This window comes from Oncorhynchus keta, unplaced genomic scaffold, assembly GCF_023373465.1.
Source record: "Oncorhynchus keta strain PuntledgeMale-10-30-2019 unplaced genomic scaffold, Oket_V2 Un_contig_2878_pilon_pilon, whole genome shotgun sequence".
In the NCBI taxonomy this organism is placed as follows: Eukaryota; Metazoa; Chordata; class Actinopteri; order Salmoniformes; family Salmonidae; genus Oncorhynchus; species Oncorhynchus keta.
Genome location: NW_026286225.1, coordinates 55,784 through 127,872, shown reverse-complemented (window position 1 = coordinate 127,872; position 72,089 = coordinate 55,784). Strand labels below are relative to the sequence as shown.

Sequence of the window (72,089 nt, the reverse complement as noted above, 5' to 3'; positions counted from 1 at the left end):
CTAAATGGGTTTGGTATTCCTATGGGGTTTCAGGTGTCTCCGGAAGGTCCCATGATTCATGATCTTAAATAAAAGATCCCAGAAATGTTCCATACACACAAAGAACGTATTTCTCTCAAATGTTTGGCACTCTACGTCCAACCAGGCCTCACAACCACCGAACACGTCTATGGCCTCCTGTGATCGGTTTGTTGATGTCAATGTTGTGAACAGAGTGCCCCGTGTTGACGGTGGGGTTATGGTATGGGCAGGTATAAGCTATGGTCAAGGAACACAATTGCATGTTATCGATGGCATTTTGAATGCATAGAGGTACGGTGATGAGAGCCTGAGGCCCATTGTCGTGCCATTCATCAGTTATCATCATGAGCTGGTGGCTATGTCACAAGGATCTGTACACAATTCCTGAAAGCTGAAAATGTCCCAGTTCTTCAATGGCCTGCATACTCACCAGACATGTCACCCATTAAGCACGTTTGGGATGCGCTGAGTGGACGTATATATATATATATATATAGCGTAAATCTATTATTGGCCTTGATATTGCCGTTTTGATTCATTATGCCTATATATATATAGGCCTTGATAATGTAAATATATTATTGGCCTTGATATTGCCGTAAGTGTTGATTCATTATGCCTATATATATATATATATTCCTAGAAAAATCAGAAACACTTACCTCACATTTTAATTCTCTATACTTTGATAGAAATAAACCCTTGGGTTTTTAAATAAATCCTTGATATTGCCGTTGTTGATTCATTATGCCTATTCTATAATAACCGAGGGATAAATATTTGAACGTTATTTTTGGATGCAATAATCACTTTTTTAACCCTATTTTTATGTTAGTGCGTCAAAGTGAGTAAAAGTCAGAAGAATAAGCCATTGTTAAACGGAAATCAATAGGACATCAATATATTATTTCACAGGATACTTCCTACAGCAATTTACAAATAAAATAAACATATTTTCGTTGATTTTAGAAACAAAATGCCATTCGTGAAAATAGAAAGACCTTAATAATGAAATTACAGTCCTAGGCCTTATACCAATGTATGATCCATTATCAAAGCCGTTTGTTTATTTAATGTACCTTTGGTTATGACACCATACATAGCGTACATTTTCATAAACAAATCTTAAATTAAAACGTGTCACTGTGGAAGGAAACTATTTTATGCACCTTTATCCGAATAAAGAAATCAAGTAAAACCGCCTTGTATTGAAGAACTGTCAATACAAACTGCAGTCTGTTCAGCCGCTCCTGACTGAGTGACGTAGGGAAAGCCACCTGCAGAAACGATGCAAATGTCCATTAATCAAATCAGCTGACTGGTTATCTGACCACTGTTGTTGTAGTCGCAGCATGCGGCAAGAAAACATAACCGTTATCTACATACAGTAAGAACAAACAACAACACGGATAGGCCGAAATGTTTTGTGATTATACCGTGATATAAACTATTGCGGTGTAGTAGGCCTATCAAGTTCATCAGAACACTAATAACAGAAAGTAAGACCACAGCAGCACACCAACGTTTTGGCGCAAAGGAAGGACACATTTTTGGAAGCTACAAGACATCACTCTTCGATTGTGAAAGTGTTTTTTTTACGCATGGAAACGTTCCTTATTCATAGACCCTATAGCCGTGGTCTGGTCTCCCATCGTGTTTGTTATTGGATGCATCTTACCTTATGAAAATAACCTAATTGTCCATAGTCATTGTCCAAAACAAACAAACGAACCGGTCATCACACGTGCACTCTTCTCAGTAACTTTTAAGTACAAAGATTGTGTTTACTTTGAGCCCGGGCCTCCCTTTAACTCTCTCAAACCGGCCGCTGTAAACGGGCGCGAGGCTCGAGGCCCGGGGAAGAAGACGCTGTCCCAATCTAAACATCGCGAGCGGATGAGATTATCTCTCGTCTCGCTCCCTTCCCTTTTCTCTCCACTATAGGCTGCCCAATGGTTCCAACCGCAACCAAGCATTCGGCCCTGGCGCCTATACTTGGCCACAATTGACAGATGACAAGAGGTGTAGCATTTCCTTTTGTTGACCCCCCCACCCACCCCCTTACCCTCTACCCTTTAGCCCCGACTCCTTTCCCAAAAGCCCGGAAAACGCGTAACACTGAAATGTCAGTGAAATCTCATCCCCTCCCGATGTGACACAGAAAACAAATGAAATATATCGAATAAACATTGTTTGAAACAGCAAAGACCAAGGCCGGCGACGGGCTATTGTTATACCATTTTGATGTATCGTAATACTTTAACACTTAGAACAAGGCGGCAACATACTTTAATACGTGCAATTAAACATATCAAAGAGTTCTGATATATATTAGGACTTGGTTTATGTGATACATCCCGCCATAAAAGCAACATCAGCATTCAGAGAGAGAGACTTGGCGAGGTTCGGTGTCCCCTTGTGCTCATGTTTGGACCACAGCCCGGCGCGGAGGAAAGAGACGTCAAGGGGCGTAATAAGGTGAGAAAATCCGAGGGTTCTGTGTTTTGTCCAACAGCGTTTGATTCTCTACGCTTTTCCGGTTCTCGTCGTTTCTGTTCGGAAGCTAAGGCTGCAGTCTATAACGGGGTAATTAAATGTTGGGGACTGACTAACCGGTCTGTCATCCTATGCACTTAAAATAACAGCAGGATAATGAAGAATAAAGGACAAAAAGGCACAGATATTTCTGAGCAAATTAATGCAAATAAATATAATCAACGTTAACATATGAGTTTGCCAAAAATAACAACAACGATTACTGTTATGAATATGTGATAAAAGCATAATAGCTCATGAGTTTGACAGCACAAATTAGTTTTTGCAAACGTTGATTGTGAATAATAATGATTATAATCATTATAATTATAATTATGATTCACAATCAACGTGTTCAAAAACGAATTTGTTCTGTCGTATCCAAATAGCCTTCACCTACTAATAACTTGAATTAATAAATCACAATTGTATAAATGGCATGATCATGAGTAGAACACAGTACAACTCTCTCTACAATTACTTTTTAGGCCTAGTTATATATTGGTTAGAGCGTTGGACTAGTAACCAAAAGATTGCAAGTTCAAATCCCAAGCTGAGAAGGTACAAATCTGTCGTTCTGCCCCTGAACAGGCAGTTAACCCACTGTTCATTGAAAGTAAGAATTTGTTCTTAACTGACTTGCCTAGTAAAATTAAAATATAATAAATATTCTATCTAAATTATTTTTTATTTTTCGTGAAGGCCTATTTTCATTGGATGTACCAAACAAATACAATTCAAAAAGGTTGATCACTTTTCGTTCATAGAACAAGCATATGCCACTATGACCATTTAAACAAGGAAAGAAGCGTTGCGTTTAAAAAATAGCCATATGAATCTGCACGAGGCTACCAAACAATCAAACAATAAAAATGTACTACCGTGCAATTACACTTTCACGCAGTATGATTCATACAGGAGAAACATTTGGCCGAAATGTAAACAACGTTTTAAAAGGCTACAATAAATGTATGTTTTTCGAGATGCTTGTTTTTTTTTTAATAAGTTAATGGAAAAACGTTTCAGTCGTTCGTGTAGCTATCGAAAATATTTCATCCACTTAACCATCCATCAACAACGCATAGCCTAACTTTTCCCCGCATGAATCTCCTGAGCATCAAATCAAATCAAATTTGTTTATATAGCCCTTCTTACATCAGCTGATATCTCAAAGTGCTGTACAGAAACCCAGCCTAAAACCCCAAACAGCAAGCAGTGCAGGTGTAGGAGCACGGTGGCTAGGAAAAACTCCCTAGAAAGGCCAAAACCTAGGAAGAAACCTAGAGTGGAACCAGTCCTCTTCTGACTGTCCCGGTGGAGATTATAACAGAACATGGCCAAGCATGGGGGCAAAACTATTTTCCAATGCTTCTCCTTGACCTCAGAACGCATCGCGTTACCCAACAGTCGCTTGGCGTCGTTGGATTTAATGCTTATTTAAACTACATGAACGGACATGGTGACTCGAGCCCCGTTGTCAGTCTAAACACAGTCCACCGGTGGCCTTGTTAGGCACTATTTTACTATTTTACGACTTCCACGAGGACATGACCGGTGGCGTTGATATACCACGAATCAGAATGCGCGCCGGCGTGTCTGCGAGCCGTGTAACCAGACTTCATCATCAGACATATATCTGACAATATCCGCCCTCCTCCTCCTCCTCTAGGTCTCTTTCTAGTCAGTGAATCATTGTGATGAGTAGGCCTATACGCCTCTGCAGTGTCTTGCTATGGTTTATGGTTGGGCCTCGCCGGCATCTGTATTAAATCAGATTTCAGGTCAGATTTCAGATTGCATTTGATTCAACTTTATGGCACAGATATGGTGCACGCACATTTGAACGAAGGAACACACACACACACACACACACACACACACACACACACACACACACACACACACACACACACGCACACACACACACACACACACACACACACACACACACACACACACAGGCAGCAAATGGGTGGACTAATCTGTCTGTCAGAGCTAATACTATGGCACCTCTCTGCGTTGTGTCTGGTGAGGGAAAACCCTGCCTCGCTGCCATGCATGAAAAAAACGTTACTCAGGCTACAAGAGTGCCTGTGTGAGTGAGAGCACAAACCGAGAACCGAGGGCACAAAGTGACAGCCGTGTGTGTGTGTGAAACGGAAAGGAGTTGATAGGGAGCAGATTGTATTGGCTAAAAACGTCAATCAGTTTTGCTGGAGGAATGTTAATTGCCGCGGATACCCTGCTTATCGTCCCCACGGAGTTATTAATATACCCGGATAAGAAGTCACAGAGACACCCGCCATGGGCTACTGCTGCAGCTAGCTACTCTTCGCATAGTCTTTTTGTTTACTTATAATGTGTACGATGTGCATGGCATCTTTGGGCTAACTGGCTGCTGCAGCACGACTAGCTTATAGGCTAGTCTAGGGCTAGGCTACTCATGTTATATCGGTTATTGCCAATGACCTACTGTTCAAATTTGGGAAATTACAAATAGTGTTATGTTTGTTATCCTTGATCAAAAACGTAGATCTGTTGTTCCACAGCATTAATTAATGTGGGGACCGGTGCTGCGTTTTAGCATGCGGTCTGTGGAAGGTCGAAACGTGCACCTGCTGTGACACATCTGCTCTGACAATACATACAGATGTCGTGTTTTGAATGCAGTAGAGTTACACCCTTTCCTTCTTGATTCATTGGTGTATTGTGAAGCAGATACACTGAGTGCACAAAACATTAAGGACACCTTCCTAATATTGAGTTGCGCCCCCTTTTGCCCTCAGAACAGCCTCAATTCGTCGGGACATGGACTCTACAAGGTGTCGAAAACGTTCCACAGGGATGCTGGCCCATGTTGACTCCAATGCTTCCCACAGTTGCGTCAAGTCGTCTGGATCTCCTTTGGGTGGTGGACCATTCTTTATACACACGGGAAACGTTTGAGCGTGAAACACCCAGAAGCTCTGCAGTTATTGAAACACTCACACCGGTGCACCTACTACCCTACCCCGTCCAAAGGTACTTCAATATTTTCTCTTGCCCACTGAATGGCACACACACACACACTCCATGTTTCAATTGTCTCAAACATTAAAATCCTCCTTTAACGGGTCTTCTCCCCTTTCATCTGCCTGGTACCGTGTGGCTCAGTTGGTAGAGCATGGCGTTTACCACGCCAAGGTAGTGTGTTCGATTCCCACGAGGAGTAGGAAAAGATGTATCTACTCAACAGTTTAAGTCAAGCTGGATGTGAGTGGCAGTTAAATGACCAATACGTAAACATTGAAATCTATCAATAAGGATTTCAATATTGGGTCTATCAATACACTCAGCGTGAGCCACATTTCAAATTACAAGATCTATAGAAAGTGTTCCCCGCAAAGATTCAGCCCTAGACCAATATCTCTGTGTTCGAGTCCAATATCTCTGTGTCCGGGGAAACCGGCATGTCTCTGTGGAATATGTTGGCCTAGCAGAGGCCGGACACTTGACCTTCACGCAGTGACAGGCATATAGCTCGGCGTTTTCTCCTCCTGCTTTTGCTCGATAGCCTGTACAGATTTGTCACTCACGTGCCCCAGACATATGGCACATCCACAACCTGTCATTGACGCACTCCAACACAATATGTAGATGAAGTTGACAAGCTCACAAAAAGGGAAATTACTTTATGTTCAGTATTTCATTGTCACAGCGCATGATCAGCTGGGTTTCATTTCCTCGTTTTCGCCGTGCGTAAAAGTCACATTTGAATTCCAGTTGATGGCCTATTTTGAAAAATATGTATATTTTTTTGTCACTGTGTATGCTATTTCATGCGCTCCTGGAAAGAGGGAGCATGCATATGCGTTTGGTGAGAGTTGTCTGTCTCTCCGTCGTTCTCAAATGTGATTCCGGACCAAGTTATCTTAATTAAACAAATCATCCAAAACACAAGAATAAGAATAACACTGATAAATGCGTAAATTAATGGGCAACCTATATGCCTATAGCGTAGAAAATGTAGGGAGGGTATTACATATAGTGAGGGTGTACAATGGAGGCGGTTCACCCTCTTCAATACCTCCGCTCTTCTCCCCTCCCAACGCGTCCAAATACTTATCTCGCTCGCGCACTGGCTCCTCTCACCACCTTCCCTTTCTTTCTGTTTCGTACATCCCCGCCCCAGACCCAGACCCAGTGACATCACGGGAAGAGACAAGGGGCTTCGCCCAGCCCTGCTCCCATCTCCAGTTACAAAAACACACAGGAACTCAATTGTCAAAAGATCGCACCGCACGGCTGGTTTGTCTATAGCCTATGGAGAACCAGGCCACACTTATAGGACTAAACCTTTAACCAAACCTTTGTTTCTTTTCATCAGGGGATGAGTTGGGATATCCAGCCGTTTAGCGCGCGCACCTCCGATTACCGAGCCTCTAAATCAAGTATTATTTAAAACGGGCGATATAGTATCATATGTTACTCAGCGGGTTCCATTTCCTTGATGCGCGAGCAGGACCTCGATGGCATGATGCTCCCGAGCCCGCTCACTTCCACGCCGTTCTCAGTCAAGGATATTCTGAAACTCGAACAGCTAGAGCAGCAGCAGAGGCAGCGATCTCAACAGCACCAATCTCGACATCTGGACCCGCTACAGATCCAACACCTGTCCCACACCCAACAACACTTAGTACACCCGGACTCGACCCAGCAACAGCAGACCCAGTCCCAGCACTTCCAGGCGCCACCGTCCTGTATGCTTGCTTCAGCGGTCGACAGCCCTCCGTTCTCGGACGGGGAAGACAACATGGCTTACCTGAGTTCTCTGGCGGCCCAGGACGGGCATGGAGAGGCCAGTCTGTCCCCGGAGATGTTCGTCCATCCCGGGATGGGTCACCTGATCGACCCGAAGCTGGAGGTAAACCTGGAGGATCAGGAAAACAGTGAGTTGAATAATAAATGATTATTTTGATATTTTTGTTCTGCTGAAATTATGTATGAACAAAGGGACACGAAGCGTTGCTTTGAATAAAATACCTAATACAGCCTCTCAATATACACACTCATGATCGTTTGCATCGACAGTATATATACAACCAGAAAATGTAAGGATAAAGCAATACATTATTGCGGAAGGTGACAATGTGTCTTATAAAGTGTCTTGGTTTCAGGCTAAATGTTGGGCAGGAGTTTCGTGAGTGTGTTATGATTTCAAAAGACACAAACGAGGCCTGTTATAATTCGACAAAACTACATTTTAATCCCAAATGGGGCCTGGAGATTGTTATATAATTCAATAATCTCGTTTTTAAATATCTGACTTTTTGAACGTATTACAAATAAAACATTAATTTAGGTAGGCAGGAGAATAAATATCTCAACGGGTATACATATGTTTTCATTATGATATTGTCTTTATTCTAAGGGCTGCATAGACTGGGAAAATAGTTGAAATCATGACACATAAATGTTATTGGACTATAACTACTTTATAACCAACAGAATAGCATGAATGTTATAACTAATAGAATAGCTTGAATGTAAATATGTCTTTAAAATAAACGACACAGAGTAGGCCTAGCCTGCAACCAAGTGAAAGTAAACATTGAGGGAAAATGGTTGTCTTTGGTTTTGATTTATGGTCATAACTTTAGACAGTATTTGTCACACTATTGCGCTTTTGTTTCTTTTACTTCATTTATCTAAATTCATTTATCGTGAAGTTTACACGTTTTGAATAGTTTGGACGTTTTACTGTCACGGTTTTCATAAGGTAGGACTATACTGACTGACAAAATAATTATACATTAATGTCAGTAAAACGAAATTAGTTAGCTATACACATTAAAATAAGTTACATTATGAAATATATTTCCCAAAATATATTTTATTTTTGTAGGCTACTTTAATAAAACTATATTCCTATTTTCCGAGTAGCCTACAAAATGTTTATGCTCATGTCTTGACACCACAGAGAGCTGTGGCGTGGTGTCCAAGCCGCTGGAGGGAGAGGACAGCGGCCAGGGGGACTCGGATCGGCCGGCCAAGCAGAGAACCAGACGGAAACCCCGGGTCCTCTTCTCCCAAGCCCAGGTGTTCGAGTTAGAGCGACGCTTCAAGCAGCAGCGGTACCTGTCCGCTCCTGAACGAGAACACCTGGCGAGCACTCTCAAACTCACCTCCACGCAGGTCAAAATCTGGTTCCAGAACCGACGGTACAAGTGTAAGCGGCAGCGGCAGGACAAGTCCCTGGAGCTGGCAGGACACCACCACCCCTCCCCCGCCAAGACGAGTCGCGGTGCCGGTCCTGGTCCGGGATGGGAAGCCCTGTCTGGGCGGGACTCAGAACTACAATACTCCGTACGGGTCGAACCCCTATAGTTACAACGGATACCCGGCCTACACGTACAACAACCCGGCATACAACAGCAATTACAGCTGTACTTACACCAGTATCCCTACTCTCCCGCCAACCACCACGGCTAACCCCTTCATGGCCATGAACTTGGGGAACATTGGGGGGCTTAGCGCCTCTCCACAGCCCCAAACGCACCAAGGGACAGCGGTCACGACATGTCAGGGCTCACTGCAAGGGATCCGGGCCTGGTAGCCCCACTCCGGTTACACCTTGGATAAAACCAGAGCATTGTTTTACACCCACACAGGTGACATTAATCGAATCCTCTCATGCCGTTTTTAAAGGGTTCTTCCCCTTTTAAAATAAAGGGAGTTATTTCTCTGCAGTATTTCGGAAACAGTGTTGTTTTTATCTAGTTATTGGCCTTCGTGTCTGCCTGGTGGAGTGGCTGTCGTTGGATTAAGACTGAAAAGGTGCAAATTCAACATGTTTACTCCACTCGGTGACGGTCATCAGAAAGAAGCTGTGCGTAACGGTTGAAATGGATTTATGACCAACAATGGTCGCATTTTATTTGAATGACAAACTATCCAGTTAACGTTGGATATAGGATAGGCCTAGTCACGGGACTAGACGTTTGATAATTGTGATACGGACTAAGGGTGGTCTAGTTACTTGTAAGCATGTGTTTAAAAGGATGTCCGGATTATTCAACACGGATGGCCTATAGGTGAAGTTCCCAATCTACTGTTCTCAAGGATTTGCTTGATATTTCTAATGTTTCTTTAGCCACGATGACATGAGAAGTGAGAGAGAGTGTTTGATTGTTTTCAAGCTTATGTAATTCATTGACATTTATTTGATTAATTCCATTTTCTCAGTTAAAAAAGTCCTGAAATGGCAGAAATTGAAATGGAATCCAACCTTGGGCTCTGAACACAACTAACACAATTATATAAAATCTCATAACTTGCTTTCGAAAACGAATAAATTCCATATTTTGCTACTTTGCGCAAACTTTCCACGGTCCATTACATTCTTTGTGAGGCTCTTGAGAGTTTTCTATGGTGGGATCCTAATTCTCCCACTGTGCGTGTGCGTGAGTGTGTGTGTGTGAGTGTGTGTGTGAGAGAGAGCGAGCGAGAGAGAGATGGATAGGCTAACTTCCCGTTATCTACAAGTTGTTCTAATTTATCAAGATGTCTGATATTATTGAAATATCACCTGCTTTTCGATGCGCCTTTAATTACGAGTCTATAAAATGGGGATAGAAATAAGCAATAATATTACAACATGCTGGATAAGAATAATCTCTGCAAATCACTTTCATCACAATCATTTTCAAAAAGCCACATCTAAAGTAGAAAGACGACTGACAATGAATAGGCGACATTGAGGCATGAATGGCCTCTTGGCAAGATACGACATGGATATCAAGACAAGAAAAGGCTCATTCTCTCTTTAGACACAATTCCACTCAACCGGTGCACAATATTTCAATGAAAGCTGTGCATTCGAAATGTCCTATTCCCTGCAATAGCAGGTAAACGTATTGCAATTGTAGCCTACTTATTCGAACACATGAAAATAGCTTTTTTAGTGCTAGTCTGATTTAGGTTGTTAGCCACAGCTTTGTTATAAAATCTTGCCATTTGGAAATGTGTCGCGCCCGGAAGGCGGTTGGAGAAGGCCAGGCAACAGGCACACTCGAATTAATTGTGCGGGTGCCAGTCTGTGTGAAAAGAGGAAGTTACTCTCCATTTGAGGCGCTTTAAGGACGCGATTAGCAACCTAAAATACCCTGAAAGAAGCAGCTCGAGCGGGCTGGAGAGGCCGAATAATAGGCCTTATTGGATTCCTGGACAAAAGGTGTATGGTAGGCTGGCCCGGACACTCAGCAAAGACAAAAGAACCCAAGAGCTGAGAGATTGACGTCCTAATATTCCAAATTGAGGCACAGGCAGTGCGTTATTTTAACTGGCTGCGCTATACTGCGATTGGGATAGGGGAAAAAGTGTTCACTTTTGTTCGCTTTTGGGGAGGTTTTTGTTCCCGAAGAAAGGGCCTCTGATTGGGGCGGAGAGGAGAGCCCCAGCCGGGGCAGCAGGGCTGGAGGTTAGGCAGCGGGGGCGGCTGTGTGAATGAACCGTTATTATTGCTACAAGTTTCACCATTTCTGTCTATCTGCGGGAAAATGGAGGACAAGGAGCAGAGAGAATTCAAGGAGGAGAAGAAGCATGGCGGCCTGGTTATGAGAAATGGGGCATTGCTTTATGAGAGAATAATATTTTTACAGAATAGAAATATAATCCATAGGTATTTGATCTTTCTTATATCAATTTTGCGACATGTCGAAAATACCAGATGATGATAGCCTGGGCTCTTTGAAATAACCACCATCGGCTATAGACTCAATGTCAGTCATTCAATACACTCTGAAGATTTGATTACGATGCCTACATCTAAGAAACTTGACAAGTCTAATGAATTAAAAGATGAACATAGCAGCCCACTTGGACTGCAGTGAGTAGACAATATGATGTTTAATGTTCCCACTATGTGACCATCTGAATTCACTATTCCTTATGGGCGGCTCAAACCTGTCATCATGACCTTTTGTAACAGCCAAACGTTTTGGATAAACGTTTTATTTAAAACATTTTGTGCATACTTTTTCCGTTCACGTTAGCCTACAATTGTTCAATTTCTCATATTTTAACCATGACAGACAGAGCTAGCCTCTGGCGGCAATGCCGTTGTCCCGGCTCTGTGGGAAACCGCCAGGCTCACGCATACCACAGTGGGCAGATCTGCAGAGCGCGAGGAGAGAGGAAGTGGAAATTAGACAGACACGCGAGCAGGGGTTCAGGCCAAAGACATTATCCAGACGAGGAGCAGCCGTCATCACAAGGCCTTGTCGATGAGCGCCATAAATACTGGTCTGGGGAGAATCTCTGAGGATACCTCCCAAATGGCACCCTATTCCTTGTTTAGTCCAATATTTTACATGGGCCTTGGACAAAAGTAATGGACTAGGCGATATAGGGAATAAGGTGTCTTTTAGGACGCACAATGGGGAGAATCTTTATTACTAAACAGCTAAACTAGAGCATCAGATGAACACACTCAATGCGTACCAAATTGCACCACATTCCCTTAATAGTGCACTACTTTTGACCAGGGCCCATAGGGCATTATATTGGAAATAGAGTTCCATTTGGGACGTATCCACTGTTACAGGGACTGGGAAAGGAAGGATCACTGTTGGCCTAGCTTAAGTGAGCTCCCGTGGGAAAGCGTCAGAGCGCGATAATAGTTGAAGAGTTGTCATGCAGCATAATCTTCCGGGGACATATTTTGAAGGGAGGAGAGGGGAGAGGCTCCTATACTCGACACAAATATAGCATGATTTCAGATCAACGCTGGACCTGTTGGACAGGTTTGGTTAAAACAGGAACTAGCGATGGGCCTACGATACATTTTTAAAACGTAGGTCTATAGGCTACAATGTATATATATATTTTTTAAATGTAACCTTTATTTAGATAGGTAAGTCAGTTAAGAACAAATTCGTATTTACAATGACGGCCATACACCGGCCAAACACAGAAGACGCTGGGCCAATTGTGCGCCGCCCTCTAATAATAGTATAATACTAATAATACATAATAATTATTGGTAATATTGTTATTAGGCCTTTATTAGTATATATTGTTACTATTGAACAACAGTGTTGCAATAATAGGCTATTAGAATAAGTTGTAAAATCACAAGCAATCATGCAGGGTTCATGCGCTACAGGCCACAAGAACAGTTCAACTGAATAATTCAACGGGAACGTTTTTTGTCTGAAGACAGGATTTTGACTGCAAATAGCCACTTGTTGTATAATTATTTTCCCAAGCTCTCTGACAACTCTCATCCTCCTTGCTTAATTTGTTTTTCATCTTTCCCTTATCCCTCAGAGTCGCAAGAGATGCTCCTCCACAACCACATACTCAACCAGTTCGCCCCTCCTGCGTGTACCTCTTCCGCTATATTTGTCTAGATCGAAATAATCAAATAAACCCTGATGGTTTGGAGCGACTCGACTACTGTATTATCCTATCAGGGGCTCTATTTCGGAACCATGCTCTCCTAATCTCCTGTTGGGCCCAAAACAGATGTAAACCAATCAGGACTCGCCTAGTGTTCTCGCGCTACTAATGGGGATTAATTGAGACGTAAACAAAGGAGGCCTCGAGCTTGTCACCCCACTGATAAGCAACGTTCTAGACTAGAGTCTAGCTGGCGTTCTCACTCCACCGCTGCTTCAGGAGTAGAGCCATAGAGCATACCTGCTGTCACAGTGCGGGACCAGCCACTTGATGTATGTAAATAGATTTGGAGACAGCATGGCGTCGCCTCAGGACGCTAGCAGCCTCGTCGGTGGCTGCTGCAGAGTTTACGTTTCTGATTTGCATCAGTTTTAGAATCAGCCAGGACACCCATGACACAAGCCAGTATTTGACGTCCATGCAGGTATGAGGACGTCGGGAGATGACGTTGAAACCGCAACACTAGGGGCAACAGTGAGCGCTGTTACCTTCAAGTAGGTTTCGCTAGGCGTTATGGGATGGGAATGACGGGCGGCTGTGTAAGCGTCTGCCTCTGATTCCAAAGAATGCAAGTTCGAATCCAGCAATATAAAGTTGTTTTTGATATTTTTGTTTTAAGCCTATCCCAAACCTTAACCCTTAGCTTAACCATTCGAATGAACGTCTCATTCTAACGTGAGACTGTGAGAGCTGGTAGTTTAGAATACCCAATTGTGGTGTGAGGCTCTCAAATTCAAAGGACCAGAGCAAGCTGCAGCTTGCTGTGTTGGAGTGACATGGAACGTAGATAAAGAGAAGCGGTGACCACGAGGAAGAACAGCACAAATAGGCAAATTAAGATTCTAATCGATTCTCCATGAGTGGATTGGGAAGGTTAATTTAGCCTTATGTCAATACAATAAAACAATAATTACCCAAATGTTTGTGTTTTTGATTTGACATCAACACCCATGGAAAAATAGCAGAAAAGGTTGGTTTCAATTAGGCTATTGACACACATGCAATTTGGTCAAGCTTTTCAATAGGCATAGAGTTAAAGCAGCCAATGCTTAAATGTGATTTTTATGGATTAATAGGATTTATTTTACGACATTCATATATTTTTGTAATTATGCTATTATTCTTAAAATATTTTCTGACATTGTGACACACACGCAAACAGTTTGATTATGCGGTTCTCTCTCTACACTCTACTGAAGTAAACTCTTTACACTAAACCTAACCACAACCGCATCCGGAGCCGTTTGTGTGTTTTCCTCTCAGATGGCAGATTAAGACCCATTAAACACTTATTAGTCATTAATTCTCTTTAAATCTACACAGCTGTGTGTGTGTGTGTATCGAAATGTCAGAAAATACTTTAAGAATAAACAAATATGCATGTTTAAAATAAGAAAAACACAAAAAGATGCATGAAATCTAGGAGTTTACACAACATTATAATAAACAATAGTTGACAGGCACACAAATAATTACAAAGAGAGATTGGTTCCAAAAAGGTTCGGGCCAAATTCTCTGAATTGGGCCGTCTTTGGACAAAAGGTGTCCGATTGGGTGTCACTTCTTAAGATCCGTTCTGACCAGAAGAGAACTGTACGGAAACTAGAGTCTTTCAGAGTGAAAGAGAAGTGGATAGGGCCTTGGCCTTTGGTTTTGAAGAGAACGGGTGAAACAGCACGCCCTAAATAGGGCCTGGCACCCTATTCCCTATATTGTAGCCAGGCTCTCATCAAAAGTAGTGCACAATATTGGGAATAGGGTGTAATTTGGGACGCAGTACAGCCTTTGCTGATGCGGGTTGAAGACACATGACACCGCCTCCAGTTGTTGCTTTACAGTACCGCGTTTGGTTTGATTAATCGCCGGGGCCTTTAGTAACATCTCCGCTAAAGAGAGAGAGGTAGTTACAAACAGAACCGCCCGCACCTACTGTATTTACCTGTAAGTGCGGTTACCCCCCCCCCCCCACACACACACACTTTCCAAACTGAAGTACGTCATTAGCAGCTGTTAAAGACTCGTGCACACTCACACAATATAGCTCTCTTCCTTGCTTCGTCAACATCGACATAACAAAGCCATGTTTTCTCCAAGACGTGCCCAAACAGCGCGCGCGCAATCTTAACTGGGAGAGGAGGAAGAGGGGCAGGGAAGGAAGAAAGAAAGAATCAACTGCTGTCATCACATTCCCCAAGCAGAGAAGAAATGTTAGTTAAAGACTGCAGTTAACCATTGGATGGTGTGGGATGTCGGCAGTGCTTAATTTTAGCTGGATCCTGTCGGAACAGGATCTGGCATTTCTCGGTTTTGTGCGGTTTGGTTCCGGTGCCACTTTATTGCATGACCTTTTTTTCTCTCTCACATGTCGCAATGTCACAATTATAATAAAAGCTATCAACAAGTGCATTCGATTTGCCTCTTCGTTAATTCTCAGTTTGTCAGTGTCAAAGTAGCCTGTCATTTCGATCATTTGTGCAGTAGGGCCTATTATGGTGCCTTCAAGACAACTGGGAAAAACGAGGTCAAATCATTACGTCAGTTATCTTTAGGTTGGAAGTCGGATCTCTAGAAAGAGGCCTGGGTTCCAGACTTGGAATTCCCGAATTGGATGACCGTTCAAAATGAATTTGCACAGTCGGTGCTAGTTTTATTTCGAGTTCCCAGTAGTCCTGAATGCACTGAAGTAGTAAGTATGAGAATTTCAGTTCCGAGTTCCAAGTTGTTTTGAATGTAGCATTAAAAAGGATTATGCCAAATATATTCAGTCATGTAAAATGACGTAGAATTGCATGAAATGCGTTTATAAACCGTAGCCCACTAAACACTTTCCCGAACCCTAGCCCACTAAACACTTTCCCGGACCCTAGACCACTAAACACTTTCCCGAACCCTAGTCCACTAAACACTTTCCCGGACCCTAGACCACTAAACACTTTCCCGGACCCTAGACCACTAAACACTTTCCCGGACCCTAGTCCACTAAACACTTTCCCGAACCCTAGCCCACTAAACACTTTCCCGAACCCTAGTCCACTAAACACTTTCCCGGACCCTAGCCCACTAAACACTTTCCCAGACCCTAGTACACTAAACACTTTCCCGAACCCTAGCCCACTAAACACTTTCCCGGACCCTAGCCCACTAAACACTTTCCCAGACCCTAGTACACTAAACACTTTCCCGACCCTAGCCCACTAAACACTTTCCCAACCCTAGCCCACTAAACACTTTCCCGAACCCTAGCCCACTAAACACTTTCCGGACCCTAGTCCACTAAACACTTTCCCAGACCCTAGTCCACTAAACACTTTCCCGGACCCTAGTCCACTAAACACTTTCCCGGACCCTAGCCCACTAAACATTTCCCCCCTAGTCCACTAAACACTTTCCCGGACCCTAGTCCACTAAACACTTTCCCGGACCCTAGTCCACTAAACACTTTCCCGGACCCTAGTACACTAAACACTTTCCCGGACCCTAGTCCACTAAACACTTTCCCGTACCCTAGTCCACTAAACACTTTCCCGGACCCTAGTCCACTAAACACTTTCCCCCGGACCCTAGTCCACTAAACACTTTCCCGAACCCTAGTCCACTAAACACTTTCCCGAACCCTAGTCCACTAAACACTTTCCCGGACCCTAGTCCACTAAACACTTTCCCGGACCCTAGTCCACTAAACACTTTCCGGACCCCTAGTCTACTAAACACTTTCCGGACCCTAGTCCACTAAACACTTTCCCGGACCCTAGTCTACTAAACACTTTCCCGGACCCTAGTACACTAAACACTTTCCGGACCCTAGTCCACTAAACACTTTCCCCCGTACCCTAGTCTACTAAACACTTTCCCGGACCCTAGTCCACTAAACACTTTCCCCTCAGTACCCCTAGTCCACTAAACACTTTCCCCCGGACCCTAGTCCACTAAACACTTTCCCGGACCCTAGTCCACTAAACACTTTCCCCGGACCCTATTCCACTAAACACTTTCCCGGACCCTAGTCCACTAAACACTTTCCCCCCCGACCCTAGTCCACTAAACACTTTCCGGACCCTAGTCCACTAAACACTTTCCGGACCCTAGTCCACTAAACACTTTCCCGGACCCTAGTCCACTAAACACTTTCCCCGACCCTAGTCCACTAAACACTTTCCCGGACCCTAGTCCACTAAACACTTTCCCGGACCCTAGTCCACTAAACACTTTCCCGGACCCTAGTCCACTAAACACTTTCCCGGACCCTAGTCCACTAAACACTTTCCCGGACCCTAGTCCACTAAACACTTTCCCCATGTGTGCAACTTCTGTAATGCCTCAACACTACTGCTCTGTGCCACTACAAACATGTAGTGATATGCATGCAATGTTTTATTATTATAAAGAGATGTGTTTCTCATGTTCCGGTATCTCTTATTCCTGTACCTCATGATTTACTACTGAAGCACTGGATGTCGGTTGTGTATGCGGCTATGATGCATGATGCAGCATATAGGGCTGGCTGGACAACGGACTAAAGTAGAGGTCTATATTATAGGCCGTTAAATATGGGCACTATGGTTTACAGACAGTCTCAGACATCCGAACAGCTGAACATTTTCGTTTTCTTCTCCTTGCCAAGTTTGTCATCCAAGTTTTACTGTTTCTTGTGCTGGGAACCAGGCTTTGGCTGCGGGTGCGGACCTCCAACCGGGCCGAGGATCGGTCGTTCATCAGCCGCAAACATCTAAATATTTATCCCCTCTCTGATCTTGGCCTTACACGATAACCACCTAATGCTACTTTCTAGGTCAAAACAGACCTCGTTTCTGGGAAATTTTGCTGGGAATCATTCATCCAGAGCTGACCAACACAACTGTCATCGTTTACATGCGCGAGGCTAACAATAACATTGTATTATTGTTACGTGGCAACCGATTAGCACCCCAGCCTGGCTGAATCACACAGGACACTTAAACCCACCCCAAAATAAAACATACAAATGTTGTAGTCTATTTTAAAGCTTTTTTGTGACACTAACTATTCTTGCCAAATTGAAGCCATGGGACTACAAGGATCTATGTGCGCAAAGCACAGTTCTGATATATTGAGCATTACACGTTTTCATCCCAGATCTCAGAACTGTTTTGTTATTCTTTTATAACCCATTAATAGCATCACCTTAAAAGGTAGGCTACCTAAAATGCAGAGTATCAAAATCCTAAAACATTTGTAAATCTGTTTTTTAGGAGGTGCAATCGCAGATAGAACCGCATGGCTCTGAAATGTCAACCTGGGTTCAGCCATGAGGTTCTGTCTGGCCCAGAATGTACAAATTCTTTCAATAGAGAAGTAGGCTACAGACTTTTCATGATTAAATAAAGATCTTCTTTCTAATCGCAACATCAAATATATTAATTAATGTTCATCACACATTTGTTAAAGCGATAGTTCCCTAACATGACAAATACACTATATCCTATGGAGAACTAGCAACAATGCTAAAGCTTAGCTCTGGATGAGTAAACTGATGTAGTATTCTGGTCTCTGACACCCAAAGTCAGTAAACTACGTGCTAGTTATCAATAAAATGTGGTAAGATTGTAATTTTTGTGAAATAACCCTTCCATGGAGGTTTTCGTAATATAAAACAAGACAAAAACAACAATGTCTTTCCTAACTATAGATGCAACATGCAACAATTTCAAAGATTTTACTGTGTTACAGTTCATATAAGGAGATCAGTCAATTGAAATAAATTAATTAGGCCCTAATTAATGCATTTCACATGACTGGGCAGGGCGCAGCCATAGGCCCACCCACCGAGGAGCCAGGCATAGCCAATCAGAATGAGTTTTTCCTCACAAAAGGTCTTTATCACATACAGAAATAGTCAGTTTCATCAGCTGTCCGGGTGGCTGGTCTCAGATGATCCCGCAGGTGAAGGGGTCCATTGCTGGTGTGGATACACGTGGTGTGTGGTTGCGAGGCCGGTTAGACGGCTTGTGGTAGAGAAACTAACATAAAATTCTCCGCAACAATTCTGGTGGGCATTCCTGCAGTCAGCATGCCAATTGAAACTGCACAGTGGCCTTTTATTGTCCCCAGCACAAGGTGCACCTGTGTAATGATCGTACTGAATAATCAGGTTATTGATATGCCACATCTGTCAGGTGGATGGATTATCTTAGCAAAGGAGAAATGCTCACTAACAGGGATGTAAACAAATTTGTGCACAAGATTAGAGAAATAAGCTCTTTGTGTGTATGGAACATTTCTGGGATCTTTTATTTCAGCTCATGAAACATAGTAACAAGACTTTACATGTTCCGTTTATATTTTTGTTCAGTGTATATAACACACACACACACACACACACACACACACACACACACACACACACAGAAAGTATTGAGACCCCTTGAATTTTTCCACATTTTGTTACATTACAGCCTTAATCTAAAATTGATTTAATTGTTTTTTCCCCTTCATCAGTCTACACACAATACCCCATAATGACACAGCAAAAACATCCTCCAGAAGTGACACTTGGCATTCAGGTCAAAGAGTTCAATCTTAGTTTCATCAGACCAGAGAATCTTGTTTCTCATGGTCAGAGTCCTTTAAGTGCCTTCTGGAAAACTCCAAGTGGGCTACTGAGGAGTGACTTCCATCTGGCCACTCTATAATAAAGGCCTGATTGGTGGAGTGCTGCAGAGAAGGTTGTCCTTCTGGAAGGTTCTCCCATCTCCAAAGATGAACTCTGGAGCTCTGTCAGAGTGACCATCGGGTTCTCGGTCACCTCCCTGACAAAGGCCCTCCTCCCCCAATTGCTCAGTTTGGCGGTGCGGCCAGCTCTAGGAAGAGTCTTGGTGGTTCAAATCTTCTTCCATTTAAGAATGATGGAGGCCACTGTTTTATATGTGACTCGACACAATCCTTTCTCGGAGCTCTGCTGGCAATTCCTTGGACCTGTCTTGGTTTTTGCTCTGACATACACTGTCAACTGTGGGACCTTATATAGACAGGTTTTTGCCTTTCCAAATCATGTCCAATCAATTGAATTTACCACAGATGGACTCCAGTCAAGTTTCAGAAACATCTCAAGGATGATGAATGGAAACAGGAGGCACCTGAGCTCAATTTCAAATCTCATAGCAAAGGGGCTGAATACTTATGTAAATAAGGTATTTGTTTTTATTTTCAAAACATTTCTAAAATGTCTAAAAGCCTGTTTTCTCTTTGTCATTATGGGTATTGTGTGTTGTTTGATGAGGAAAACGTGTATTTAATCAACTTTAGAGTAAGGCTGTATTCGAACATAATGTGGGAAAAGAGAACAGGTCTGAATACCTTCCGAATGCCCTGTATATAACCCTACATACAACTATGTTTGATTGTCAACCCAGCAGTGTGATTGGATTGCAGACATAACCTGCAGGCACAACGTTATGGTGTTTGCCCAGATAGAACGTTAAAAACTATTCTTTATTAAACATACTTAAAAACAACAACAATCTGACATCTCACATGTAAAGGACCACCTAAAGAGCAACTACGTCAATTAACTATTTCCTTACAAAATGTCAGAACCTTATAGTCCTAAGGTCATGAAGTAAAGCATTGCTGTGTGTTTGGTTCAAATGAGAAACACCCTTTGAAAGAAAACCATCTGAGTAATGAACTGTTTGTTATGCTTCAGCCCTTTTCCATCAGGACTAACCAGCAGCTGGTTAAGTCTGGTCTGTTCTATGGCTTATGTTCAGACTCTGGCTTAGAGAGGCCTGGTCGCTGTCTCTGTTCAGCTTGTACACTCCTTGCCACTCCTGTCATTTGCCAAAGACAGGAGAGGCATGTTCGCTAAAAAGACCTTGGCAAAAGCCTTGGTAAACACCTTAAGGGAAGTGCACAAAAATAAGGAGTATGACTAAATCATTAAGTCTTTTTGCTTAGACCTACTTCACCAATGTTGTCCATCTAACAGGGTCGGGGTCAATTCCATTTCAATTCAGAAAGTGAAACAAATTCCAATTCCACATGTTCCATATTAAAGAGCTTTGAGCAGAACCGAAATGTCAGTGTATTTACTGAATTGACTGGAATTTAAATGGATTTGACCCCAACCCTGATATCCTAGTAATTTTATCCTAACCTAATGCAATGGATGATGTAAGCTAGGCCCCACATGCTATTGTAACACGGTATACCTCGGGCTGTCGTCCCTCTGGGTACAACTCAGAACCAGTATGACAGTGGATAGCCTAAAAATTCATCCTTCTCTGTGTATTTCCAGGAGATATTATTCTCGTGTAAAAGACACAAGTAACTGCCAAAATAAAGGAAACAATATTATGAAGTGTGTTAATAGGGCATTGGGCCACCATGAGCCATTAGAACATCTTCAGTGCGCCTTGGCATAGATTCTACAAGTGTAGGGAACGCGACAGTTCTTCCACCAGAAATACCATCATTTGGTGTTTTTTTTTGTTGGTGGTGGAAAATGCTGTCTCAGAATCTCTCAAGAATCTCCCATAAGTATTGAATTGGGTTGAGACCTGGTGAATGACACACACACACACACACTTTAAATCACCTATGCTCCTTTGAGACCCCTCTTACAAATCACTAAAATCTCTTCTAGTCATGGTAGGCAAAATAATGGTCAACTGGGTAGTTTTCTACATGACCCTAGCCATGATGGGATGTTAATTGCTTAATTAACTCATATTCACTTTCTCTCTCTCATGTACTTCAATGTTTCCTTTATTTTGGCAGTTACCTGTATATCTCAATAGCTGGATATCATAGGGGTGCTGATACAGCTGACACACGCCATATTACCAAACTTAATTATGACGGATGTTATTTACACATTATCCACTCAAGGCTACGATGATGTGAGTTATTATCCGGTGTCCCAAATGACCCTACAGAGTGCACTACTTTTGACTAGAGCCCTATAGGCCCTGGTCTAAAGTAGTGCGCTAAATAGGGAATAGGGTGCAATTTGGGCTGCAGCCATTGTCTGTGTGTGTTTCATCTGCCACCAGCGGCATCACTGATGAAAAGGGTTTTCATCCCACATTAAAACACCACTGACACACAGTTTAAACTATGGACAGGGCTGTATAGGCTGGCTACAGCTGAGGTTATTCTTGAAAATATAGGCCTACGCACACGGACAGACAGACAGATGACACACAGGGTTTGTGAGGAGGAGGGGTAGTGATGGAAGAGGGGGTAAGGATTGAGGAGAGTTAGGGACGGGCAATACAAGCCACCTTGGTATACAATGTGCAGGGGCAATACTTTCTACGACAAAATAAAAAGTTACAGACTGCAGCTTTAAACATGCACTTTTCCAGTGTTTTACTGTTCAAATAAGACATTTCTTACAGAACATTTTCAGGAAAAAAGAGACAAGACACATGGTAATGGATAATTTGTCTCCAGCACGTGGGGGCAGCAGTCCCAAGAGAAGACCCTGCTTCTGCGTGGCGCTGCCCGTTAGCCTCTATTTATTTACAATTCACAAAGTAATACAGGAAGAAGTTTCTCTTCAATACAGATCAATCCTCTTCTCTAGCTTTTCCTCATTTTCATCACATCAAATTCACCCATCCCCAGTTCTTTCAGTCTTTGGTTTCCACTCCCAAACATGGCATACGACAGGAAACACTCCTACATTCAGTTCTCTTTCTCTCAGCAACTCCTTTAAAGGGACGTTCAGTATTTTAGGAGCTAGCGGTGGCTAAAGTTGGCTGACGTTTGTAGTGGCTGTTTAAAAGCCCTGAAGCATTGATAGGTTTCTTCTGGCCCATAGACTACTTTCAGGATGAGAAGCCATCTGACAAAGTTGTAAAATAGTGAACTTCCCCTTTAAGTTAACTGTTAACATATTCAAAACGTTGTTCGCTACTTGTGTATTCAGTATGTTGTAGTATGTTGTTTCTACCTATAGGTTCTATAGGGTGCCGTTCTGGGTGGCAGTTTCTACTATAGGTTCTATAGGGTTCTATAGCCATTCTGGGTGGCAGTTTCTACCTATAGGTTCTATAGGGTGCCGTTCTGGGTGGCAGTTTCTACCTATAGGTTCTATAGGGTGCCGTTCTGGGTGGTAGTTCTACCTTAGGTTCTATAGGGTGCCGGGGTATCCTAGGTTCTATAGGGTGCCGTTCTGGGTGGTAGTTTTCACTCATAGGTTCTAGGGTGCCGTTCTGGGTGGCAGTACTTATAGGTTCTATAGGGTGCCATTCTGGGTGGCAGTTTCACCTATAGGTTCTATAGGTGTTACATAGGGTTCCAAAGGTTCTATAGGGTGCCGTTCTGGGTGGTAGTTTCCTAAGTCTCCCATAATGCCAAGTTTTCCGTTCTGGGTGGTAGTTGGTTAGTCTATATGAGGGGGATATCCTGCCAGGGGCCAAAATTCCTAACTTCCCAAATGCCAAGTTTTCCCAACAGGTCATTGTTGGGGATTCAGGATGCCTTGCTTTCCCCTATTGATTACAGGAACATTCCTGGATAAACTGAGAATTTTGAAAAGTTCCCAGAATTTTTCAACCATAATAATGAAGGAACCTATATATTAAAATCTTCACTTATCAGGTCGGTTCCAGAACACTTGGCTGAAACTCTACTCCTTTACAGATAGAATGAGTTGATCTAGGATAAGAGTAGTCCTACTCACACGTGTTCTTCTCTGTGATAATATGGCTTAGAAATGAAGGGTCCAGCAGGACTTTGTATTTGTGCGTTTGACTCATGGCGGCTGATTCAAGGCCGTGTGTACGTAGTAAATGTTGCTAAAAGTTACCATAGGATAAGTAACCACATGTGTATAAGTTACTATTTAAATGATTAGTTACCATAGGATAAGTAACTACATGTATGTAAGTTACTATTTAAATGATTAGTCACCATACATAACTGTAAATGACTATAAGTGCTAGAAAGTGGTACTGGTTAAATGATTAGTCACCAAATGGCACCGTAACTGTAAATGACTATAAGTGACTAGATCCATATGAGCCGTGATCAAAAGTAGTACACTATATAGGGGCCAAGATGCCATTTGGGACATTACACCCACTCGCAAGGGAAAGGTCTTCTGCTCCCTGTGGGTCCTGGCCAAAAGTAGTACACTATATAGGGGCCAAGATGCCATTTCGGACATTACACCCACTCGCAAGGGAAAGGTCTTCTGCTCCCTGTGGGTCCTGGCCAAAAGTAGTGCACTATATAGATGCCATTTGGGACACTACACAATCTCAAGGGAAAGACCTTCTGCTCCCTGTGGGTCCTGGCCAAAAGTAGTGCACTATAAAGGGGATAGGGTGCCATCTGAACCAAACCCCATAAATCTCAAGTCTGGTAGACTGGAGGTGTAGCACACCCTCCTACCATCCTCAAAGGTTCTGTCTCAAATGGCACATTATTCTCTATATGGTGTCCTAGCGCTTTGCACTCAGTGTTCTAGCGCTTTGCACTCAGTGTTCTAGCGCTTTGCACTCAGTGTTCTAGCGCTTTGCACTCAGTGTTCTAGCGCTTTGCACTCAGTGTTCTAGCGCTTTGCACTCAGTGTTCTAGCGCTTTGCACTCAGTGTTCTAGCGCTTTGCACTCAGTGTTCTAGCGCTTTGCACTCAGTGTTCTAGCGCTTTGCACTCAGTGTTCTAGCGCTTTACACTCAGTGTTCTAGCGCTTTACACTCAGTGTTCTAGCGCTTTGCACTCAGTGTTCTAGCACTTTACACTCCTATTTGATTTATTTCTCTCTTCCTCATTCAGTCAGCCACATCCACACACAGTCAACTCCAATGGGTTAAGTTGAGCATTTCAAGTCAAAATACTCATATTCCTCAATGTCTACATACAGGCGGAGAAATACGTGAACACAATCCCAGTCACTATCTCAAAGATGGAAAAGGCAGTTATTGTTTTAAATAGCATTGCATGAAAGCATTTCTGGTGAATTTAATTCCCATTTCAGAATGCTAGACGTTAATGTAAATATAGCCCAGTGGTAGTCGTGACTATAGATATATCCTTAATGCTGAATCCACTGACTCCAGTCATCACACAATACAGAGGTCTTCACTTGGTCTACGTCCCCATGACCTCACCTTCCTCCCAAAGTGTGCCCTTGTTCACTTCCCTTCACTGGTTTGAAAGGAAATGACTGGTATAAGAAACACGGTGGAAACTAGCCCATTCCTCCACCAACCCAATACTATTAGATTAGTGGGAAGTAGTGAACGAGTGCACATTTACAGGAGAAAGTAGATATTATTGGGGCTCTTTTAGATCTGTCCATAAAGTCAATGGAGGAGGGAGGTCGAGACTCAAAGCCCCCTAGTGGTTATAGTAGGGAAATGCAGAAACATAATTCTAATATATACAGTAACTGGACAGTTTATTAGGTACATCACCTCATTCACCAAAATGGATCGCTCCTACAGACAGTGAGTAACGTGGCTGTGGCTTGCTATATAAAGCAGGCAGACAGGCATTCAGTTACTGTTCCATTGAAAGTTAGAATGGGCAAACCGAGTGACCTAAGCGACGTTGAGCGTGGTATGATTGCTGGTGCCAGGTAGGCCAGAGCCAGTATCTCAGAAACCTCTGCCCTCCTGGGCTTCACACCAGACAGTCTAGGGTTTACCGAGAATGGTGCGACAAACAAAACACGTCCAGTCAGTGGCAGTACCGCGGGCGAAAACAGCTCGTTGATGAGAGAGGTCAAAGGAGAGGGGCAAGAATGGTGCAAGGTAACAGGCAGGACACAAACAGACACATAACGGAGCAGTACTACAGTGGTGTGCAGAACATCATCTCAGACACACAACTTGTCGGTCCTTGTCACTGATGGGTTATTGCAGCAGACGACCACACCGGGTTCCACTCCTATCTAAAAACAACAGGAAGCAGCTCCAGTGGGCACACCATCACCAACACTGGACAATTTAGGAATGGAAAAACATCTCCTGGTCTGACAAATCCCGGTTCCTGTTGCGTCAAGCTGATGGCAGAGTCAGAATTTGGCGTATGCAGCACGAGTCCATGGACCCATCCTGCCTGGTGTCACCGGTACAGGCTGGTGGCGGTGGTGTACTGGTGTGGGGAATGTTTCCTGGCACACCTTAGGTCCCTATATACCAATTGAGAAAATAACTTTTCCGACACCTTGTAGAATCCATGCCCCAAAGAATTCAGTCTGTTCTGGAGGCGAAGGGAGTCCGACCCGGTACTAGATGGGTGTACCAAATAAACTGGCCAGTGAGTGTATATTTGAATTAAAGTGCCATGTAAAGTATGTCTATAATAAACTATGTGAAAGATGGGGACTTGTTCTCTTATGTGAGAGGATAAGAGGAGGTCAGGTGTAGATGGGACACAGCTTTTGGCAACAAAAACAAAACTTCACTTTTGCTAACCCTTACACTTTTCCTAACCTTAACCTAATTCTCCTAAACTGCTACGACAATTCTCCTAACCTGCTGAGTAAGTTCTAAACCTGCTGTGTAAGGTGAATTTTGACAAAAGCTGTATCTCTTCTAGTCAAAAATACTAGGGGGCTTTTATTTCCTGGGTAGTTTAGAAGGTCAGAGGTCAAATGGTTAGAGGTGGGGTTACTGTGGGGTGGTTATAGAGTTAGATAGAGGGGGAACTTGGCCCAAAGATAGGAGCTGAGCCCTCTAGTACATATCTATGGGGGTGGGTTCCTTGGGGACATTTTGAATGAAGGTCTTCCCTCCCTCTCTACTTCTCTCCGTCTCGGTGGTGCAGCCTTCTCTCGTACTGGCGCTTGGTGATGATGTATTTGAAGAACTCGTAGACGGACCAGCTGATGGCGGTGGAGGGCATCTGATAGATGATCCTGGCCTGGACGCCTTAAAGAACGCCGCCCCACCCCCATCCTGTACACAGTCCGGAACGCCTCCCCTAACCCCGAGATGTGGCGCCCCCCAGTGGCAGACGCCGTCCCTACACTCGCTCCAACCCCCAGTGCTCCTGGGACCTCAGCATGGACCGCTAGGGCCTCCTGGGTGTTGAGGAGGGTCTTACAGACATCAAGCGGGGTGGTGGCGGCGGCAGCAATGGCCCCGGCAAGCGCCCCAGAGATGACGTGAGAGGAGGGGTTGTACTGTCTGTGGGGGTTGAGCAGCTCCTGGAGGTACTCGTAGGTCATGAAGTGAAGAGCCTGGAAGGGGACGTTCATGGTCAGCTGGGTGGTGTAGGAGCGGTAGAAGGCCCCGGGGCCCTCACGCCTCCAGATGGAGCCCACGCAGTCAGACACGCCGCGGTACGGGGAGTTGTACATCTGCATACGCTGCTTCACCACTGGAGGGGAGAGAGACGGTTTAGAAAGAAAAATAACAGATGTTGAAAACACACTGGAGCTTTTAAAATACACAACCAGACAGAGAGCAAGGTCAGCCCAGAGGAAAAGGAAGGTCAGCCCAGAGGAAAAGGAAGGTCAGCCCAGAGGAAAAGGAAGGTCAGCCCAGAGGAAGAGGAAGGTCAGCCCAGAGGAAAAGGAAGAGGAAGTTCAGCCTGGAGGAAGAGGAAGGTCAGCCTGGAGGAAGAGGAAGGTCAGCCCAGAGGAAAAGGGAGCGGAGAGGAAGGTCAGCCTAGAGGAAAAGGGAGAGGAAGTTCAGCCTGGAGGAAGAGGAAGGTCAGCCTGGAGGAAGAGGAAGGTCAGCCTGGAGGAAGAGGAAGGTCAGCCTGGAGGAAGAGGAAGGTCAGCCTGGAGGAAAAGGGAGAGGAAGGTCAGCCTAGAGGAAAAGGGAGAGGAAGTTCAGCCTGGAGGAAGAGGAAGGTCAGCCTGGAGGAAGAGGAAGGTCAGCCTGGAGGAAGAGGAAGGTCAGCCTGGAGGAAAAGGGAGAGGAAGGTCAGCCTAGAGGAAAAGGGAGAGGAAGTTCAGCCTGGAGGAAGAGGAAGGTCAGCCTGGAGGAAGAGGAAGGTCAGCCTGGAGGAAGAGGAAGATCAGCCTGGAGGAAAAGGGAGAGGAAGGTCAGCCTAGAGGAAAAGGGAGAGGAAGGTCAGCCTGGAGGAAGAGGAAGGTCAGCCTGGAGGAAGAGGAAGGTCAGCCTAGAGGAAAAGGGAGAGGAAGGGAAGGTCAGCCTAGAGGAAAAGGGAGAGGAAGGTCAGCCTGGAGGAAGAGGAAGGTCAGCCTAGAGGAAAAGGGAGAGGAAGGGCAGCCTAGAGGAAAAGGGAGAGGAAGGTCAGCCTGGAGGAAGAGGAAGGTCAGCCTAGAGGAAAAGGGAGAGGAAGGTCAGCCTAGAGGAAGCGGAAGGTCAGCCTAGAGGAAGAGGAAGGTCAGCCTAGAGGAAGAGGAAGGTCAGCCTAGAGGAAAAGGGAGAGGAAGGTCAGCCTAGAGGAAAAGGGAGAGGAAGGTCAGCCTAGAGGAAAAGGGAGAGGAAGGTCAGCCTAGAGGAAAAGGGAGAGGAAGGTCAGCCTAGAGGAAAAGGGAGAGGAAGGTCAGCCTAGAGGAAGGTCAGCCTAGAGGAAGAGGAAGGTCAGCCTAGAGGAAAAGGGAGCGGAGAGGAAGGTCAGCCTAGAGGAAAAGGGAGAGGAAGGTCAGCCTAGAGGAAAAGGGAGAGGAAGGTCAGCCTAGAGGAAAAGGGAGAGGAAGGTCAGCCTAGAGGAAGGTCAGCCTAGAGGAAGGTCAGCCTAGAGGAAGGTCAGCCTAGAGGAAGGTCAGCCTAGAGGAAAGCCTAGGGAAAAGGGAGAGGAAGGTCAGCCTAGAGGAAGGTCAGCCTAGAGGAAAAGGGAGAGGAAGAAAAAACAGGTAATGGCAGGACAGAGAAGAAAATAGTTGAAAGGAAAAGACTACCACATCTAGTCAAAACAGAGATATTAGGCTTTCAATGAGGGATACAGTTGGGACACACACCATCAAGGGATTCCCCATTGCAGCCAATCAGAATGAGATGAAACCAGTCTCTAAAAGAAACACTACTTAGGAAAGTAAAAGGAAATGGGGCTTATGGAATTCAGAACACCAGAAAGTTCAAAGCGTCCAATCCCGTCCCTAGTGACCCAGCCGGTGGACCAATGGCACAGCTGGCTGGCACACCTGGTCCCGGTCAGGTTGCTATGGAAACACCAATCACCACGGCCACATGTGTGAGAGCCAACGGATGTTAATGCTATAGAGCTATACACTTGAGGGAGCAGAATGTAAACACACACCTGCAAACCGGTCGACTAATGACACTCACAGATGTGTGTTCCGATGCCCCTTTAGTTAGATGATGCTAACCCTCAACACTGATCTAAGGCCAGTTTTACTTTTCCTGCCCTCAAGGTCAAGGATAGGATATGACTCATGTAAGCTGATCCTGTATCTGTGCCTACTAGCAACTTCTACCCAGGTGCTGCTCCTAATGGCCACCTAATGGCTGTCCAGTCTCAGAGCTCCCCCTAGTGTCCTGTGGCAGTATATAAAGAGTTGTGCTATAAATATTCAGACAGAGAAGGGATTACTGTTCTATTAATGTATCAGGGAGTCTGACGCTGCAGATATCTACAGTGTGTATCAGGGAGTCTGACGCTGCAGATATCTACAGTGTGTATCAGGGAGTCTGAGGCTGCAGATATCTACAGTGTGTATCAGGGAGTCTGAGGCTGCAGATATCTACAGTGTGTATCAGGGAGTCTGACGCTGCAGATATCTACAGTGTGTATCAGGGAGTCTGACGCTGCAGATATCTACAGTGTGTATCAGGGAGTCTGACGCTGCAGATATCTACAGTGTGTATCAGGGAGTCTGAGGCTGCAGATATCTACAGTGTGTATCAGGGAGTCTGACGCTGCAGATATCTACAGTGTGTATCAGGGAGTCTGACGCTGCAGATATCTACAGTGTGTATCAGGGAGTCTGACGCTGCAGATATCTACAGTGTGTATCAGGGAGTCTGAGGCTGCAGATATCTACAGTGTGTATCAGGGAGTCTGACGCTGCAGATATCTACAGTGTGTATCAGGGAGTCTGACGCTGCAGATATCTACAGTGTGTATCAGGGAGTCTGAGGCTGCAGATATCTACAGTGTGTATCAGGGAGTCTGACGCTGCAGATATCTACAGTGTGTATCAGGGAGTCTGACGCTGCAGATATCTACAGTGTGTATCAGGAGTCTGAGGCTACAGATATCTACAGTGTGTATCAGGGATTAGGCTGCAGATATCTACAGTGTGTATCAGGGAGTCTGAAGCTGCAGATATCTACAGTGTGTATCAGGGAGTTGAAGCTGCAGATATCTACAGTGTGTATCAGGGAGTCTGACGCTGCAGATATCTACAGTGTGTATCAGGGAGTCTGACGCTGCAGATATCTACCCTGTGTATCAGGGAGTCTGACGCTGCAGATATCTACAGTGTGTATCAGGGAGTCTGAGGCTGCAGATATCTACAGTGTGTATCAGGGAGTCTGACGCTGCAGATATCTACAGTGTGTATCAGGGAGTCTGACGCTGCAGATATCTACAGTGTGTATCAGGGAGTCTGAGGCTGCAGATATCTACAGTGTGTATCAGGGGAACGCTGCAGATATCTACAGTGTGTATCAGGGAGTCTGACGCTGCAGATATCTACAGTGTGTATCAGGAGTGCGCTGCAGATATCTACAGTGTGTATCAGGGAGTCTGACGCTGCAGATATCTACAGTGTGTATCAGGGAGTCTGACGCTGCAGATATCTACAGTGTGTATCAGGGAGTCTGAGGCTGCAGATATCTACAGTGTGTATCAGGGAGTCTGACGCTGCAGATATCTACAGTGTGTATCAGGGAGTCTGACGCTGCAGATATCTACAGTGTGTATCAGGGGTCTGAGGCTGCAGATATCTACAGTGTGTATCAGGGAGTCTGAGGCTGCAGATATCTTTTCAGTGTGTATCCGGAGTCTGACGCTGCAGATATCTACAGTGTGTATCAGGGAGTCTGAGGCTACAGATATCTACAGTGTGTATCAGGGAGCTATCCGCTGCAGATATCTACAGTGTGTATCAGGAGTCTGACGCCAGATATCTACAGTGCAGGGAGTTGGCAGCTGCAGATATCTACAGTGTGTATCAGGGAGTGAGGCTGCAGATATCTACAGTGTATCAGGGAGTCTGAGGCTGCAGATATCTACAGTGTGTATCAGGGAGTCTGAGGCTGCAGATATCTACAGTGATCAGGGAGTTGAGCTGCAGATATCTGCAGTGCAGGGAGTCTGACGCTAGATATCTACAGTGTACCAGGAGTTTGCAGATTCTCCCCTTTTGTATCAAAGTACTGCACGCAGAATCTATCCAGGGAGTCTGACGCTATCTACAGTAGTATCCAGGAGATCTGAGCAGAGATATCTAAGTGTGATTCATCTGTTCCAGAGATCTATGTATCCAGGGAGTCTGACGCTGCAGATATCTACAGTGTATCAGGGAGTCTGACGCTGCAGATATCTACAGTGTGTATCAGGGAGTCGCCAGATATCTATCAGGAGATCTGAGGCTGCAGATCAGTGTGTATCATAGTCTGAGGCCACAGATATCCAGAGATCTATCTATCAGTGTAGATCTATCTATCTACAGAGAGTGACGCTGCAGATATCCAGTAGGGAGTCACGCTCAGATATCTACAGTGTGTAGAGTCTGACGCTCAGATATCCAGAGGATCTGCGCTGCAGATATCTACAGTGTGTATCAGGGAGTCTGATCTATCTACAGTGTGTATCAGGGGAGTCTAACCTGCAGATATCTACAGTGTGTATCAGGGAGTCTGACAATGCAGATATCTACAGTGTGTATCAGGGATCCAAAGATATCTACAGTGTATCAGGGAGTCTGAGCTATATTACATGTGTATCAGGGAGGCACCAGAACATCACATCCGTTATTTATTAGTTCCTCAAATCAGCTTTCTGCAATTACCTTTCTGAAGCATGAACATCACATTCATCAACATTTTGAAGATTGCACAAATGAGGTTTCCTAAAAGCTGATCTACCTAACTGTGAGAGACCACAGTAGTTCCCAGAGTTAACCATCCCTGAGACGGCAGGTAACACACCTTTTACGCTTAGTGAAGACGCTAGGGGGACGCAGTAAAGGGCTTTAGGAATGAATAAACATATCAATGTATCAACCTGCAGACATCAGCAGAATGCAGTGATGAGCACTGAAATGGTCCCCCATCATAAAACACAGTGCACTATGACCTAGTTAACCACCAAGGAGCACTATGCCCGCAGAGCACTATGACCCGCGGTGCACTATGACCCGCGGTGCACTATGACCCACGGTGCACTATACCACACTTGACCCGCAGCTGCGTTCATACAGATGATGTCAGTCCACGGACGATGGGAACGTAACTGAACACATCATTTAGCGAGAGGCAGGACCTATTTCTACAGAAGACCATTTTTAATTCTCAGCTTTTTACCAACTTATCAATATGCTTTTGAAAAAGCTTTTCATCTATCCAGAGATCTATCTATCCAGAGATCTATCTATCCAGAGATCTATCTATCCAGAGATCTATCTATCCAGAGATCTATCTATCCAGAGATCTATCAATCCAGAGATCTATCTATCCAGAGATCTATCTATCCAGAGATCTATCTATCCAGAGATCTATCTATCCAGAGATCTATCAATCCAGAGATCTATCTATCCAGAGATCTGCCAGAGATCTTCTAGCCAGAGATCAACCATCTATCCAGAAGACCTATCAATCCAGAGATCTATCAATCCAGAGATCTTAACAGAGATCTATCAATCCAGAGATCTATCAATCCAGAGAATCAACCCAGAGATTTAGCCATAGTTAACCTATCCAGAGAGATCTATCCAGAGACAGTGCCTATCCAGAGATCTATCTATCCAGAGATCTATCTATCCAGAGATCTATCTATCCAGAGATCTATCTATCCAGAGATCTATGCATCAGAGACAGATATTTGTAAGCCAGTAATCAATATGGACGCCATCCAAAATACATGCTTAAGTCAGAGCTATTTTTACATGTATCCAGAGAACAACTGTAGCCATTAGTTAACCTGCATTCAATGCTAATTTCAGGTCAGTAAAGTTTCTGTTATACAATGAAGGCAGAGTAGTTCAGATGCCTGGTCAACTGTAGGGAATAAGTGCCTAGTATAACCACATACAAGTGCAGGTTACAATGTTTTTTACAGTCACCTCGATAGTTAATGCAGCAGAGACAGTGCCAGTACCCAGAATCCATAGTTAACCACATACAGGAGAGATGCAGCAGAGACAGTGCCTTTTAGCCATAGTTCCAGACCAATTGAGGAAAGACACAGAATTGGCAGTGATGATCAACAGATGCAGCAGAAGCCTTTGAAAGTTAACCACATGAAGAGGGCAACACAATGTGCCTTTTAGCCATAGTTAACCACACCAAGGAGAGATGCAGCAGAGACAGTGCCTTTTAGCCATAGTTAACCACACCAAGGAGAGATGCAGCAGAGACAGTGCCTTTTAGCCATAGTTAACCACACCAAGGAGAGATGCAGCAGAGACAGTGCCTTTTAGCCATAGTTAACCACACCAAGGAGAGATGCAGCAGAGACAGTGCCTTTTAGCCATAGTTAACCACATCAAGGAGAGATGCAGCAGAGACAGTGCCTTTTAGCCATAGTTAACCACACCAAGGAGAGATGCAGCAGAGACAGTGCCTTTAGCCATAGTTAACCACACCAAGGAGAGATGCAGCAGAGACAGTGCCTTTTAGCCATAGTTAACCACACCAAGGAGAGATGCAGCAGAGACAGTGCCTTTTAGCCATAGTTAACCACACCAAGGAGAGATGCAGCAGAGACAGTGCCTTTTAGCCATAGTTAACCACACCAAGGAGAGATGCAGCAGAGACAGTGCCTTTTAGCCATAGTTAACCACATAAGGGAGAGATGCAGCAGAGACAGTGCCTTTTAGCCATAGTTAACCACATCAAGGAGAGATGCAGCAGAGACAGTGCCTTTTAGCCATAGTTAACCACATAAGGGAGAGATGCAGCAGAGACAGTGCCTTTTAGCCATAGTTAACCACACCAAGGAGAGATGCAGCAGAGACAGTGCCTTTTAGCCATAGTTAACCACATCAAGGAGAGATGCAGCAGAGACAGTGCCTTTTAGCCATAGTTAACCACATCAAGGAGAGATGCAGCAGAGACAGTGCCTTTTAGCCATAGTTAACCACATCAAGGAGAGATGCAGCAGAGACAGTGCCTTTTAGCCATAGTTAACCACATCAAGGAGAGATGCAGCAGAGACAGTGCCTTTTAGCCATAGTTAACCACACCAAGGAGAGATGCAGCAGAGACAGTGCCTTTTAGCCATAGTTAACCACACCAAGGAGAGATGCAGCAGAGACAGTGCCTTTTAGCCATAGTTAACCACACCAAGGAGAGATGCAGCAGAGACAGTGCCTTTTAGCCATAGTTAACCACACCAAGGAGAGATGCAGCAGAGACAGTGCCTTTTAGCCATAGTTAACCACACCAAGGAGAGATGCAGCAGAGACAGTGCCTTTTAGCCATAGTTAACCACATCAAGGAGAGATGCAGCAGAGACAGTGCCTTTTAGCCATAGTTAACCACATCAAGGAGAGATGCAGCAGAGACAGTGCCTTTTAGCCATAGTTAACCACACCAAGGAGATGCAGCAGAGACAGTGCCTTTAGCCATAGTTAACCACACCAAGGAGAGATGCAGCAGAGACAGTGCCTTTTAGCCATAGTTAACCACACCAAGGAGAGATGCAGCAGAGACAGTGCCTTTTAGCCATAGTTAACCACATCAAGGAGAGATGCAGCAGAGACAGTGCCTTTTAGCCATAGTTAACCACACCAAGGAGAGATGCAGCAGAGACAGTGCCTTTTAGCCATAGTTAACCACACCAAGGAGAGATGCAGCAGAGACAGTGCCTTTTAGCCATAGTTAACCACACCAAGGAGAGATGCAGCAGAGACAGTGCCTTTTAGCCATAGTTAACCACACCAAGGAGAGATGCAGCAGAGACAGTGCCTTTAGCCATAGTTAACCACACCAAGGAGAGATGCAGCAGAGACAGTGCCTTTTAGCCATAGTTAACCACACCAAGGAGAGATGCAGCAGAGACAGTGCCTTTTAGCCATAGTTAACCACACCAAGGAGAGATGCAGCAGAGACAGTGCCTTTTAGCCATAGTTAACCACATCAAGGAGAGATGCAGCAGAGACAGTGCCTTTTAGCCATAGTTAACCACACCAAGGAGAGATGCAGCAGAGACAGTGCCTTTTAGCCATAGTTAACCACATCAAGGAGAGATGCAGCAGAGACAGTGCCTTTTAGCCATAGTTAACCACACCAAGGAGAGATGCAGCAGAGACAGTGCCTTTTAGCCATAGTTAACCACACCAAGGAGAGATGCAGCAGAGACAGTGCCTTTAGCCATAGTTAACCACACCAAGGAGAGATGCAGCAGAGACAGTGCCTTTAGCCATAGTTAACCACACCAAGGAGAGATGCAGCAGAGACAGTGCCTTTTAGCCATAGTTAACCACATCAAGGAGAGATGCAGCAGAGACAGTGCCTTTAGCCATAGTTAACCACATCAAGGAGAGATGCAGCAGAGACAGTGCCTTTTAGCCATAGTTAACCACACCAAGGAGAGATGCAGCAGAGACAGTGCCTTTTAGCCATAGTTAACCACATCAAGGAGAGATGCAGCAGAGACAGTGCCTTTTAGCCATAGTTAACCACATCAAGGAGAGATGCAGCAGAGACAGTGCCTTTTAGCCATAGTTAACCACACCAAGGAGAGATGCAGCAGAGACAGTGCCTTTTAGCCATAGTTAACCACACCAAGGAGAGATGCAGCAGAGACAGTGCCTTTTAGCCATAGTTAACCACACCAAGGAGAGATGCAGCAGACAGTGCCTTTTAGCCATAGTTAACCACACCAAGGAGAGATGCAGCAGAGACAGTGCCTTTAGCCATAGTTAACCACACCAAGGAGAGATGCAGCAGAGACAGTGCCTTTTAGCCATAGTTAACCACACCAAGGAGAGATGCAGCAGAGACAGTGCCATGACCTGGTCTAAAACCCAACGGATGTACATTTACAATACATTTCAAAGATAACAAAGATCTTGGCTGAAAATGAATCAAGGATTCTAATAGTTTAGCAAGACAGTTCAGAAATAGCGCAGTGCCTTTTAGATCATCAATCATTATTTAGGTCACAAGGACATTATTCTGGTGACATGATGATCGATGTGGCTGCAGTTTGTGACAATTTAAAATAATCTTGCTCTTTTGTCCAAAATCATCTCATCATCTAGGCTAGAGCCCTGCATGGGTAAGAATCATTTTAAGACCAAGCCCTACCACTACCCAGGCCCGCTGGCTTCTGCCAAAAGTAAGGCCCGGCCTGGCCCTGCCCGAAATCAGAAATAACTGTTAGTTAATCCATAAACTGCTCCTCTGTCTGTCATTCGCTCCATGTGCACAGCTCGCTCTGCACGCCGCGTATCCATAGCAACGGCTCAGCTTGGGCTGCTCTGCTCAATAAAGAGACATGCACACACACACAGTACACACAGAGTACACACACACAAAGTACACACAAAGTACGCGCCACACACACAAACACAATGTATGCATGCACAGTATACACACACAAAGTACACACAATACGCACACACAGTTCGCGCACAAACACACAAAGTACATGCACACACAAAGTACATGCACACACACACACAATGTATGCACACACTGTATACACACACACACACAGTACACACACACAGTACGCGCATACACATAGTACACGCGCACACACACACGCGCACACAGTATACACACACACACAGTATGCGCGCACACACACACAGTATGCACACACACACACACACACAGTATGCACACACACACACAGTATGCACACACACACAGTATGCACACACACACAGTATGCACACACACACACAGTATGCACACACACACACAGTATGCACACACACACACAGTATGCACACACACACACAGTATGCACACACACAGTATGCACACACACAGTATGCACACACACACAGTATGCACACACACACAGTATGCACACAGTATGCACACACACACAGTATGCACACACACACAGTATGCACACAGTATGCACACACACACAGTATGCACACACACACAGTATGCACACACACACAGTATGCACACACACACACAGTATGCACACACACACAGTATGCACACACACACACACACAGTATGCACACACACACAGTATGCACACACACACAGTATGCACACACACAGTATGCACACACACAGTATGCACACACACAGTATGCACACACACACAGTTTTACCTTCTGCTGGGTTCATGATTGCATCATGGAGTACAGTGGCCATGCAGCCTGCCATTCCTGTTAAAAGAGACAGCAGAGGGTAGAGAGATGGTTGGTTACCAGTGCAGTAAGACAAACACACAACAGTAGAGAGATGGTTGGTTACCAGTGCAGTAAGACAAACACACAACAGTAGAGAGATGGTTGGTTACCAGTGCAGTAAGACAAACACACAGCAGTAGAGAGATGGTTGGTTACCAGTGCAGTAAGACAAACACACAGCAGTAGAGAGATGGTTGGTTACCAGTGCAGTAAGACAAACACACAGCAGTAGAGAGATGGTTGGTTACCAGTGCAGTAAGACAAACACAGAAGTAGAGAGATGGTTGGTTACCAGTGCAGTAAGACAAACACACAGCAGTAGAGAGATGGTTGGTTACCAGTGCAGTAAGACAAACACACAGCAGTAGAGAGATGGTTGGTTACCAGTGCAGTAAGACAAACACACAGCAGTAGAGAGATGGTTGGTTACCAGTGCAGTAAGACAAAAACACAGCAGTAGAGAGATGGTTGGTTACCAGTGCAGTAAGACAAACACAGCAGTAGAGAGATGGTTGGTTACCAGTGCAGTAAGACAAACACAGCAGTAGAGAGATGGTTGGTTACCATTGCAGTAAGACAAAAACACAGCAGTAGATGCCGCAACTTTCCTTCATCTGTCGGTCTCTCAGTGACCGTTGGTCAAATTAGCATCATTGCTAATACCTCTAAGGTACAATACGTATGCACATGTTAATGTCTCAGGGAATGTGTGGCTGTAACACCGTACCATTAGCAAAGTGGCTATTAGCTCCCGGGTGGACCACGTTGCTGAGTGAGAACTTGAGTTTCTCATAACAGGCAAAGTACAGAGCATGGGCTGGCCCCGCCCCTATCGCCATGACGTTCAGCCCCAGACAGGTCGCCACACCCCTCGGTACGCACGATCTGACGTAGCGCGAGATCACGTTACGGAACGCGCCCGGCTCGGGCTGCAGGCTCTGCATCCGCGTCTGGAGAGAAAGAGAGACACAGAGACAGAGAGAAAGAGAGAGAGAAAGAGAGAGAGAGAAAGAGAGAGAGAAAGAGAGAGAGAGAGAGAGAAAGAGAGAGAGAAAGAGAGAGAGAAAGAGAGAAAGAGAGATAAAGAGAGAGAGAGAGAGAAAGAGAGAAAGACAGAGAGAGAGAGAAAGAGAGAGAGAAGAGAGAGAAAGAGAGAAGAGAGACAGAGAGACACAGAGAGACACAGAGACAGAGAGACAGAGAGAGAGAAAGAGAGAGAGACAGAGACACAGAGAGAGAGACACAGAGAGAGAGACACAGAGACACAGAGAGAGACAGAGAGAGAGAGACACAGAGAGAGACAGAGACAGAGAGAGAGAGAGAGAGAGACAGAGACAGAGACACAGAGACAGAGAGAGAGAGAGAGAGAGAGAGAGACAAGGGGGGATAAAAGAGGGGAGGAGAGGGACAGAAAGAATGTAGAAGAGGGGGCGGGAGAAACGAGAGGAAAGGGCATCAATGCATGGTCAATCAACTCTTTCAAAGTTCAGTTACTTAGTGGGTCAAGTGAAAAGTAAGAGAGCAGTCACAGTGCAGTTCACCAGGTCCAATACACTAGACATTTCTCTGTATAGCCTAACAGTATGTTCCTGTTTACTGGCTCAAAGTCAGTTAGGTAGGTAGATGCATCACAATGCCAAGACATAATAACCAGGCCTGAGGCTACTGGGTTCCACCCTTCCTCTGTCAACAGGGCACCAGTCACTGTGTCACAACAGAATAATGCTCTGTATGGGAAGGATGGAGCAATAACCAAACTTCTGAGATTGCATCAACAGTAGAATAGCCTCCTTTATCCAATCACAGAGGACACCAAGATGGAAGGTTGGGGAAATGACTTCTGGAGGGCAGGGATGGAAAATCCCACTCATGACTACACACACTTCTGGGAAACGGAAAGTCAGAATGAATGTGGAGGAACAGTGTTTTGTTGTCATATATATATATATATTTTTTTAGACAAGGCTCTAAAAGACTGCCCCAACTTTCATTGTTTCTAAAGTGGTAAGTGTTTTATTTTGCAGCGACAGATCGCACAGGCCTTTTTAAAGGCCATTTCTGCACCTCACCAATTCTCAGAACCAATACAACAGTGTTAGATAGACCTCCACACCAGTCTGTCCTTGGCATCCCACTCCAACCCAGGTTACTAGAAACACTGAGCTAACAGTCAACACCATCTCTACACAAATCACAAGTACTACCATATTTATTTCCATTTTACTGCCCTGTTCGTTTTCACATGCGGCGGCATCTACGCCTGTAGAAGTTCATCACCCACTCCTCTTCAGGAAATGTAAACATCAGAACACACCCGGTAGCATAACGTTCATGTAACCAGACTTAACACTACCAGGGTATAGACAGACACCTGAGAGTCCAGCTTCAGGGGAAATGAAAGGATAGGGGTTAACTTAACAGGGCTGAATCCCCTGGGAAAGCCCCCTCTCTCTGGTCCCCCTCGTCTCTCTTTCCCCCTCGTCTCTCTGGTCCCCCTCGTCTCTCTTCCCCCCCTCGTCTCTCCGGTCCCCCACTTTCTCTTCCGGTCCCCCTCGTCTCTCCCCTCGGTCCCCCTCTCGTCTCTCCGGTCCCCTTGTTTGAAACCTCGGTCTCTCTTTCCCCCCCTCGTCTCTCCGGTCCCCCTGAGTCTCTCCGGTCCCCCTAGTCTCTCCGGTCCCCCTCGTCTCTCCGGTCCCCCCTGTCTCTGGGTCCTCCTCGTCTCTCTTTCCCCCTCGTCTCTCCCGCCCCCTCGTCTCTGGTCCCCCTCGTCTCTCCGGGGCCCCTCGTCTCTCTGGTCCCCCTCGTCTCTCTTTCCCGCCCTCGTCTCTCTGGTCCCCCTCGTCTCTCTTTCCCGCCCTCGTCTCTCTGGTCCCCCTCGTCTCTCTGTTCCCTCGTCTCTCTTTCCCGCCCTCGTCTCTCTGGTCCCCCTCGTCTCTCTTTCCCGCCCCCTCTCGTCTCTCCTGGTCCTCCTCGTCTCTCTTTCCCCCTCGTCTCTCTGGTCCCCCTAGTCTCTCCCCGGTCCCCCTAGTCTCTCCGGTCCCCGTCTGACTCGTCTCTCCGGTCCCCCCCGCCCGTCTCTCCGGTCCCCTCGTCTCTCCACTATGTTGAGAAGCCCTAGATGTGCAGTCCAGTCAGGCCACAGCCCCTGCAGCAACAGAGAGTACACAGGACGGGGAAACCAGCTCAACATATTACTGGTCTTCTCTCCTGTGTGAGAAACCTTGTATCCCAAATGTCACCTGTTGCATAGCCTATATTTCAGTGCCTCTGACTGGAGACCTACTGTAAGGGCCTTGGTCAAGTAGAGAGCACTATAGAAGGAATATGGTGTCATTTGGGATGCACATAAAAACAGTGTTTGGCCTTGTCTTGTGAGGAAAGTCATGGTTGCTGTGGCTGCCATTGGCCAGATGTTGGTTTAGTAAGAGAGAAGCTCATGGCTGCTAAAGCCTCATGGCTGCTATAACAGGTCCTCATGGCTGCAAGTAACCTCGTCCTCATGGCTGCTAATAACACTCGCCTCAGGCTGAAGATAACACTCGTCCTCACGGCTGTAATAACACTCGTCCTCACGTGGGGAGAGAGAGTAATAAACTCGCAAAGACGGCTGTTATAACACTCTCCTCACCCTGTAATAACACTCGTCCTCACCAGAGTAACACTATTGAGAAGCTCACGGATGTAATAACACTCGTCCTCAGGCTGTTATAACAGTGTCCTCACGGCTGTAATAACACTCGTCCTCACAGCTGTAATAAGAGACTCGTCCTCACGGCTGAAAACAGTCCTCACGGATGAGAATAACACTCGTCCTCACGGCAAATAACACTTCCCTACGGCTGTTAACACTCGAGTCACGGCTGTCAGAACACTCGCCTCACGGGAATAACAGGACTCACGGCTGGGAATAACACAGATCCTCCACGGCTGTAATAGAACTCGCCTCACGGCTGTAATAACACTCGTAGAGCACTGTAATAGCAAGGAACGGCTGTGAGACACTGTCCTCACGGCTGTGAATAAAGCCTCACGGCTGATCCTGAACAGGTCCTGGGCTGTGAATAACACTCGGCTGTAGAAACCTCAGGCTGTAAGTCATCGTCCTGGCTGTAATAACACTTTTCACGTTGTAATAACACTCGTCCTCACGGCTTAATAACACTCACAGTCAACTCACGGTCCAATAATAACACTCTGTATAGCCTCACGGCTGTAATGTTCCGTCCTCACGGCTGTAATAACACTCGTCCTCACGGCTGTAATAACACTCGTCAACGGCTGTAATAACACTGCGTCCTCACGGCTGAATAACACTCCTCTGTCCTCACGGCTCACGTGTATAACACTCGTCCTCATGGCTGTAATAACACTGTGCTTCACGGCTGTAATAACAGTTCATGGCTGTAATACACTCGTCCTCATGGAGCTGTTAAACGACTTCCTAATAACACTCGTCCTCATCTCTGTTACTAACACTCCACCTCACGGCTGTTGTAAGGTCCCTCAGTCGGCTGTAATAACACTCGTCCTCACGGCTGTAATAACACTCGAGGTTTTCAATGCTGTTATAACACTCGTCTTCATGGCTGTAATAACAAGCGTCCTCATGGCTGTAATAACCATCTCCTCATGGCTGCTATACAACATTACACTCATGGCTGCTATATCACTCGTCCCATGGCTGTACAAAACACTGAGTCCTCACAGGCTGTAGACAACAAATCACGTCCTCATGGCTGCTATAACACCATCCTCACATGGCTGTAAAACACTGCGTCCTCACGGCTGTAATAAACACTCGTCCTCATGGCTGTAATAACACTCGTCTTCACTGTTATAACACTCGCCCTCAGAGCTGTTATAACACTGTCCTCACGGCTGTTAATAACACATCAGAACACCAAAATCATGCATAACTGTTACAACACTCGTCACATAAAGTAATAACACCAGTTCTCATGGCTGTAATAACACTCGTCCTCATGGCTGTTATAACACTAAAACGTGTTATAACACTCGTCCTCATGGCTGCTAAACCCCCTCATGGCTGTAATAACATCCCTCATGGCTGTAGTAACACTTAATCGTCCTCATGGCTGTTCCGGCTAACACTCATGTCCTCATCCGGGTATAACACCTCGTCCTCATGGCTGGTCACTCGTCCTCATGGCTGTAATAAAGCCTCAAGGCTGTTATAGACTCGTCCTCATGGTCCCCACTAACCTCATTGCTGTTATAACACGATTCGTCTCATGGCTGTTACCGCACTCGTCTTCAGGGCTGTAATAACACTTTTCCCGCCTCGTTCACAAGGCCCCTCGTAACACTCGCCCCGTCCTCATGGCTGTTATAACACTCCCGTTCCTCACGGCTGTATAACACTTGTCCTCATGGCTGTAAAAATCGTCCTCATGGCTGCTATAACACTTGTCTCATGGGTTTGGGGCTTTGATCCTCATGGCTTGGCAACTGCCATTCCTCTTCGCTGTCACAGTGACCTCAATATAAACAGTCTCATCAGACCAATACCACATTTAGAAGCTACAGCGTCAGCCAAATTCATACCAAGAATGATTCTTATTGTTAATCCCTTAAAGGTCTAGTGTGATCATCCCGCCCCTCGTCTACTGGCTGTGCATTGCAGTAAATCTCTATTGCAAACAGTCTGAACATAGTTTCTGTACTGAGTGAATGGGCGGGGAAATCCAATACACTTATGGTCCAGGCTCAGGTCAACCAAAACCTGTCTACGGCACCCAAATCAAGGGGTATGAATTACGGGCCGGGGCGTTACGGCACCCACGGGCCGGCGTTACGGCACCCACGGGCCGGCGTTACGGCACCCACGGGGCCAACTGGTACAGTGCCAAGCTAGATAAGCGGCAGACCTGTCTTCTAGCTAAAGGTCCTTTAGAAGTCCTGGGTCGTATTCAAAAGGGGCGGGCAGTGAAGAGAAACGGCTCCTCAGCTCAGAACAGGGTGAGTGTGTCCTAAACGGCACCCACAGGCCAGTGTTGCAGCACCCTGTACCCTGAATAGTGCACTACTTTTGACCAGAGTCTTATGGCACTACAAATGGAATACGCTGCCATTTGAGACACAGAGAGACAGTGACACACCTTGTAAAAAGGTCCCAGCAGCAATGAGGAAATGGGTATTTTGAAAATCTATGGAGGAAACAGCAAGAGATGAGAAGGAAGGAGCGCCAACGCAAATTCCTTTATTTAACCACGAGTGACGTCTGTCAGAGCACCGTTTCAACAAGGCAGGACTCCGGGCTGGGAAATCAACCAGATCCAATGAGGAAGTAGTGGTCTCTAACTAGCCCATGAACACCAGTATCAGCCTTACAGCAACCCAATGACTTGAGACATGTCCCTAGTAAATGAGTGACAGGAAAGTGTGCAACAGTCAAGATTGATCCTGAAAAGGTCAGGACAGTGAAAATACAGTACCTTGCCTTCAGACAGTATTCACACCCCTGGACTTTTCACACATTTTGTTGTACTACATCTTCAACTTAAAATGGATTCAAATGTAGATGTTGTGTCACTGGCCGACACACACACACACAATATCCCATAATGTAAAAGTGGAAATATTTTTGAAAAGTTGACAAATTATTAAAAAACAAAATGCTGAAATGTCAAGTGAATAAGTATTCAACCCCTTTGTTATGACAAGCCACAACACATTAAGGAGTAAAACTGTGCTTCAGTCACATAATAAAGTTACATGGACTTAAACAATGTGCATAATAGTGTTTAACGTGATTTATGAAAGACTACCTCATCTCTGTACCCCACACATACAGGTAGGTGTAAGGTCCCTCAGTCAAGCAGTGAATTTCAAACACTGATTTAACTACAAAGACAAGGGAGGTTTTCCAATGCCTCGCAAAGAAGGGCCCCTATTGGTCGATGGGTAAAAAGAAGCAGACATTGAATATCCCTTTGAGCCTCTGGTGAAGTTATTAATTACACTTTGGATGATGTATCAGTAGACCCAGTCACTACAAAGACACTTCCTTCTCAGTTGCCGGAGACAAAGGAAACCGCTCAGGGATTTCACCATGAGGCCAACGGTGACTTTAAAACAGGTGCAGAGTTTAACGGCTGTGATGGGAGAAAACTGAAGATGGATCAACAAACTTGTAGTTACTCCACAATACTAACCGAAATGACAGAGCGAAAAGAAGGATGCCTGTACAGAATTAAAATAATCCAAAATATGCATCCTGTTAGCAATACGGCACTAAAGTAAAACGCCAAAAAAAAATGTGGCAATGAAATTAACTGCATGTCCATAATATAAAGTGTTAAGTTTGGGGCAAATCCATCACAACACATCCCTCACTGAGTACCACTTAATATTGTCAAGCATGGTGGTGGCTACATCATGTTATGGGTATGCTTGTCATCGGCAAGGATCAGGGAGTTTTTTGGGGGATAAAGCTAAAGCTGAATAGAGCTAAGCACAAGCAATAACCTATTGGAAAACCCGATTCAGTCTGGTGAGAGACCAATTCACCTTTCAGGAGGACAATAACAAGGCCAAATATACACTGGAGTTGCTTACCAAGATGATAAAGAATGTTCCTGAATGGCCGAGTTACAGATTTGATTTAAAAATCATCTTGAAAATCTATGGCAAGTCTTGAAAATGGCTATCTAGCGAAGATAAACAACTAATTTGACTGAGCTGGAGAAGTTAATAAATGATACTCTTAGAGACTTACCCAGAAAGACACACAGCTGTAATTACAGCCAAATGTCAGTCTAACATTTATTGACTCAGTGGTGTGAATACTTATGTAAATGAGATATTTATGCATTTCATTTTCAATACATTTGCAAACATCTAAGAACACGTTTCACTTTGTCAATATGGGGTAGTGTGTGTAAATGGGTGAGAATAAAATTATTAAATCAATTTTGAATTCAGTCTAACAACAAAATGTGGAATAAATCAAGGGGTATGAATTATTCCTGAAGGCTGTAAATGACAGGCCTTATGGTCGGCCAGGGCTCCAAAGCTTTCAGACATTAATAACTGATTTAAGGCAGACTGCCCAGAGCCAAAAGCAGACATCACAGTATACAGTGGTAGTATGGGACAGTGGTATTCTAGACCAAAGGGTATGTATGGGTGTACCATGGTTGTACAGGACAGGGGTATTCTAGACCAACGGATATGTATGGGTGTACCATGGTTGTACAGGACAGGGGTATTCTAGACCAAAGGATATGTATGGGTGTACCATGGTTGTACAGGACAGGGGTATTCTAGACCAACGGATATGTATGGGTGTACCATGGTTGTACAGGACAGGGGTATTCTAGACCAACGGGTATGTATGGGTGTACCATGGTTGTACAGGACAGGGGTATTCTAGACCAATGGGTATGTATGGGTGTACCATGGTTGTACATGTGACAGGGGTATTCTAGACCAAAGGGTATGTATGGGTGTACCATGGTTGTACAGGGGTATTCTAGGGATATGTATGGGTCTTGTAGGACAGGGGTATTCAGCCAAAGGATATGTATGGGTGTACCATGGTTGTACAGGACAGGGGTATTCTAGACCAACGGATATGTATGGGTGTACCATGGTTGTACAGGACAGGGGTATTCTAGACCAAAGGGTATGTATGGGTGTACCATGGTTGTACAGGACAGGGGTATTCTAGACCAACGGATATGTATGGGTACCATGGTTGTACAGGACAGGGGTATTCTAGACCAACGGATATGTATGGGTGTACCATGGTTGTACAGGACAGGGGTATTCTAGACCAAAGGGTATGTATGGGTGTACCATGGTTGTACAGGACAGGGGTATTCTAGACCAACGGATATGTATGGGTGTACCATGGTTGTACAGGACAGGGGTATTCTAGACCAAAGGGTATGTATGGGTGTACCATGGTTGTACAGGACAGGGGTATTCTAGACCAACGGATATGTATGGGTGTACCATGGTTGTACAGGACAGGGGTATTCTAGACCAAAGGGTATGTATGGGTGTACCATGGTTGTACAGGACAGGGGTATTCTAGACCAAAGGATATGTATGGGTGTACCATGGTTGTACAGGACAGGGGTATTCTAGACCAACGGATATGTATGGGTGTACCATGGTTGTACAGGACAGGGGTATTCTAGACCAAAGGGTATGTATGGGTGTGTACCATGGTTGTACAGGACAGGGGTATTCTAGACCAATGGGTGGGTGTACCATGGTTGTACAGGACAGGGGTATTCTAGACCAACGGATATGTATGGGTGTACCATGGTTGTACAGGACAGGGGTATTCTAGACCAACGGATATGTATGGGTGTACCATGGTTGTACAGGACAGGGGTATTCTAGACCAAAGGGGTATGTATGGGTGTACCATGGTTGTACAGGACAGGGGTATTCTAGACCAAAGGATATGTATGGGTGTACCATGGTTGTACAGGACAGGGGTATTCTAGACCAACGGATATGTATGGGTGTACCATGGTTGTACAGGACAGGGGTATTCTAGACCAAAGGGTATGTATGGGTGTACCATGGTTGTACAGGACAGGGGTATTCTAGACCAAAGGGTATGTATGGGTGTACCATGGTTGTACAGGACAGGGGTATTCTAGACCAACGGATATGTATGGGTGTACCATGGTTGTACAGGACAGGGGCATTCTAGACCAACGGATATGTATGGGTGTACCATGGTTGTACAGGACAGGGGTATTCTAGACCAAAGGGTATGTATGGGTGTACCATGGTATGTACAGGACAGGGGTATTCTAGACCAACGGATATGTATGGGTGTACCATGGTTGTACAGGACAGGGGTATTCTAGACCAACGGATATGTATGGGTGTACCATGGTTGTACAGGACAGGGGTTTCTAGACCAAAGGGTATGTATGGGTGTACCATGGTTGTACAGGACAGGGGTATTCTAGACCAACGGATATGTATGGGTGTACCATGGTTGTGTCATTCTAGACCAACGGGGTATGTATGGGTGTACCATGGTTGTACAGACAGGGGTATTCTAGACCAACGGATATGTATGGGTGTACCATGGTTGTACAGGACAGGGGTATTCTAGACCAAAGGGTATGTATGGGTGTACCATGGTTGTACAGGACATGACCAACGGATATGTATGGGTGTACCAGGTTGTACAGACAGGGGTATTCTAGACCAAAGGGTATGTATGGGTGTACCATGGTTGTACAGGACAGGGGTATTCTAGACCAAAGGGTATGTATGGGTGTACCATGGTTGTACAGGACAGGGGTATTCTAGACCAAAGGATATGTATGGGTGTACCATGGTTGTACAGGACAGGGGTATTCTAGACCAAAGGGTATGTATGGGTGTACCATGGTTGTACAGGACAGGGGTATTCTAGACCAAAGGATATGTATGGGTGTACCATGGTTGTACAGGACAGGGGTATTCTAGACCAACGGATATGTATGGGTGTACCATGGTTGTACAGGACAGGGGTATTCTAGACCAATGGGTATGGGTGTACCATGGTTGTACAGGACAGGGGTATTCTAGACCAACGGATATGTATGGGTGTACCATGGTTGTACAGGACAGGGGTATTCTAGACCAATGGGTATGTATGGGTGTACCATGGTTGTACAGGACAGGGGTATTCTAGACCAATGGGTATGTATGGGTGTACCATGGTTGTACAGGACAGGGGTATTCTAGACCAACGGATATGTATGGGTGTACCATGGTTGTACAGGACAGGGTATTCTAGACCAACGGATATGTATGGGTGTACCATGGTTGTACAGGACAGGGGTATTCTAGACCAACGGGTATGTATGGGTGTACCATGGTTGTACAGGACAGGGGTATTCTAGACCAACGGATATGTATGGGTGTACCATGGTTGTACAGGACAGGGGTATTCTAGACCAACGGGTATGTATGGGTGTACCATGGTTGTACAGGACAGGGGTATTCTAGACCAACGGATATGTATGGGTGTACCATGGTTGTACAGGACAGGGGTATTCTAGACCAACGGATATGTATGGGTGTACCATGGTTGTACAGGACAGGGGGTATTCTAGACCAACGGATATGTATGGGTGTACCATGGTTGTACAGGACAGGGGTATTCTAGACCAATGGGTATGTATGGGTGTACCATGGTTGTACAGGACAGGGGTATTCTAGACCAACGGATATGTATGGGTGTACCATGGTTGTACAGGACAGGGGTATTCTAGACCAAAGGGTATGTATGGGTGTACCATGGTTGTACAGGACAGGGGTATTCTAGACCAACGGATATGTATGGGTGTACCATGGTTGTACAGGACAGGGTATTCTAGACCAAAGGATATGTATGGGTGTACCATGGTTGTACAGGACAGGGGTATTCAGACCAACGGGTATGTATGGGTGTACCATGGTTGTACAGGACAGGGGTATTCTAGACCAAAGGGTATGTATGGGTGTACCATGGTTGTACAATTCTAGACCAACGGATATGTATGGGTGTACCATGGTTGTACAGGACAGGGGTATTCTAGACCAACGGAATGTATGGGTGTACCATGGTTGGTACAGGACAGGGGTATTCTAGACCAACGGGTATGTATGGGTGTACCATGGTTGTACAGGACAGGGGTATATTCTAGACCAACTTTATGTATGGTGTACCATGGTTGTACAGGACAGGGGTATTCTAGACCAACGGATATGTATGGGTGTACCATGGTTGTACAGGACAGGGTTTCTAGACCAACGGATATGTATGGGTGTACCATGGTTGTACAGGACAGGGAGTATTCTAGACCAACGGATATGTATGGGTGTACCATGGTTGTACAGGACAGGGGTATTCTAGACCAAAGGGTATGTATGGGTGTACCATGGTTGTACAGGACAGGGGTATTCTAGACCAAAGGGGTATGTATGGGTGTACCATGGTTGTACAGGACAGGGGTATTCTAGACCAACGGTATATGTACCATGGGTGTACCATGGTTGTACAGGACAGGGGTATTCTAGACCAACGGATATGTATGGGTGTACCATGGTTGTACAGGACAGGGTATTCTAGACCAAAGGGTATGTATGGGACCATGGTTGTACAGGACAGGGGTATTCTGACCAAAGGGTATGTATGGGTGTACCATGGTTGTACAGGACAGGGGTATTCTAGACCAACGGGTATGTATGGGTGTACCATGGTTGTACAGGACAGGGGTATTCTAGACCAACGGATATGTATGGGTGTACCATGGTTGTACAGGACAGGGGTATTCTAGACCAAAGGGTATGTATGGGTGTACCATGGTTGTACAGGACAGGGGTATTCTAGACCAACGGATATGTATGGGTGTACCATGGTTGTACAGGACAGGGGTATTCTAGACCAATGGGTATGTATGGGTGTACCATGGTTGTACAGGACAGGGGTATTCTAGACCAAAATATGTATGGGTGTACCATGGTTGTACAGGACAGGGGTATTCTAGACCAAAGGGTATGTATGGGTGTACCATGGTTGTACAGGACAGGGGTATTCTAGACCAACGGATATGTATGACCATGGTTGTACAGGACAGGGGTATTCTAGACCAAAGGGTATGTATGGGTGTACCATGGTTGTACAGGACAGGGTATTCTAGACCAACGGATATGTATGGGTGTACCATGGTTGTACAGGACAGGGGTATTCTAGACCAAAGGATATGTATGGGTGTACCATGGTTGTACAGGACAGGGGTATTCTAGACCAAAGGGTATGGTGGGTTGTACAGGACAGGGGTATTCTAGACCAAAGGTATGTATGGGTACCATGGTTGTACAGGACAGGGTATTCTAGACCAACGGCATATGTATGGGTGTACCATGGTTGTAGGGACAGGGGTTTTTTATGTATGGGTGTACCAGGTTGTACAGGACAGGGGTATTCTAGACCAACGGATATGTATGGGTGTACCATGGTTGTACACAAGCCAATGGGTATGTAACCTGGCTTGTACAGGACAGGGGTATTCAGACCAATGGGTGTATGAGACCAGGGGTATTCTAGACCAACGGATATGTATGGGTGTACATGGAGGACAATAACCTAACCAACATATGTATGGGTGTACCATGGTTGTACAGGACAGGGGTATTCAGACCAATGGGTATGTATGCTTACCAACAGATGATAAAACGATATGTTCCATGGCTCGTAAACAGGGGTTAGTTTTGGGTGTACTTAAAATCATCCAACGGATATGTATGGGTACCATGGTTGTACAGGACAGGGGTATTCTAGACCAAGATAAACAACAGGACAGGGTTTCTAGACCAACGGATATGTATGGGTGTACTGGTTGTAGAAGGGTATTCTAATAAATGATACCATGGTTACAGACAGGGGTATTCTAGACCAGAAATGACACACAGCTGTAATGGGTACAGCCAAATGTCAGTATTCTAACAACGGATTTATGGGTGACTCAGTGGTGTGAAGGGGTATTCTAGACCAATGGGTATGTAAATGAGTACAGGACAGGGGTATTTAGACCAATGGGTATGTATGGGTGTACCATGGTTGTACAGGACAGGGGTATTCTAGACCAACGGATATGTATGGGTGTACCATGGTTGTACAGGACAGGGGTATTCTAGACCAACGGGTATGTATGGGTGTACCATGGTTGTACAGGACAGGGGTGGGTATGTACCATGGTTGTACAGGACAGGGGTATTCTAGACCAAAGGGTATGTATGGGTGTACCATGGTTGTACAGTCTAGACCAATGGGTATGTAACCATGGTTGTACAGGACAGGGGCAAGACCAATGGGTATGTATGGGTACCATGGTTGTACAGGACAGGGGTATTCTAGACCAAAGGGTATGTATGGGTGTACCATGGTTGTACAGGACAGGGGTATTCTAGACCAAAGGGTATGTATGGGTGTACCATGGTTGTACAGGACAGGGGTATTCTAGACCAAAGGGTATGTATGGGTGTACCATGGTTGTACAGGGACAGGGGTATTCTAGACCAATGGGTATGTATGGGTGTACCATGGTTGTACAGGACAGGGGTATTCTAGACCAACATATGTATGGGTGTACCATGGTTGTACAGGACAGGGGTATTCTAGACCAAAGGGTATGTATGGCTGTACCATGGTTGTACAGAACAGGGGTATTCTAGACCAACGGATATGTATGGGTGTACCATGGTTGTACAGGACAGGGGTATTCTAGACCAAAGGGTATGTATGGGTGTACCATGGTTGTACAGGACAGGGGTATTCTAGACCAACGGATATGTCCATGGTTGTACAGGACCATTCTAGACCAAAGGATATGTATGGGTGTACCATGGTTGTACAGGACAGGGGTATTCTAGACCAACGGATATGTATGGGTGTACCATGGTTGTACAGGACAGGGGTATTCTAGACCAATGGGTATGTATGGGTGTACCATGGTTGTACAGGACAGGGGTATTCTAGACCAAAGGATATGTATGGGTGTACCATGGTTGTAGGACAGGGGTATTCTAGACCAACGGATATGTATGGGTGTACCATGGTTGTACAGGACAGGGGTATTCTAGACCAACGGGTATGTATGGGTGTACCATGGTTGTACAGGACAGGGGTATTCTAGACCAAAGGATATGTATGGGTGTACCATGGTTGTACAGGACAGGTGTATTCTAGACCAAAGGGTATGTATGGCTGTACCATGGTTGTACAGGACAGGGGTATTCTAGACCAATGGGTATGTATGGGTGTACCATGGTTGTACAGGACAGGGGTATTCTAGACCAATGGGTATGTATGGGTGTACCATGGTTGTACAGGACAGGGGTGGAAGCTTGAAGCCCGTGGAAGTCAGACTCTTACAGGATTCTTTATTAAAGGGCCAGTGCAGTCAAAATATTTTGTTTCCCTGTGTTTTACATCATATTGTACAGCAGCTGATGAAACTAACACCATCAAAAACTAAGTTATTTCATGATAGTTGCTGGTTGAAAATACATTCTAGCATTAGAATGTACAGTACTAGAGGCCACCAAAGTAGGCAGAAATAAAAAGCTCAGCACCCCGAGCTGAGAGGGAGCCCGCCTTGCTACTTTTTCTATCTGGCTGGCTACTCCATGTTCTTTCTGAAAACACTAGGTATTCTAGACCAAAGGGTATGTGTGTATCATGATCGTATGGGGCAGGATTATAAGGTAACAGAGGTTATAGGTGTTCAGTTGAGGTTCTCATTCTCACCCTACAACCTATTAATCTGTCCAGGTGGTGAGAGATCAGGGGTGAGGACAGCCAATGGGTGCCAAACCCTGTTTAAACTCAAACTAGTTGGATCAGTCAGTGGCTGGACAAAGTTCAGATACACAACCTAGCTATGCAAATAGGGCACAGGATGAACCAAAAACTCCATGTTGAGTTGAGAATCAATGGCATCCATTCTATAAAATAGCTACATTTATCTGCAGTTCTGTTTCAGTGAACCCTCCAGTGGTAATAACTCAAGTAAAAGCTTGTAATCATGTGCAACAACAGCAGCCCAGCTGACATCAGTGAGTAGACAGAGGAGTCTATTGAGTATCTCCAATCCAGGGCCTTGTGACCAACATACACTTTAACCAAGACTAACCAACTACTTTCCCTTCTCCTTGTGGATTATGAAACAAAGTGGTGATTATGCAATGATCTAGTCCAGCTCGATACAAATATGGATTTGATAACAGCCATAACAACTGTGCCTTTATAGCCTTTAGCTAGTGTTACTGCTCCAAAACAAACCGGTGTCATATAGTTAGATTGACAAGCTTCAATGCATTATAGTTGAGACTAGGAATGTATACAGTGCAAGTGTGTACAACTAACTAGGCCCTACATGGGTACATAAGAGCACTTTGTGTGATACTTGGTTAGGTAGCTAACGTTTCATTACACACTTCTCAGTGTACATGTGTCACGTAACCTGGCCGGCTCCTCTCCTGTCGGTCAGCTAACTAACGCGGGAAATGATTAACCTTGGCTTAAAAGTACAACTACATTTTAAAAATAACAAACGAGCAGCCTAGATCATTATTTGGCGACATGTCACTTTCACCGTCGCTAGTTAGCAACCTACTCGAGCTCAGGCTTGGGCCTACCCACGGGATGCATGTCAACAACGGCTGAGATTCTGAATAACACCGTTAGCTAACGAACTAACTTAGCTGGCAATTTAAACAACTGCCGGTGGCTCCTCTGACAACGTACATGTCACCGGGGAATGTGTATATGTGTTATTTTAGCAACACTTGTGTGCAGACGTGCTGTATCTACACAATTAGTTAGCTAACTATTCCTCCCCTCTTTCCATTCTGGAATAATTGTGAACAGCCAACTAGCCTCAGACACCGGCAACTGACGCTACAAGCTTAGCTACACAATAGCAATCAAGCGCCTGGCTAAAGGCTCATTTATTCATGTTGACTAGTTAGTTTTTTCTAGTTTTTATTTTATTTAACCTTTGTTCTTTTACCTTCACACAGTCGATGGGATACATTAGGCAGTGTTCCATGATGCCAGCCACGGCTCCGGCTAACATGTGTACTGGTGGCTACACCCTGGGGAGCCCCTCGTAGTCTATTTCGGTCTCCGTAGCAGCCACCGTGGGCTCCGGGGCTGCTCGGAGTTGCAACACCGCAGTAAAGTCCGGTTCCGCTGTTATCCGTGGCGGTGACAGACCACCAACAAACCCCTCCGTAGCGTCCAAAATCCTCCCGCCGAGCCATCGAATGTCTGCCCCTGCAGCTCCAGCAGCAACCCCGGCATCGACGCTTGGTGTGTCCACCCGCCTGGACACGAAACCATTCGCTTCCATGCAGATACGATATAATACAGTCCAAGCTGCGCGGTTATTCCTCGGTTTCGACACTTTCGCCGCCAATCTCTTGAGGGTTGTCGAGGATAGCTCCAGCCGATAACGGGCCCCACCAGACCGACACTGGCTCAAGGGGAGGCTAAAGTCGGCAAGGGGACTAATGCACTTGGCGGACTGGAGAGGGCTTGTCAGTGAGTCACGCCGGAAACGGTTACATGATTGTGTATTTCACGGGTCAAACATTATGAAATGTGGAATGAATCCCAGCGATTGGCTGATTTGCAGTGTAATTATTCATAAAATAAGGCGGGAATAGACCAAAGGGGAGGGATGTGGAAGGCTGGCAGTGACAATTTTATAATCTCCATTTTGGTAACCACAGCAGTCACATGTTTTACTGTAGTTGTTTCCGAATCCAGGGTGTGTGTAATCACCACCAAGGTCAATCATTTGATTCAAATGACGTGCATCGGCGCTTATTGCTCATTGGGTTTAGTTATATTAAAATGTGTCCCCAACATTGGCTTCGAAGGTCATCACTGTTCTGTCTACTGTGAAATTACTGCGTGAAATGATGCATGACAGGCTCACTGTGCATGCAATGGAATCAATGCAAGAATATAAATGTATGCAGATAAATAATATACATCAAAAGATACACAACAGCTATAGATTTTAAACTGACCAATATCAATATGCATTGGTCAAACATGAATGTACAAATCGCACGCACCACACGGGGGCATCATTCAGCACATTGGACAGCGACGTGTTCCGTGACGTGTCCACGTCGGCTACCGGAAGCGACGTGATCTGATGGATTTAAAGCTTTTTATTTTATTTTGCTGGATAAAGATTAATCTCGTTCGAAGAAAATTGATTTTTTGTCGTTAATCTGTGACTCAGGGGTAGGATCCACCCGGGATTAAAACGACTGGTATGACGTGACGGCCAGCGTTAATTTGTATCAAAGTGAGTTTGGAACGGTGACAATGTCACAATGTATGACTATATCTCGCCACCTGGCTACAGCTGTAACATTCACCGGAAACCGGTTAGTTATCAGTATTGTTGTTCTAGTTTTAGTCAATCCAAATCGCTATGTTAATACAAATTCTCTGCACAGGCCACATATTCATTATTTGTTAAATTGCAGTCAGTGGGTGAATTGAGATTAGTTTAGCTTGTAGAGCTAACAATTTACTGGCAAGTAATACATCTTACATAACGTAAAACACTGTTTAAATAATATATTAACTCGTTGGCAGAGCAACCTGGACTCAGGGGTAGACGTAACATGTGGGGGATCCCCATCATCCATTTCGTATGATATGTTACGAATTGCAATTCGTTAGCTAGGTGGCTAACGTTAGCTAGGCTAGAAGGTAGGGTTAGGCGTAAAGTTAAATGGTAAGTGGAAGGTTTAGCTAACATGCGAAGTAGCTAATCGTAGTAAGAACTTGCAAGGTTGCCTAAACATCAAACTGTTGCCGTGGTTTCTCCATGGATATTCAGTTTGAAAGAAGTCGCTGTAAAAAAGACTCCATAGTCTCTACAGGCCAGAATGTTGATTAAAAACATGTATTTGAGGTTACTTTACAGGTTGTCCTTTTGTCGGAAAGTAGTGGGCATCAAATGTACACAGTATTGTTAAATAAATAAAATACAATTGTTTTGCGGCACTGGTAGGTTCTGTCATGTGTATTTTCCATCTCCTGACACATTTCATGTGATGCACAAAAATGTAACAGTAGCCGAATGTAACCAAACATAGACCAAAGCACATTCCCTCACACTCAGCTGGAAGTGCTTGTGAAATTTGCCAGCTGATTGCGCGGGACAACATTCGGTCTGTGCTTGACATTCAGCCATTGTTGACATTTTATGCAAGTTGCGTGCGAATTGCGTCTGCATTGAAAATATAAAACTGATATACAGACCAGTGTACGGAGAGTCAAGTTAATAACACTACTTTGTACATATTTAGCCTCAGATTACCTTCTACATAAGGATAAATCAGCGGACAACAGGTAATGTAAATTCAAATGATTTTTTTCAGCATTCTGACTTCTGATGGGACTAACGTCAAGAAAGGAGTTTATTCATAGAGGCTAAAGTTGTCCGTGATGAGATTCGAACGCGCAACCTTTGGGTTGCTAGAAGTTTGCGTTCTACGCCCACCCTAACCAACCCCACTCTTTTCATTTTTTCCTTATGTAACCCTACCAAACGTAACATATACTAATTTGAGTTGCCCGATTTTTGTTTACTATGTTACGTCTAGTCTATGACACCAGTCTGGGCAGAGGTAGGAGGGTGCGTTTCTATTGCACATGCATGTACTGTATCTATTCCTGTTGACACTGCTTTGAACTCAACACATCTAGCTAGTTGGCTGTTCCTTGGTGCCTCTGTGATTTACGAATGATAGGCCTAGCTACCTATGTTTCATGTCCACAACTAACTTGAAGGGATACGTGGTGACAGACTTTACTTCCGGCGTGACTATCTCTATGTCCTTCTCTCCAGATCACCAGGGGAAAGCAACACCTGGGTCCACGTAGTACGTTCCCAACCATGAGGAGGTGACAGCCAGATAACTCTGCTGCTCGGTCTTGCTGCTTGGACATATGGCAAGGTAACACACACTCTTTATTTGTGGGTTGTATTATTAGCCAATCTAGCTCGAATCTCCACCCCGTAGGATAACCATCCATCGAAATACAGGGATATGTCTAGAGCTAGACCAGGGGTAGTATGTCTAGAGCTAGACCAGGGGGTAGTATGTCTAGAGCTGGACCAGGGGTAGTATGTCTAGAGCTGGACCAGGGGTAGTATATGTCTAGAGCTGGACCAGGGTAGTATGTCTAGAGCTGGACCAGGGGTAGTATGTCTAGAGCTGGACCAGGGTAGTATGTCTAGAGCTGGACCAGGGGTAGTATGTCTAGAGCTGGACCAGGGGTAGTATGTCTAGAGCTGGACCAGGGGTAGTATGTCTAGAGCTGGACCAGGGGTAGTATGTCTAGAGCTGGACCAGGGGTGGTGTGTCTAGAGCTGGACAGGGGTATATGTCTAGAGCTGGACCAGGGTGGTGTGTCTGGAGAGCTAGACCAGGGTGGTGTGTCTGGAGAGCTAGACCAGGGGTAGTATGTCTAGAGCTGGACCAGGGGTGGTGTGTCTATGTCTGGAGAGCTGGACCAGGGTGGTGTGTCTGGAGAGCTGGACCAGGGGTGGTGTGTCTGGAGGCTGGACCAGGGGTGGTGTGTCTGGAGAGCTGGACCAGGGGTGGTGTGTCTGGAGAGCTGGACCAGGGGTGGTGTGTCCTGGATAGAACAGGGGTGGTGTGTCTCTGGACCAGGGGTGGTGTGTCTGGAGAGCTGGACAGGGTGGTGGATAAACACTCTTCCCAGGTGGTGGATCAGGATAAAAAAATAGAACAAAAAGTTAATCGACACACTGGTATAATAGTGTTCTCAAAGGACAACGTCTGGATCGCAAACTGGTTGTTCTTCAGAAGGACCACGAGGCAACACACACTAACTGGACTGCTGTGTTCACGTGATGGCAGGATGTGAACTTCAGCATGTGTTTAGGTGACAAGGTCTAATGTTTATGATTGATTGAGATGTTACCACAGTGTTATGTTATACAGAACTAGTAATGTAATAACTGTGCGTGTCCATGCGTTATGTTGTAGTAGGCCATATCTATGAAAGTAATGAAAACCTCCTCCTCCAGGATCACTTTCTCATGCCTGCCAGCCTCCTGGTACTGCAGTGTGTCCTTGCTGTCTCTGGGTTGTGTGCCCAGGCAAAGGGCCTTCTTCCTGGTGTTCCTCACCTGCTCTGCCCTGGTTTTCCTGGGGTCTACCAGACTGAGCTCTGGGGGCCCCAGCGCCACAGGGACACGTCAACAAGTGAGTGAGACGTCAGATGAACGGACAGACAGAATGACAAAAAGAGAGCGAGAGAAACAGGCACACACACACATGCATACATACACACACACATAAACACACAAAAAAAAACACACCAGGCAAAGTGTTTGCACTACTACTAAGTCAACCCAGACTCTGCATTAGTGTATGGTGTCTAACATGTTTCTCTCTCCATCTCCCGCTCTCACCCCTAGATACCTCTCATCTGTGGAGACCATGGAGGCGACTGATGTCACCAACGCAGCTCTAAACTATGGGATTGTGGTGGACTGTGGCAGCAGCGGCTCCAGGGTGTATGTGTACTACTGGCCCCCCCACCATGGAAACCTCCACACCCTGCTGGACATCAGGCAGATGAGGGACCACGACCGCCACCCTGTGGTCAAGAAGATCAAACCTGGTGAGGAAAGAGTGGGGGGGTAATGCCGTAACATCACAGCAGAAACGATTAGTCTTTGAATGACCAGATGTCATAAGGATGAATGCACCAATTTGTAAGTCGTCCTCTGGATAAGAGCGTCTGCTAAATCACTTAAATGTAAATGTTTACTCTGTCAGATGCCCCTCTACCTCTTTACCTCTGGTACAGGGAGAGCTAACATACAGTAGCTAGTTACCGGTAACTGTCAAAATACAGGAAGCGCCAACAGAAAGTGTCTTAGTAGGGCGTTGAGCCATTACAACTACCAGAACAGATTCTACAATCTGTGTCTGGAACTCTACTGGAGGGATCTTCCATTAGAAATTCCTTCATGTGATGTTTTGGGTGGTGGTGGAAAATGCTGTCTCAGGTGCAGCCCAAGAATCTTCCATAAGTGTTCAATTGGGTTGAGATCTGAACACACACACACACACACTTTAAACGCACTAAGCTCCTTTTGGACCCCTTTTTCAATGTCCCTGAGATCCTCTTGTTCTAGCCATGGTTGCCAAAATAATGAGCAACTGGGTGTTTTTCTACATGACCCTAAGCATGATGGGTTGTTAATTGCTTAATTAACTCAGGAACCACACTTGGGTGGAAGCACCTGCTTTCAGTATACTGTGTCCCTCATTTACTCATGTCTTTCCTTTTTATTCTGGGAGTTCCTACATGTTCACCATGTAGGGGCATGTAGGGGCATGTTCAGGGGCATGTAGGGGCATGTAGGGGCATGTAGGGGCATGTAGGGGCATGTAGGGGCATGTAGGGGCATGTAGGGGCAGGGCATGTAGGGGCGTGTAGGGGCGTGTAGGGGCATGTAGGGGCGTTCACCATGTAGGGCGTAGGGGCATGTAGGGGCATGTGTGGGGGCATGTTGTCATACATGTGGGGCATGTAGGGGCATGTAGGGGCATAGGGCATGTAGGGGCATGTGTAGGGGCATGTAGGGGCATGTAGGGGCGTGTAGGGGCGTGTAGGGGCGTGTAGGGCATGTAGGGGCATGTAGGGGCGTGTAGGGGCATGTAGGGGCATGTAGGGCGTGGCACCCCAGAAGAAGTTAGTTGTTGTCATACAGTGTGGAGGGTTTCTACCAGTTTTCCCATGTTGTCAGGCAACCTGCTCCTTATCTCAACATTCTTTCCATTACCACCTATTGGCCTGATACCTGAACACACTGGGACCGAGTGGGACCACAATTGCTAAGCAGTTAGCAGCTGCTTTGTTCCCACTAAATTAACTGTAGAATTGACAGAGAAATAGTGAATCTGCCCTGTTACACCCCAGCCAAGGCCGCTGCCTGGTCCTCATCTCCGCTATCGCTAACCTCTCTACCTCTCTCTCTCCTTCCTTCCTTTCTCCCCTTTCCTCTCCAGGTATTTCCACCATGGCGCTGAGCCCAGCCAAGGCTAGTGACTACCTCCACCCCCTCCTTTCCTTCGCTGCCACCCATGTCCCCAGGAAGAAACACAAGGAGACTCCTCTCTATATCCTCTGTACTGCTGGCATGAGACTGCTTCCTGAGAGGTAGGCCTCAGCCCTCCACCTCCACTTTGTCAGGGTTCAAGGGTCAGCAGGGGGTCAAGCACAGTATCCCCCCCTAGAGATCTGTGGGAGGTTTAGAGCATTGATTTATACATCTCTAACAGCGGTTTAAAAAGTGTTTATTTCTCCCCATGTGACCCCCCCCCCCACAGTCAGCAGGCTGCTATCCTGGAGGACCTGGTAAGAGATGTTCCAGTGGAGTTTGACTTCCTGTTCTCCAGCTCCCATGCAGAGGTGATCTCTGGGAAACAGGAAGGTGAGACAGAGAGCTGTGAGCCTGATGGGAATATGGTACAGTTATACCTAGACACTGGTCGGTTCCTGGGATCACCCAAACACAAACTGTATGCGCCACTAAGTGGCTTTGGATAAAAGTGCCTGCTGAATGTGTTTATACTGGTGTGAAAAGGACAAATGTTGTAATTGAACTAATATACTGCACCTGTCCTCTGTGTGCTTTGTGGCGTTAATGTTAACACTGCCTTTCTGCCTGCAGGTGTGTATGCATGGATTGGTATTAACTTTGTGTTGGGACGCTTTGACCATGCCGAGTACGGTGAGTGTGAGGTTATGGCTTCGTTGATGATGTCGCTTGTTTGTCCACTGCAAAGGATGAGGCTGGATTTTGTATGGAGTTATGGCTTAGCTGTAGGCCTGAAACATGTCGCTAGCCACCATTTTATAGGGCGTTAGATGACGTACATGGCGGCTATGCACACAACACGATTATTGTGAATGTTCAGATGAATATAATAGTTTGATCTAAACGTTTAGCCTACATGCGCTGCAAGAAGAACGGTTTTCCTGATAGTCCATTTTCACCATTTATCAACGAGGATAAACGTTCTACCACAGCGACCATGTTATTTTGGGTAAAAGCCTATTTGATTCTGAGTTCGGACATGTAAAGTTTGTAAGTGAAAAGTGTGTCTAAGATGCACAGGGGGAGAGCCAGGGAGAAAGTAACGCACCCATTTGCTCAGAGAACACAGAATTTAGAACGATGTGGTGAAGTCCGCAGGTTCCCAATGCAGAGGAGGATCTCTCTCAAAACAGCCCGGTCCGAACATGTTTCACCGAGTTACGAACAAAAAGTGGTTTTGAGTGACGTTTAAAAATACCGACCCGGAAGTGTTTTCCGGCTGTGGAGTTGTTTCTGAGTTTTACGGTTCCAAACATATTTATTTTTTCTTCACCAATCTAGTGACTAAATGACATCACAGGTTCCATGTATCATGCTAGCTAGTCTTGTGTGTACGTCTGGGAGAAGTTACAGGAGAGAAGGGCGGGACCTAAGTAACACAATGTAAACTGATGACCTGGAATAAAATCAACTCTACTTCTAAGCACATTGTCTCATCTCCCTCTAGTTCATATTGCTTTTATAATGTCAGCAAAACATTAACACGTGACGGAATGTTTGCAAATGATATGACATCATTACAATTCTGCCTTAATCAATTGACTTGACAGATCAGCTTTTCACAAACTTTTATCGGCAGGTTAGTGGTTAAAAAAATATATCTTATATAATATATTCTGGTGGTCAGTTACCTTCTGTCAAGCCGTGGAAATGTGATGAGCAGGATGATTGTGCCGTTTTGTGAAGAGAATGAAGTCGTTTGAAGCGCCTGACAAGGACCGCTGCAGAGCACCTGATTGGTAGAGCTAATCATGAATAGTCAGTGATTATTGTGAACAACATCTCCTACTACGTACCATTTAAAGTGAGATGAGAAAATGATGGTTAATATAGCTATTATGTGATCCATTTTAGTCCCATTTTTAGTATTGTGGTTGGTTCATTTTCATAAATTACGAACCTATAGCATTAATTATTCAAATTGACACAAACATGAAATGATGGCTGATGGTACATTTGTTGAAAGTAACGAGCATGACAGCATGACAAACTAGGAACATGGAGATACTGTAGATATTGTGCTTCTCGCCAGCTGTTGTTTCCTTCCCAAAGCTGTGTTCCTCCCTCTCTGTTGGCAGGTACAAAAGTAACTCTGCCGTAGTTCTGTGTTCTCTGTCTATTTTTAAACTACTTTCACTTTTATTTCACTACATTTCTAAAGAAAATAATGTACTTTTTACTCCAAACATTTTCCCTGACACCCAAACGTTTTCATTACATTTAGAAAAAACAGCCCGGTCCGAACATGTTTAAATTTAAACTCATTTACCCTAGAACTGCTATAACAGTTGCTAATGGTAGAGGACATGTATAAGATGTGTGTCATAAAATATGGTGTCTCCAGCTCTGTTGATCTCTGAGTAATTAGGGAAAAAGTGTTACTTTTGTCCCAGTTCTCCCTTTCAGTTTTCACTGACTCACTTCACTCACATGCGCAGATCAAATACAGAACTGAAGCAAGTTGTCAAATCTGTCCAGGATGATCAAGATTTTTATTTGGTAACATTGCGCAGTGTGACATGATAATTGTAAAAGACTGAATCCGACTAGCTAATCATGATGATGAACCAGATTTGACAGCATCTGATGACTTGTTTGCCAAAGGGTGATGTATATATGGACATGTTGTCAGGTCACAAAGGGTGATGTGTATATGGACATGTTGTCAGGTCACAAAGGGTGATGTGTATATGGACATGTTGTCAGGCCACAAAGGGTGATGTGTATATGGACATGTTGTCAGGCCACAAAGGGTGATGTGTATATGGACACGTTGTCAGGCCACAAAGGGTGATGTAAATATGGACATGTTGTCAGGTCACAAGGGTGATGTAAATATGGACATGTTGTCAGGCCACAAAGGGTGATGTAAATATGGACATGTTGTCAGGCCACAAAGGGTGATGTGTATATGGACATGTTGTCAGGTCACAAAGGGTGATGTATATATGGACATGTTGTCAGGTCACAAAGGGTGATGTAAATATGGACATGTTGTCAGGCATGTTGTCACAAAGGGTGATGTATATATGGACATGTTGTCAGGCCACAAAGGGTGATGTGTATATGGACATGTTGTCAGGTCACAAAGGGTGATGTGTATGTGGACATGTTGTCAGGCCACAAAGGGTGATGCCGGGGTTTGTGTATATATGGACATGTTGTCAGGCCACAAAGGGTGATGTGTATATGGACATTTTGTCATGTTGTCAGGTCACAAAGGGTGATGTTTGTGTATATGGACATGTTGTCAGGTCACAAAGGGTGATGCCGGGGTTTGTGTATATATGGACATGTTGTCAGGTCACAAGGGTGATGTGTTTGTGTATATGGACATGTTGTCAGGTCACAAAGGGTGATGTGTATATGGACATGTTGTCAGGTCACAAAGGGTGATGTGTATATGGACATGTTGTCAGGTCACAAAGGGTGATGTGTATATGGACATGTTGTCAGGTCACAAAGGGTGATGTGTATATGGACATGTTGTCAGGCCACAAAGGGTGATGTGTATATGGACATGTTGTCAGGTCACAAAGGGTGATGTGTATATGGACATGTTGTCAGGCCACAAAGGGTGATGTGTATATGGACATGTTGTCAGGCCACAAAGGGTGATGTATATATGGACATGTTGTCAGGCCACAAAGGGTGATGTGTATATGGACATGTTGTCAGGCCACAAAGGGTGATGTGTATGTGGACATGTTGTCAGGCCACAAAGGGTGATGTGTATATGGACATGTTGTCAGGCCACAAAGGGTGATGCCGGGGTTTGTGTATATATGGACATGTTGTCAGGCCACAAAGGGTGATGTGTATATGGACATGTTGTCAGGTCACAAAGGGTGATGTGTATATGGACATGTTGTCAGGTCACAAAGGGTGATGTGTATACATGGACCACAAAGGGTGATGTATATATGGACATGTTGTCAGGCCACAAAGGGTGATGTATATATGGACATGTTGTCAGGCCACAAAGGGTGATTGTATATGGACACGTTGTCAGGCCACAAAGGGTGATGTGTATATGGACATGTTGTCAGGCCACAAGGGTGATGTGTATGTGGACATGTTGTCAGGGGTGATTGTATATGGACACGTTGTCAGGCCACAAAGGGTGATGTGTATATGGACATGTTGTCAGGCCACAAAGGGTGATGCCGGGGTTTGTGTATATATGGACATGTTGTCAGGCCACAAAGGGTGATGTGTATATGGACATGTTGTCAGGCCACAAAGGGTGATGCCGGGGTTTGTGTATATGATGTGGACATGTTGTCAGGTCACAAAGGGTGATGTGTATATGGACATGTTTCACAAAGGGTGATGTATATGGACATGTTGTCAGGTCACAAAGGGTGATGTGTATATGGACATGTTGTTTGTGATGTATATATGGACATGTTGTCAGGCCACAAAGGGTGATGTGTATATGGACATGTTGTCAGGCCACAAAGGGTGATGTGTTTGGACATGTTGTCAGGCCACAAGGGTGATGTGTATATGGACATGTTGTCAGGCCACAAAGGGTGATGCCGGGGTTTGTGTATATATGGACATGTTGTCAGGCCACAAAGGGTGATGCCGGGGTTTGTGTATATATGGACAGGCATTTTAGAACAGACTGTTGGTTACCCATCGTTGACCTGACACTCAATTCTCCATTTTCCTAGAAGATGATGCAATGGTGGAGGTCACTACAGGGTCACAGAACCATCACCCAATTAGCCGGGCGTACAGTGGGCATCATGGACATGGGCGGAGCCTCGCTGCAGATAGCCTATGAGGTGCCTAGCGCGGTCCACTTCAGTTCACCTGAACAGGTAAGGAAGGATCCAGCTGAGTGCTCGTATTCTCATTGTATTTGTGTGGTATGACTGGCTGTTGTGTATACTGGTAGGCCTGATGTTAGGGTTTAGTAAACCACACCATGTATTAGAGATAATGTCTGCGTCCTGATTCTCAACACCAGGGTCATATTCATTAGGGCACACCGTAGCGAAATGTTTTGTAACGGAAAAAATAACATGAGCATTTCGTATTGGACACATTCAGGTAGTCCTTCCCTGTTTCCATGTGTTTTCTTCCATTTGGTGCCTTTATGAATCTCCCATTTATCGCAAATAATTTAACGCCAAGATCTTTACAAAGCTATTATTCAAGGGGTAGGGTGAAGTTGCTACTGATCTTGGGCCAGTTTAGCATTTTCCACACTAAGGGTTAAGGTTAGAATTGGGAAGGGGAAGCTGACTCTAGATAGGTACCCAGGGGAAACTTCACCCCAGAGCATGATTTTATGGTTGAAGTCATGTATGTGGTTCTCTGTCTCCCTCTACAGGAGGAGTCGGGGAAGAGCCTGCTGGCAGAGTTTAACCTGGGCTGTGATTCAGAGCACACGCAGCACGTCTACCGTGTATATGTCACCACATTCCTGGGCTTCGGGGGGAACATGGCTCGACAGCGCTACGAAGACCAGCTGGTCAACTCCACCATCACCAAGAACAGGTAGGACCGGCAGGGACACACACACACACACACACACACACACACACACACACACACACACACACACACACACACACACACAGTGCCTATTCAGACCCCTTGGCTCTTTTTCTTCATCAATCTACACACAATACCCCATAATGATAAAGCCAACAGGTTTTTAGAAATATTTGCTAAGTTATAAAAATCAGTGGCTTAAAGTACTTAAGATACTTTAAAGTATCTTTACTTAAGTTGAAAATAATGTACTTTTTACTCCAAACATTTTCCCTGACACCCAAAAGTTTTCATTACATTTAGAAAATGGTCCAATTCACACACTTATTAAGAGAACATCCCTGGTCATCCCTACTGCCTCTGATCTGACGGACTCACTAAACAGAGAGATCCCTGAACATCCCTACTGCCTCTGATCTGACGGACTCACTAAAACATCCCTACTGCCTCTGATCTGACGGACTCACTAAACAGAAACATCTGAGACTCAGATCCCTGGTCATCCCTACTGCCTCTGATCTGACGGACTCACTAAACAGAGAACATCCCTGGTCATCCCTACTGCCTCTGATCTGACGGACTCACTAAACAGAGAACATCCCTGGTCATCCCTACTGCCTCTGATCTGACGGACTCACTAAACAGAGAACATCCTGGTCATCCCTACTGCTCACTCTCTCTGATCATCCCTAATGCCTCTGATCTGGACTCAATAAACAGAGAAGATCCCTGGTCATCCCTACTGCCTCTGATCTGACGGACTCACTAAACACAAATGCTTCATTTGTAAAATGTCTGAGTGTATGAAAATGGTGCTCGTCTGGTATGCGTAATATAAGGAATCTGAAATTATTTGTTTTTACTTTTGATACTTAAGTATATTTAAAAGCAAATAATTGTAGACTTTTCCTTTTGCCTTCTTGGGTATGACTCTACAAGCTTGGCACACCTATATTTTGGGAGTTTCTCCCATTCTCTGCAGACCCTCTCAAGATCTGTCAGGTTGAATGGGGAGCGTTGTTGCGCAGCTATTTTTAGGTCTCTCCAGAGATGTTCGATCGGGTTCAAGTCTGAACTCTGGCTGGGCCACTCAAGGACATTCGGAGACTTGTCCAGAAGCCACTCCTGCTTTGTCTTGACTGTGTTTTTATTTGACCATTATTTAACTCGGCAAGGCAGTTAAGAACAAATTCTTATTTACAATGATGACCTACCCCGGCCAAACCCGGACGAAGCTGGGCAAATTGTGCGCCGCCCTATGGGACTCCCAATCACGGTCGGATATGATGCAGCCTGGATTTGAACCCGGTACTGCAGTTACTCCTCTTGAACTGAGATGTGGTGTCTTAGACCACTGCGCCACTCGTTGTCCTCTTGGAAGGTGAAACTTCGCCCCAGTCTGAGTGCCCTGGAGCAGGTTTTCATTAAGGATCTCTCTACTTTTCTCTCCATTCTTCACCGTAGGGATGGTGCCAGGTTTCCTCCAGATGTGACGCTTGGCATTCAGGCCGAAAAGAAAGTTCAATCTTGGTTTCATCAGACCAGAGAATCTTGTTTCTCATGGTCTTGAGAGTCTTTAGGTGCCTTTTGGCAAACTCCAAGTGGGCTACTGAGGAGTGACTTCCGTCTGTCCGCTCTATAATAAAGGCCTGATTGGTGGAGTGCTGCAGAGATGGTTGTTCTTCGGGAAGGTTCTCCCATCTCCAGAGAGGACCTCCCTGACCAAGGCCTTTCTCCCCTGAGTTCTTGGTCACCTCCCTGACCAAGGCCTTTCTCCCCTGATTGCTTAGTTTGGCGGGGAGGCCATCTCCCTGACCAAGGCCTTTCTCCCCTGATTGCTTAGTTTGGCGGGGAGGCCATCTCCCTGACCAAGGCCTTTCTCCCCTGATTGCTTAGTTTGGCGGGGAGGCCAGCTCCCTGACCAAGGCCTTTCTCCCCTGATTGCTTAGTTTGGCGGGGAGGCCATCTCCCTGACCAAGGCCTTTCTCCCCTGATTGCTTAGTTTGGCGGGGAGGCCATCTCCCTGACCAAGGCCTTTCTCCCCTGATAATTCAGTTTGGCAGGGCGGTCAGCTCTAGGAAGAGTCTTGGTGTTTCTACATTTCTTCCATTTTAAGAATGATGGAAGCCACTGGGTTTTTCGGGAACTTCAATGCTGCAAACATTTTTTGGGTAACCTTCCCCAGATCTGTGACTCGACACAATCCTTTCTCGGAGCTCTGCTGGCAATTCCTTGGACCTCATGTCTTGGTTTTGTTTTGACATGCACTGTCAACTGTGGGACCTTATATAGACAGGTTTGTGCCTTTCCAAATCATGTCCAATCAATTGAATTTACCACAGATGGACTCCAGTGAAGTTGTAGAAACATCTCAAGGATGATCAATGGAAACAGGATGCACCTGAGCTCATTTTTGAGTCTCATAGCAAAGGGTCTGAATATTTCTTCATGTGAATAAGGTATTTCTGTTTTTATTTTTAATTCATTTGCAAACATTTCTAAAAACCTGTTTTCACTTTGTCATTATGGGGTATTGTGTGTAGATGGCTGAGTTTTGAAAAATAATAAACATTTTAATAAGTCTAATGTAACAAAATGTGGAAAGAGTCAAGGGGTCTGAATACTTACCAAAGGCACTGTGCGTGCATGCATGCATACATACACAAAGGCACGTGCATATACAGACACTTGCATAAACAGAGGGTCACATTCTTAAATTCATCACCTTCCTACAATTTCTTCTCAACACCTTGAGTCTGAGAACTTAATGATTGATTGATCAACTGACTATCCCTTCCTTCGTGTCACTTCCTGGTTGTCCTCCAGGCTGACAGGCGATCAGACAGGCATGATGGAAGCCACTCCCCTTGCAGACCCATGCCTCCCTGTCGGCCTATCAGACGTGGTGCGTCGGGACGGCCGTGCGGTTCACCTGAGAGGGCAGGGGGACTGGGCGCGGTGCCAGGGGGCAGTCAGGCCTTTCCTGGGTCTCCACAATGGCACCATGGGATCCCCCAGGGGGGTGTACCAGGCCCCCATCGACTACAGCAACTCAGAGTTCTACGGCTTCTCTGAGTTCTTCTACTGCACTGAGGATGTACTGAGGATGGGGGGACCATACGACAGCGCTAAGTACTCCAAGGCTGCCACGGTAACCACAGCTCATCATTCTAGAACTTATCATGATCAGATATTCTAGACCTGGGTTTCCTCTGTCATTACCTAGGCAGGTTAGGTTTCTCCTCACTTAGCCCTCTTGTTCCTGATTTGTATTTATTTATTTATTTTAAGTCTGGTTTCAACAACAACAAAAAATCCTTTGAAGAAGCCTTTCTGTGCACTGCCTAAGAAATCTAAGGGAAAATATTGGTTTTGTGAAAGGCAAGAAAATTACTTTTGTCATTCTCTTCAAGTTAGCCTGGTACCCGTCTGTTTGTGTCGTCAAGCCACTCCCTGTCAGGTTTGGCATGATGAGGAGTTGGAACGATAGCACAAACAGATCTGGGAACAGGCTGTCACGCCACTCCTTGTCAGGTTTGGCATGATGAGGAGTTGGAACGATAGCACAAACAGATCTGGGAACAGGCTGTCACGCCACTCCTTGTCAGGTTTGGCATGATGAGGAGTTGGAACGATAGCACAAACAGATCTGGGAACAGGCTGTCTTTTTAAGCTCTTATATCACCAAGAGATCTTTCCAGGAGGTAACTCTGTTCTCTCCTGTCTGTCTGCAGGACTATTGTGCCACCAAGTGGTCAACCCTCACCAAGCGTCTGGACAGCAAGCTGTTCTCTAAACAAGCAGACTCCTCCAGACTGAAGTAAGAAACCCTTCAACCCAGTTACCCAGGCAACCACTGTACTCCATATGTCTAGTAGATATTCATCTGTAACCCCAGTTACCCAGGCAACCACTGTACTCCATATGTCTAGTAGATATTCATCTGTAACCCCAGTTACCCAGGCATCCACTGTACTCAATATGTCTAGTAGATATTCATCTGTAACCCCAGTTACCCAGGCATCCACTGTACTCCATATGTCTAGTAGATATTCATCTGTAACCCCAGTTACCCAGGCAACCACTGTACTCAATATGTCTAGTAGATATTCATCTGTAACCCCAGTTACCCAGGCAACCACTGTACTCAATATGTCTAGTAGATATTCATCTGTAACCCCAGTTACCCAGGCATCCACTGTACTCAATATGTCTAGTAGATATTCATCTGTAACCCCAGTTACCCAGGCATCCACTGTACTCAATATGTCTAGTAGATATTCATCTGTAACCCCAGTTACCCAGGCAACCACTGTACTCCAATATGTCTAGTAGATATTCATCTGTAACCCCAGTTACCCAGGCAACCACTGTACTCAATATGTCTAGTAGATATTCATCTGTAACCCCAGTTACCCAGGCATCCACTGTACTCCATATGTCTAGTAGATATTCATCTGTAACCCCAGTTACCCAGGCAACCACTGTACTCAATATGTCTAGTAGATATTCATCTGTAACCCCAGTTACCCAGGCAACCACTGTACTCAATATGTCTAGTAGATATTCATCTGTAACCCCAGTTACCCAGGCAACCACTGTACTCAATATGTCTAGTAGATATTCATCTGTTACCCCAGGCATCCACTGTACTCAATATGTCTAGTAGATATTCATCTGTAACCCCAGTTACCCAGGCTACCACTGTACTCAATATGTCTAGTAGATATTCATCTGTAACCCCAGTTACCCAGGCTACCACTGTACTCAATATGTCTAGTAGATATTCATCTGTAACCCCAGTTACCCAGGCAACCACTGTACTCAATATGTCTAGTAGATATTCATCTGTAACCCCAGTTACCCAGGCAACCACTGTACTCAATATGTCTAGTAGATATTCATCTGTAACCCCAGTTACCCAGGCTACCACTGTACTCAATATGTCTAATAGATATTCATCTACTACCATCTGTCTGGAAATGCCTATCTAATAAAAATGGAATGCGTATTGTGCATACCTTACCTCAGCATACCTCACCTCATCAACCACCTCTCTCCCTGTCCAGGTACCAGTGTTTTAAGTCAGCCTGGATGTTCCAGGTGCTCCACTCAGGCTTCAGGTTCCCTAAGGACTACCCCAGCCTGAAGACTGCTCAGCTGGTCTATGACAAGGAGGTGCAGTGGACCCTGGGAGCCATCCTGTTTAAGACACGTTTCCTGCCTCTCAGGTCAGTAGGCACTTCTTGTGTGTGTCTGTCTGTCTGTGTGTCTGTTTGTTGTTAATCCATCTCTCTCCTCTCTAACAGGGACCTCCAGGCAGAGTCATTTAAACAGAGCCACTCCAACTGGCTGCGTTCCTCCTTCGTCTACAACCACTACCTGTTTTTTGCCTGTATCCTGGTGGTCCTGCTGGCCATTCTGCTGTACATCCTCCGCCTCCCCCGCAGGATCCACCAGCGAGAACAGAGGCAGGCAGAGGCCTGGACCTGCTCTGGGTGGAGGAGGGGAGGCTCTTCTGGCCTGATCCAGGATCAGTTTAGACTCAGAATCTTTCTTGACCTGAGGCCTTGGGTGTGGGGGGGGGTTACTGATCTAGGATGAGTCGAGATGCTCTCAGTAACTGGTGTTCATAGCCTGGTATGCACAGCTCTAGGACCAACCTTTCACCCTCTGAGTTGTAGGCTTGACTGGGGCTCTATTTGTTAAGAGGCACTGATCTAGGATCAGATTATCAACCCGCAAATCATGACCTTGACTGGGACCAACGCCCTGTTGGGACAATGATCTAGGACCAGCTTAGTCACGCTGAATCATAACGTTGACTATTGGCTAGAAATGCAATAGCAACGTCATCCTACAACGAAGGTTTTAATTATGGGGGTGCTGGACACTCCCGTTTCTTACAAATCTTTACACCCCAGATACAGATATCAACGTTGACCTGACCGTGAGCACCCTCGTAAAACAGAAAATATCAACCAAGGTCCAAATCACTATTTATAGTAACCTCTGACCTAGAGTGTTGAAACATAAGTAGGAGGGGCCATGTAACCGGAACCTTCAAAGGGGAGGAGAATTGCAGGATGTGGGCGAAACATCATGAAGGGAGAACTAGATCGTTAAAACAACGAAACAGGAGAATCCCAACAGGTGAAGGACTGAGGACCGAGCCATTCTATTTCTATTGGAGATAATTCACTGTTGCAGAGGGACCACTGTGTTGGACATTTTGTGTGAAGGAAGGTGAAGCTTGACATCTGAGGCTGAAGTTGCCCTTAACCACAGATCTAGAATCAAGTAACTTACTCCTAATCCTAACCTTAACCATGAGGGGATGCAAATAAAATCTGACCCTGTATCTGTGGTTAGTGGTAACTTCTAGCTACTCTTTGACGAAAAGGGTGCCTCTATGATTGTCTGTTTTGGACAGTATTGTAACCATGATG

General features: G+C 45.3%; 2 protein-coding genes, 2 long non-coding RNA genes and 1 pseudogene across 5 annotated transcripts; 4 read left to right on the top strand and 1 right to left on the bottom strand.

Moving 5' to 3' along the window:
• The first annotated feature begins 6,721 nt into the window (after positions 1-6,721).
• LOC127923210 (homeobox protein Nkx-2.3-like) lies at positions 6,722-9,229 on the top strand. The gene is given in 4 exon segments (XM_052507143.1): positions 6,722-7,046; positions 7,048-7,484; positions 8,516-8,814; positions 8,816-9,229. Coding segments are annotated over 4 exon segments (1,101 nt in total). The 5' UTR covers positions 6,722-7,017; the 3' UTR covers positions 9,152-9,229.
• A 14,841-nt stretch (positions 9,230-24,070) lies between these two features.
• LOC118375594 (mitoferrin-2-like) lies at positions 24,071-54,497 on the bottom strand (annotated as a pseudogene).
• On the top strand, positions 27,321-27,968 carry LOC127923212 (uncharacterized). The gene is made up of 3 exons (XR_008113692.1): positions 27,321-27,469; positions 27,514-27,712; positions 27,791-27,968. It is a non-coding gene; the product is annotated as an uncharacterized LOC127923212 (long non-coding RNA).
• Positions 54,498-55,121: 624 nt separating the features above from the next.
• LOC127923211 (uncharacterized) lies at positions 55,122-58,204 on the top strand. 2 transcript variants are annotated; one of them, XR_008113690.1, is made up of 3 exons: positions 55,122-55,278; positions 56,836-56,944; positions 58,045-58,204. It is a non-coding gene; the product is annotated as an uncharacterized LOC127923211 (long non-coding RNA). The 2 variants fall into 2 exon arrangements; XR_008113691.1 differs by having other exon boundaries at positions 55,206-55,360.
• Positions 58,205-58,213: 9 nt separating this feature from the next.
• Positions 58,214-71,183, top strand: LOC127923207 (ectonucleoside triphosphate diphosphohydrolase 7-like). Its single transcript, XM_052507142.1, is given in 13 exon segments — positions 58,214-58,222; positions 58,438-58,643; positions 60,041-60,191; positions 60,362-60,465; positions 60,706-60,765; positions 64,812-64,854; positions 64,856-64,961; positions 65,477-65,643; positions 68,467-68,791; positions 69,375-69,460; positions 70,710-70,871; positions 70,950-71,101; positions 71,104-71,183. Coding segments are annotated over 12 exon segments (1,620 nt in total). The 5' UTR covers positions 58,214-58,222; positions 58,438-58,459.
• Positions 71,184-72,089: the final 906 nt, after the last annotated feature.